We start from the raw sequence: 54,017 nt of genomic DNA, 5'->3' as shown, positions 1-54,017 counted from the left end.
AAATTTTAATAAACCATCTGATAGTTTCTATTCCCTCTCCAAGAAAATTCATTGTTTCCCATTTCATTGATCTCAAAAAACTGTGTGCCAGCGGCAGGCAGTTTATTATTCATTATAGCAAGCCGAGTAGCAAGCAGAGTAAAATAATAGAAGAGAGAGTGTCTAACTCCAGTATGGGCCATCAAAAATGACAGTCACAAGTCTTTTTGGATATTATAGTAAATTCATGCTTATGATATAAGTGCTGATTTTTGAGTTAACACTTTTAGGAGGTGGTGACTTTGATGAGTAACCCCTTCAAAGTTAGTAAAGTATATTAATACCCTTCCTGTAAACTCAAGGGAAGCGTGTGGACTTGTGGCTGTCATTTTTGATGGCCCATACTGGAGATAGACACTCTCTCTTCTATTATTTACTCTTGATTATAGCTATGCTTCTAATGTTTACATCCATGACCCACGTAACAACTATTAGAGCTAAACTATATAAGGGCATGAAATACAGCATAAAAGCTGACTCTGAATAAGGTTATTGCTAGAAATAGTGCCTGTGTACAACTACTACACGTTCACGTGATAAACAATGAATAAAATGTTCAGTTTACAGCATAATGAATAAAACCATGCAGAAGAGAATTTGCATGCAGGAAACAATGAAATTTTTGGAGTGGCCTATAGTATGTACAAGTTGAACTGGATCCTGAAAAACAGCTAACAATTAAAAGTGGATTTTTTCTCAAGAGAGTTAATATTTCAGCCAACCAGATGATTATATAGTGGTGACAGCAAAGGTGTCAACAACAGACATGTATGGTTTGGCTCCATTACCACTTCGGGAAAGGGCTGTAATGAACACTACACTTTATGGCTTCCCCATAGGAAATGTATGATGAAAATTTTGATTGGCCATAAATATTGTGTCAGACATTTGAACGAAAAGATTTTGAAATATTTTTTTCAGGTCAAGTAGTGCTGCAAATGAGCCAAATTTCAAGATCATTGTATAATTGCATCTGTGAGTTATTAAATGTTCTTGAGGATCCAGCTCAACATGTACATACTATAATCTATGGTGTAACCTCAGCAATCAGCTGAACACTCTTCCATGTGGTGACAACCTCCTCCCAACCACCACCAATGTCATCCACTGGACACTAGCTACCAGCAGTCAACCACAGCTCACCCAGCAACCTTTCCAGCTCCTACAGGCACGTCGTTTGAAACAACTAGCTTGCAAACTACGCTTCTGGATTGTTGAAGCAACACTGCAGAGCCCACACCAAACGCCAACATCGAGCTAGCTCACTGCTCAACTCACCCACTTCCGCAAACAACACAGTAGACTCATCTCAACCGAGATCTCGACGTGTCAACTCTGCTCATGTTCTGGACAGCAGCTCACTTCGACACACAGCGTATATTAACTGGCTCCGGCCAACCAGGTGCAGCTTTTCACTGCACTCCATCAATGAACCTATCAATCATCACTCCAGTCGCCTAATTGCTGCTGACTTTAATACCCACATGTGTTTCCCCAACCTGGTAAAGTCAGCACCATTCTCCATGTCACAGACCCGACTGTAACTACTCCAATCAGCAACTTCATACATCACTGGCCGCATCTCCTGTTGCTACTGCTCCTTCACACTCCTTGCGGACACGGCATGAGGGGTACTGTAGGCAGCACCAACAGAAGCCAGCAACTACCAGCCAACAGAAGTCCTCTGTTTGACAACAGAAGCCACATAGCAATTGTCACGGACTTATCACAAACTCATGCACACACGTACCTCACTTATAGCTCATTTTCATACTGTGTATTGCTTAGCAGGAGCTTATAAACGCCGAAACATGACCAGACACAGCCCAGGCAATTACTACTCTCTCTCTATATATATAAGGACATGTGGTTGCAAAGGCATTTCAGTCATAAAAGATCATACTGAGAACACATGCAGCTGATCATGAGTGTTATGCTCCTTTGCCGCTTTTCGGCGCTTATGAGCTGTGTTTAGCAATCGTTTGTGTATCAGTAAATGTCTTGTAATCTTGTACATTTTATTTTAAACAGTATGGTAAGGCCACTCCAGTTATTACTTATGTTTCTGGTCCACCGCCCGCATCTTTTATTGGAGAATGTGAAATTTCAGAAATGCATGGGTAAAATGCCCGCATCAACTTTTTTCCCAACATGCGTCAGCGTATTGAAGAAGAACTTGTACATACAGAAAACTACACCATACTACTACTTATTACCTAACTATATACTTATTACTAGCTACATACTTAACCAATGTCAAAGTCAGGAAATTTGTCCTCAGCAGTAAGTGAATACTGGCGGAGTATCATTTTTGCATTGTACCTGCACAAAGTCACAGACAGTTGCTGGAGAAGTTGGCGCCTAGCAAACTTTTGAGGTAAACCATTTCTAACAGTTGTTCTGTCAGCTATGGATCCTAAAACTGATAGGGCATATGGTGACCAAACACCAAAGGTCTCACATACAAGAGGGATAAAATGTCCTCCATTATCATTCACAATGTCCCGGAGGATCAACTTTTTGAAAAAGCTGTATGACACATTTGGCAGGCCAGGGGTGGGGGTTTGGGGGTCTGAAGAACCGTCCTCCGGTTTGGAAAAAAGGTCCACAATTTCAGAAAAAGTCCGGTCCACCATTTTAGCAAAAAGGTCCACAATTTTACAAGTCCAGTAGCAAAAGTCCATTAAATCTGCCCTCCTGCACTGCTATTTTGAGTATAGGAGGATGAGAAACTAATAATTCAGTTTAAGTGGACTTAAGATGCTCTTTGTTCTGCTCCACTGCCCCTGTTGATCATGACAGATCTAGAGCACTCAATCTTTCCCATTCTTATTCACTGTGACATTTCAATATATATTATTATATTTAGACACATTACACATGCATGCACAGACAGTATAATTTACAGTAGCAGTAGAAATATTTTCCCAGATGTCATCCACATAGCTGGTCTTGAGCTTACCTAAAAAATTGTTATTTTTGTTTACTGAAATGCCACCAAATCCAATCTTTTAGTATCTATTTTCAAAACTTTCCTGGGGGGGGGGGATGCCCACCCCCCTTTCAGTATGCTTTGCATGCTGTTGCACACCATAATGCAATCTGTACCATCCCATCTAAAAAGGTCCACTTTTCCTCTAAAAGAACCCACCCAGATAAAAGTCTGACTATGGCCCTGTTTGGCGATTATTAGAGTGGCCACTTTGATTGGACAGGTTTCACGATAGTTACTGAGGGATTATGATAGAGAATGGAAATCATGGCAGTTTAGAATGCAGATTCTGTCATCTACTACCACCTTGCTAGCTTTGTGTTCTTTAGCATGAAAGATTATTATGCTACTTTGCCAACTTCAACAGAAATGTAACAACATGCCTCTCAGCTATCTGATGCCACAAAATATTACAAGACCATTATGCCACTCACATCAGAAAATTATTAATAGGCACAGCATTTATGTGTCTTGGCTGGTATGAATAATTACAATTAAGCGATACACAGGGTGGATCCAGGGCTTGGCAAGGGAGGTGCATTATAAGATTAGATATTTGTGTCATTTAACTGCTGTACATAAAAATTCAGTCCCGAAATGTAAAAATACCACCTTTAGTTTCTGTCCCCTCACCACACTTTCTAACTGATCAAGAGTTGTAGCAGTCATGCAGTCACGCACTTAAAGAATGGTATATACAAAGGACCATGTACATTTCATTTTAAAATACTCCTAGCAGGTTAAAAGTGCCCATGGGATAATACTGCAAATGTAAGTTTTCATACTCAACAACTGTGGGGGATCCTTATAATTATATGCAATGACTGCTCTATTAGAGTATTTGGCTGACTGTTCTATGAGAGTATCTCAATCTTACATAAAGTTTTGTTCACCACTGTAGAATTGCTGGTAAACTAGGTAACTTACTTTGTTGTGCATGTACACCATTACATTCTGGTGAAAGTATCAGAATTCAGTAAAAGTTATAAACCTGGTTATAAGCAGCCAGGATATCTTTCACCAACATACACACACAAAGACAGTCCACATATTTTAGGACAGGCATATTTAATTCGCAAAATGGACCAAACCATTTAAATCACTGCATGACCTACAATAAGCATCAATATAGTGCATGCGTAGCATGTGTTTCAACTATGTATAACACAACATGTTGTAGCAAAATTAATGTATAATATATAGCAATGACAAATGCAAGTCTTAGTGGGTCCAGCCTTAGTAGTCTTAGTATCATTTAACTTTTAGACTTGAACCATCCCTGCTCAATTGCATCATTAACTGGTTTATGAGCTTTGTCATAGGCTGGTCCTAATCTCTCTTTACAGTTCTTCATCCAAACATCAACCTTAGAACCATCCTGGTAGGGTTTATAATCAGTCATCCACAATTGTGTCAGCTCACAAAATGGCTTCAGGTCAGCAACAGAAATATCATCTCCTCCAATATACTTTCCTCTACTCAAAAAGTAGCTCTCACATGTGGTAATTGCTTTTTCAAGTTTTCCTTTGCACTCTTCTGCCTTTGCAGGATCCTCTGGAAGACTAAAGACTTTTGGACGAGCAAACTGCAAAACAAAGACGATTACAGTGCTATTAGCATGCCACATACAGGGGTAAATCCAAGGCAAGAGGAGGGACACAAACCGGCTATGTTGTAGGTGGTTGGGGAGAGCAGATTCTCTTGCTAGTTTCTGTATTTTTTTAAGCAGCAAATAATCACCTCTTACGTGTCTCACTGCTGATATTTCCTTGCAGATGGTTGTGAAGTCTTAAAAGCTGTTTAAAAGTCTTAAACACCAACAATATGATAATTATTTTAGCATGCACAAAGGGTGCTGGGTGACAGTTTGACAGCTGCTTTGACTTTGGTTTCAGGTGATTCTACAAAGTATGATTTTTCATGAGTTATATACATTGATTTTGGCCTGACAAGGTTTAGTATTCCAACTAAAAGAAGTAGCTATGGCTCCTCCACAAAGAGGGGAACCAATTGTCCCATCCACTGACACACATGCACTAAAACAAATAGCCCATCAGCTAGTACATTGCATACATATATATATATATATATATACATTGCTACATTTGTGCAGGGTATAGAGCAGACTGCAAAACAAAGAAAGTAATATTCCACAAAGGGGTCTGACACTACCCAAATATTGCATGTAAGTTTCCTAATCTCACCACTTTTTTTTGCAAAGATTCCAGATTCCAGGCAAAATGATCCTGCAAGAACTTTACGCAAGATCTTGCAAGAGATTTCCTGCAAAATCCTGCAAGAGCATTCCAGGATCTTGCAAGACTCTTGCAAGAGAATCTGGTCATTTCCTGCAGGAACTTGCAGGACTCCTGCAGGATCTTGCAGGATGGTTTTTGCTGGGAAACTCTTGATTTCAGATACCTCTTTTATGGAAACAGACATTCCTACACAATGATGCCACCTATTATGGCAATTGTATGATTATTGCAAATGTGGGTTATTGAGTGTAATCCCATAAATGAAACATACCTGCAATATTCACTGTCTGGCAAGTATGCAACAGGATGTTTAAACAAATTGTAGTGAATTCATTGCAGTATGCGCAAAATCAAACTCCAAGAATCAAGATTTTTTAATATGCAATAACCGTATAATAGAAGAACCCCATGGCTCCAGCTCTGATGTTAGAGTCATTCCACTCCAGATATTCATCTATTCTGACACGATCCTCTAGTTTGCTGGGATACTAGTGGTCAGGAACTTTGTACTTTGCTGCAAGGTACCTTAGAATAGCTCTACTAGAAAAGAATTAATGGACGGTAAACAACATGTATACTGAATGGTGGCAGAGTGAAAGTTTTCGTACATTTAATAATTTTATTTGGAAAATTATTGTGGCAGGGAGTATATACACCCCACAGCTACAATTTCTTGTGAAGTTCATTCTAAAAGTTGTGGCTAACTTTCCTCCCAAAAACACACCACTTTACAGGCTGGGTCAGCGTGTCTTTGTAGCAATGTGATACGATATTGACCGAGTAGCGCAACACTTGCCAGTTGTTGAGAACAGCATGCACCTTAGAATCTTGCTATGCTAAACATTTTAGTCACTCTTTCTTTCCTACTTTATTTTGGCTGTCTAACAGTAGTATAGGGTCACAGGCAAGTGTTCAAACTACTTGACTAAGTACATGCCATGCATTTATACACAGTAAAAACAAAGTAGTGAACTCACTTTAGTAGGTAGTGACTACCCCCCGGTTGTGACTGTCACTTTTTTCATAGTGACCATCACTACCATGTAGTTACTGTCACTGTAGAAGTAGTCATCATTACTATATACAGTGGTCACTGATTATCTGAACATTCTGTTACTAAACTGTGGAAGTGACTGTTCTATTAGAGTATTCTGCCTAAAGTGTATGTTATTTTAATGCTCTGTATATATATATATATAAATGTATGGGTTTCGTTTACCCAATATCCAAACACACACCTAGGGCCCAATGAGTTTGGATAATTGAAGGACCATTGTAAAAATTGTTTTTTCTCCTTCCAAATTATTATATTTATCATGTGCGGTGAGCTATACATAGTAAAACATGCAAAGTAGTGAATTTCACTGCTACTATATACATATCACACAAACCTTATACCTTTCTGACAAATAGAACCCATTATCATCCATTGCAGGAATGGTTCTACGAGGATTCAATTTTCCAAGATCTTCGTTCTTCTTGTGAGCACCTGTGATTTTTGGTGAAATATATACAAGCCATAGTTCATATAAAATTGACCAGTTGAGTGAAAACCGCAGAACAACAAGTGAAGCATGTGGGCTTGCAAATAACATACCATGCACCTTTATTCATTGCTGTATTGATTCTGTAGTCTTAGAGTAGCAACTAAGGAACGCAATATGGCCACCGGTCTCCAAGCCACTAGTCAGCATGATGAACAACTTAGATGAGTTTAAGTAACACCTCTCTCACACAATATATTTTATTGGTACCATTATCTGTGTGATCTATACTCCCTGCAAGGTTTTACATAGATAAAAAAATCACCCATCACAACAGTCTCATGCCCAGACCCCTCCTTTCCCTTTCATATTTAGGTGCCGGAGGGAAAGGGTGGGTCTGGTGTAACTCCAATAGCCATTTCATTCTGAATCTCCAGATTCTGTGGATTGTTTGAATAGTCGCAAATAGTCTGGCATGAGACTATCACAGCAGTTGGCAGTAGTCTTATGTGGCCAGACCGTTTTCGTCCTTTTTGAGTGACGGTTGGCGAAAAAAAGGATCTGGTGTGTATAGCTGTAGCCTTTTGGCTATAGTCTGTTATCAAGTTTCGGTTAGGCAAGGTAACATCAAGGTTTTTAGCACAGAACAGAACAGGAGCCATAGTATGATTCTCACCGTAATTGTCAATTACTTCTTTTAATATTTGCGACTATCTCCAGGCTAATCAAAATATCAAAACCTGCCGGATATTAGCCAAAACCAAACGGCTGTTGGAGCCGAGGTTGGAGTTATACCAGACCCTTTTTTTCTGCAAACTATCACTCAAAAAAGGGGGAAAAGCGTTCTGGCCACGCGAGAGTATAAAGTTGACTGTCAAAGTGAATTCGAAACCGGTGGACCCGGAACGCCCCTTCAGCATAATTTGATTTGATTTATAATTTAAACTCAAAACCAGTCGGCCCCAGCCGTTCTTCCCTGGTTGAGTACACACAACAAAAAAAAACAACAATACAAACACACATACATTATGGTATATAGTACATGACACATGATACAACCACAAGAATACAACACAAAACATACAGAAAATAATTACAAAATCAATTAAGTAACCATTATTCATGTGGTGCGCGTAGACCTACGTACCTTCTGTTAAACTGATCAACACAGACTCATAAGGGATCTTGTTCGCTTCTAAAAACAAGACAACAGCCCTGCATGGTTGAGAGAGTAGGTCGTAGAAGATACGAAGCTCCGGCATTTTGACGGCTTCAACGGTCAACTCCACGCATGCGCATAAACAACGCACACTTCAACATTTCTCTTACTGTGCTACTAGCAGGGGCGGAGAAATAAAGAGGCAGGGGGGCAACCCCCCCCCCCCCCCCCCCCCCTACTTTTGCAAGTGGAAGGCCAGTGCTCCCTCACTTTTTCTAATGCCTAGTTGCCAAAGTAAAAGTAACTATTATATTCATTAGCCAACTTACTTTGCCTTTATTTACTGGGATTTGTGCTAAAGGTTATGCAAGGATGTAACACTGCTTGAATCAGTGCAGGGAGAGCACGAGATCGATATACTCTAATAGAGCAGTCACCTAACTACTCTAATAGAACATTCAGCGGAATCATTACAAGCTTACCCTGCTATATGCAATTAATTCAATATGTCTTCACTAACACTTAACTTATATCTATATGTATATAATCAATAGCATGAGTTTATCTAAAATGCTTTCATTTACTGCTGTATCTAATTGCATAGTGTCTCAATGATAGTCATTGCATAGGAGTATCCTATTCAAGTACACATGTTTCACTGAAAATGCTCTCAGATTCAATCTCAAAGCATGCATCCAAATCTCAAAATTTTCCTGTGGGGGGCATGCCCCCAGACCCCCTAGTATTGGCATGCTTTGCATGCTAGAGTGCAAAGCACACTAAAGTATACAGTTAATGATTTTAAAACACTTTGTAACTTACAGCCAACCCATGCACATGACTTGCCCCCCACTTTTGAGTACTGTTCTCCACCCCTGGCTACTAATAATAGTTATTGGCTGGAGTGTTCATAGCTTTGCTTATAATCGTTTACTGTGATCTTATGCTGTACTGTACTCTCAACATTCTGACTCGCTTGTCACTGTGACGATCGGTTTGGTTAAAAGCAATAAGCACTTAGGGAAAGTGGTATGAATTGATGGTGCATATGTTGTATGACCTTGCCACAAGTGTAGTTCCACCCCAATTACCCCTTTGTTAATTAATTAATCAGTCTACTTGTAATTTTTAGTTGTTCCCTCGTAATCTTAACTTATAGCTCTGCATGGGTACTGATAGCTTGTACACCAGCTGCTGTATCTTACACAGTAAAGTTTAGTTTTATACCAACTCAGAAGTTTGTACAAATGTTTTTCAGCAGCAAAATCACAATAACAAAATAACAGTAGCATCCAGTTGACTAAGTATAGTGTTAAGCTTAGTGTACTACCGGCTTTTTGCTAGACGAATTGGAGCAAGTGGCTGAGAAAGTGAGAAATGCAAACATAAGAATTGTGTGTGCATGCATGCGTGTGCATGTGTGTTGTTAAATTGTAACCTGGTGTTAACTGGGGAAACTTCCCAAGCCCATGCACCCAGCTGTAACATCAATGGGTACCTGGTGTTAAACGGGGAAGCAAATGCCAACTGTCCATAGTGGGGAAGGATCAGGTGGAACCTCAGGTGCCTGTTTTCCTTTTCACGAGCTAAGATGGATGTCTCCCTACAGTACTACATATATAGCAGACTGGCTGGTCAGACTGAACTACTTAATGTTACAATAGTTAGGGGCTTGAGCCAGTTGTGCTTCAAAATAGCTGATTATACTTTTGAAAAGTGCTCAAAAATTGAACCTATTATGTTAAAATGTGACTGAATTTTGGAAAATCACCTATATGGGCGCGTGTGAAATAATTAAAATTTTCATTTTTAGTGGGCTGCTAATAAGAGCAGGAAACAGTTCTAAAAATATTTCAAGAATTTTCTTGTAATTTAAGGTATTGAGAATGGCTTAACACCATCAGCAAGTAGATTTGCACTATGAAGTTTGTAATCTGATCATTAAATATTTTAGGTGTCAAATGCGCCCATATGGGTGATTTTTCAAAATTTGGTCACAAATATGCTTTTATGTTTGAGAGGTGACTGTTTTATTAGAGTATATCCTGACTGCTTAGAGTAAATGACTGCTCTATCTAGATCTTACTTCCAATGAAGTTTGCTAAGAAAAATAAAAGTACACATTTTCTTGATATGAAATAATGTGTAGTGTGTTCATGTTTTGACTTGTGTTTTGGTGTATTTTGGCACATACATTGTGCAGTTTAATTAAAATCTTGAAAATAGTCTCACTATGCTGGCTGCTGGCATATAATGCTTGATGCCTTTTCTAGCCTATTTTGATCAAAATTATGTTGACATAATTGGTGCAAGTCTAACAATGGTACAAATGTATTGGGACTTGTATGCTGTGGCTGCTACATAGCTATAAACTATTCATAATTATTAGGTAATTATGGTATGTAGATCATCATGTGTTGGGATGATGTTACAGGCTAAGCTAGGGATCCATTGTTGGTCCAATGCCCCTTTTTATCCATGTATGTCATTGTGCATGGTTGTGATTTTTGAAGCATTATTACAATCATGGTAGTTCAAACAGTCAATTATAATTAGTTCATTGATATGACATTTGCACCGAAATGAATAATTCTGACAATATAGTCTTTACATTTTATGCATGCTGTAAGCTATTTGAGCAGATAGATAGAAAATAGGAGCGGCAATCAATTGACAGTGCAATTTTTAGTCATGTACACCATGACAGTATTAACTTGAGTCAAATGGTCCATGAAGGGGCGTATTCAGGATTTTTCAAGGCGGTTTCTAGATTTCATTGATAGTGGGTTATAATGTACAGTCTGGGGGTGCAACCCCCAGCCACTGCTGACCGATTTGAGCAAATTTTAAAATATATCCCATTATGCATATGCCGGGCTGCCATGATCCAAGAACTGCATTGCTAGATTATCTCAAAGATGTTTCAGTGCATGGCAACCCTTGTTCTCCTTCATCACTTTTGAGAAATCACTGTTAGCTTCCTATTACATTGTAACTATACTGCTCTGCCCTATTTTAAATTCATTGTACATATTTGTGCTGCCAAACTAAAACAAGCTGCATTGTGTTTTTGGCTGCAAACCCACAAGTTGAAACATTTCAAACCCAGGAAACATATATATTCTAATTTCTTTTCACAGTTCTTCATGATCATCCAAATATCAACTTTACAACTATCCGGCATGGTAGAGCTTATAGTCAGTCATCAATAGCTCACATATTCATTTCAGGTTGGCAATAGAAACATTATTTCCACTGAAAACTTTCCTCCACTTAAAAGTGGCTTTCAAAGTTGGTAACAGCTTTCTCTTTCAAAGGCCTTCTGAGCTAGAAGGCCAAAGACATATCTGTGCACTACTCAGGTGCTAGGAGTCAGTGGACTCAGCACAGGCAGCAGAAGGATGTGTTATGCCTCACAAGTATAGGTATGGGCCACCTGAATGCACAAACGTAATACACCTGTGCAGGTCTCAAGTAGCTTTTAAGGAGCAACCTAAATTATGCTTGGCTAGATAATTAGACTCCACTCCTATAATGCAATCGTACCACTGTGCATGTACATTTCAGCACATTAAGGTCATCTAATCTACATCTGGAGTACATCAGCCATTCCAAAACAAACTTTTCTGTAATGTGTACTGATGTCAATCGAGCATACATTTACAGGATGTTCGAACACAAATTAGGCCATACCAATTGCAAACTAATCAGGATTGTTTACCCTCATACCAATTGCACACTAATCACTGAGGATTGTTTACCCTCTAGTAGTGACCCAGTAGGTCGAAAAGTACATAAAAATGTAAGTCATTTCAGCTGCAACTGACTGTTTTGTTAGAGTATCTCTATTAGAGTATCCAGGTACAAAAGCTAAAAGTCCTTCCGAAATAAAGTGATGGAACTCCCCTTTGCTACTGCATCTGTTACTGCTTGCACAATATTAAACAGTCTACAGCCATATTAGCACTCTTTTTAAGAGACCACATGATTTACATTTATTTATGGGTTTGCCAAAACAATGACCTGCCACATCCATGAAACATAAGATTAATTTGTCATGACCTTACTGATATTTTTGTATAGCCAGGTACAACGGTGTAAGAGTTGTTCTCAAGTATAAATCAAACTCATTACAAAGAATTAATGCAGAGAATCTTGTTATAGAAACAGCTGTCATACTTGAGTCATTCCATACACTTAATGCATTCATAACAAACATCAGTAGCCGCTATAGTGCGTTTTTCCTTGTAAAATTATGACAATCAGTAAAACCGCATACTTGTTGCAGCCGTAGTTTCTAAAGTCTGGCTTTCCACAAAAGCTGATACAATATTTTCCCATAATTTCAGATTCTCAAAAAGGGATGCAGGCGGTGGAGCAGAAACATATAAATTACCAATTAGCGAGCCAATTAGACTCAGTAATCCATCACACATTCAGTGGGTGGAAAGAGGGTAGGTGGGACTTGTGATTGTGATATGACAGAAGAAGGATGCACAGGCTGAGCTGGAGGATGTTTCCTTGACAGGATAGATAGACAACGTTTTGATCACTTGATTCACTTCCCTTGGGATTTCGTACGAAGGTAACTTCACTCTAGACAATACGCATGCGCGTTAATACTGAACAATGGACCTCTCGTGTGCTTTCATGTCTGTATTTGAGTTTCTGTTCCATCACTTGTTGGTTAGCGTGGGGGTACTTTTGGCTTTGCTTATACTCGTTTTGATAGTGGACTGTGATCTTGTGTTAGCATTTTATTGTCGATTTGGTAAGAAGCCATCAAAAGCGCTATCAGGGAAGGTGGTATGGATTACTGGCGCATCCAGTGGAATTGGCGAAGAACTGGCATATCAGTTGGCCAAGTGTGGCGCTAAACTGGTGCTCTCTGCTAGGAGGAAGGACGAATTGGAGCGAGTGGCTGAGAAATGCAAACGTAAGAAGTGAAATGTGTTGTTTCCGAGGTTGTTTCTTTGAGCAAGCTAACTGTTTAATGGGGGACCAAGGTATTAACTGGGGAAAGAAAATACCAGTGGATCTCACTTCACAGGTGAAGATCCAGTTACTTGCATGACATGTATTAATTCTGACAAGCACTGTCTGTATGCATGTAGTCTCTTGCCCAGACCGCTTTTTTTTTTTTCTATTTAATGGGTCTGTCCCCACCCAAATGCAAAAGCGGTTTGGACACAAGACTAGATTTACGAGTAAAGGCTTGACCTACCTTAATCCAAGATTTAAGATTAGATACTGGGCAGTAGGGGGTGAAAAGCCCCAAATAGTACATTCACACACGTACAATTTGCTGGAATTTACAAAGAATGGTGAAGTGACTACTTTCTAAAAGCTGTCGCAAAGTTTGGCTTGCTGACTTCGTTGATGATTTATGAGTTTTAAATTTTTCATCTTGGCCATTGACTTATATATAGTCTTTGTTTTGTGGCCTTTACTGTTGACCTGTGTTTACAGATAAGCCTACACCCCCTTGTTCTGGAGACTTTCCCCTCTGCATTATTCATAATGGTGTTGTAGTAAAATAGTGTTTGGTGTCCTAGTAGTCTAGTACCATGCAGGTGCAGTTTCCACATTTTAGGTTGTATGCTAAGTGTCTGCAATGCACACCATTAAATTGTACCAAGAATATACAGCTTGTACCATTATTCACTCTTGCCTGTGCAAAATTTGCAATTTCACGTGAAACAAACTATAGTAAAATCTTATTTTGATTGTGACATGTGCAACAAGATGTAGTTCTTTGCTTTAAAAAAGTTTCATGTGTTGCAAATTGTAGAAAGCAAAATTTGCACAGTTGCATACCATTGTGCTTGCAACTGTTGCATCGCTTGTGTCTGCTGCATATCATATCTAAGGTCTGCATGGGCAAGAGAAAACTGAAAGGAGAGCTGGACCCTTATTGGTGATCCTGCTAATAAAGTAGTAATGATTTGATACAAACAATTGATCCATAGTTTGAGTCATGTGGAGCTTTCCCATTTTGTGCTCTTAGCTTCGATTCACATTACCATATATGATAGGCGAAACTTATCTTCCCCGAGTGCTTAGTAACACACTTTTCAACAGAATGTGATATTTAAGTTCACATAATAAAAATTTTCTTGCGTCAAATCAGTGAAATCACCCTGAACATCAAAAATTTTAACTTGCAATCTAGTGAGCCTTGTTCCAGGAAGTAATCATTGGTTTGAAAAAGATTGTTGTAAAAGACTGTCCATATTTCACATGTTACAAAACAGTAGCCATACCTAGCTTGCCTGTTTTGTAATGAGTTGGTTGAGTATAAATTATGCGGAAGGACGAGATTGTATGTATCCAGTGAAGTAAATTGTATAGGAATTACAAGACGGTTCTATCTGGGTACACTGTTCACATAAGACCATATTTAAATCTTTAAACTGTGCTACCATAAGCATGGTATCTGTTACCATGTATGTATGATAAATGTGTTTATCAAATACTGTATGCCTCTTCAGAATTATCTCCAGAGGATTGCAAGGACTCTCACCTTGTGTTGCCACTTGATCTGTCACAATTCAACACTCACACACAACTGGTAGACCAGGTTGTATCCCAATATGGCAAGGTATATGCGTATCATTGCACAATCATATTTGTTATCTATCTTTATCAACAGATTGACATACTGGTGAACAATGGTGGTCGATCCCAGAGAGCTCTGGCTGTAGAGACCAGCTTAGATGTACATCAAGTCCTACTAGAGATCAATACACTGGGCACGATTTCTCTTAGTCAAGCTGTAGTGAAGCAGATGGGAGAACAGGACAATGGACTAATTGTAGTAGTCAGCAGTATTGCTGGTAAACTAGGTAATTTATTATTTGTTGTAACACTGAGAGTCTAGTAAATGATTGTGTCAAAACTATTTGAGTCTGGATAACATATTCAGTAAATGCATGAGACTGTTAGTACATCTATTTTGTTACCACCCATTGCATGTGACTCCAATATATTTCCTCTCTCAAATTTCGCTTGTACGTACCTTACAGGTGCTCCTGCTAGTGCTGGTTATTCTGCAACCAAGCATGCCCTACAGGTACAGCTGTTGATGTAGTATGTATGTATGTATGTATGTACATGTGTAATGCTAGTGTGTGTGGTTGCATGCACTTGTTTGTTTGTCCCAATAACTCTATGAGCATGTCTGAAAAACTAATAACAGTTGATGGAGTAGCTCGGAATTTTCAACTGCATCTTGGCCATGCATCACCATGTTAACAAGCGAAACCTGCCTTTGAACATTTTGTATTGAAGGAGCATTGTCAGTTATATATCCTTACTCAAGTTTCCAATGATTTGCTGGTTCAGTAGGATACATTCTTCTGTGTGCGTGCGTGCATGCGTGTGTGCAACTGTGCATGCATGACATTTGTGATTTTACTTCTATAGGGTTATTTTGGTGCATTAAGAATGGAAGTCGTTGAAAAAAATATTGACATTCAGTTGGTTTGTCCCGGTCCGGTTGTGTCCAAAATTTCTTTAAATGCATTCTCATCACAGTTGGAAAAGGTATGTAAAAAATACCCATCACTGCATGTGTGATAATGTATATTGTATACACACACAGCCTGTAGAAGCACTGGAAGAAAACCAAGCTGGTAGAATGAGTACTGAGAGGTGTGTTCATTTGATGTTGATTGGAATGGCCAACAGATTGAAGGAGTTGTGGATATCACCCCATCCTGTTCTACTGTTTACCTACATAATGCAGTACTTCCCCAACATTGCATTAATGTAAGGGCTGTTCATGTGATTGCAACATACATGTAAGCTTGGTAAGAAAGAGCAGACCAATTTGTTTTCTACGCAAGACTTTAGTAATATTATTACTTGCTGACGTTTTGAGGAATCTGAACTGCTAATCTGTGAACTCTACTAGGGATTTGGGTAGGTCAATAAGATTGCAGCAAAGTAACCACAGTATTTGTATCATGGCACTTTCAAATAGGGATGGGCGGTATAGCATTTTTGAAGAACGGTACGGTATTAGGAAAAATACCTCGGTATCACTAAATACCTTTTAAATGTGGATAAGCTATGATTCGCACTTATACCCATATTGTTTTAAAAGAAACAAATGAAACAACAATAATATTGTACCACAAAGTAAGTTTTGAAATAAAGTAAAAACCATTGTGAATACTTCTCATAGCTCTGTGTTTGTCTACAGCATAAGCATGTTTGTATGGGGCTTGACTTCATGTACATATGGTCACCACTAAACCACCAAAAATTAATTACTACATCAAATTCAGTATTCGGTATTTTTAGAAAACCACTTTGGTATCTGAAAAATACCTTGATTAACTACTAATACCTAAATACCTTCCAATCCTATTTTCTAACTCTGGCGGTAGGTCATCTGGATGTATCACGCAGTACTAGTATATTAATAATTATTAATTTAAGGGATCCAAGTAATAAAAAGTAGTGAAACAAGAGATGAATGATGGTATTACAACATAGCTTGGTGAGGAAATCCCTACATTGACATGTTATAGCAATCATTTTGTTCAATGCCAATGTGGGCACTGAGTTATGCTGTAATACATCATTCATGTCTTGTTCTACTACTTTTTATTGCTTGGATCCTTTTAAACTAATGATTGTAGTTTGTTAGGTTTTTTTATTATAGCATAGAGCACATTGACTGTTCTATTATCGTGACTCCTGTATTAAGAGTATCTCAAGTCAGTCTTTCACTACCAGGGATGTGTGTCACTATTTCATTGTGCTAGCATTATGAATACAGCTAGTCCAATAATAATGGGGTGTGTCATCATGATAGATTGGTAAGAGGTATGGTCTTGATCATAATTTATCAAACAAGACTGCGTTAATATAGGCGTGGCATTGAAGTTATCGTGAATTACCACCAGAGCATATGTGCTTCAATAAGCGTCTAAATATGCTGCTCAGGGAAGTGTTGATAGGAAAAATTAATGCCTCAATATGGTTTCATTGCATGGAGAAGGAAGAAGGACTAGCCTGATTAAAGATAAAAGGAAAGACAAGACACAGAGGGCACACACTCGTTGGAACTTCAAAAGGCACATCCCACTGGTAAGTTTGTTATTGTGGTTTAAAATGGTGGTCCAACCTTGTGACTGGTCAGGCAGGAAGATGGGCAGGCAGGTAGGCAGACGAAAATTCAAGTTTCTGTGATTTTTAAAAAAATTCTATATCCTGCCTGTAAGTGTTTTCTTACTGTACTTGGTATTAAATGGACTAAAGCTAGTATTATTCCATAAAGGTGATTTTCGTCGCATAATCATGGAGGTTTGGGATTTTCTGCCCAAAAATATCACCTAATTATCAACTTCACTTTCCAACATTGGTTAGGCATCAAACCCAATTGTGCCTCTAGAGCAACCCCAAATGCTTCTATTCAACAGATCTTTTTTTAACATCTGATATAACTGATCAATGCCTTCAGCCAAGCTTAACTTGACTATGGTTTACACTACAGGCAGGCTTGATTTCTTTCACTGTTTGATGTTACTTACTAAAGCCTGAAACATGCCTTTTTGTCTACTGTCACAGCTACAATACGTGTATCATCTTTGTCCTCCTTTGTGTCCCATTTTTCTCTCAACTATCATGTAAGTGTCAATTTGTGGATACCACTTCAATGGCTTTTGTGCTCACTATCATGATAAAGGAAATCATCTCTAACTTCTGTAGTGACTGAAGGGAAATGTCACCTTGGGAGATTTGTGATATGTCCGGTACCATTCTCTCCTTTGATGGGGTTCACCAGTCATAAAATTACAAATAGAAGGAAATCAATTAATGCATCCTTTTTAGCTATGTTCAGCCTGTTACACGGTATTATAAACAAAGAATATTATGAGGAATGCCTCTGCAATTAATCCAGTCACCATGGGAAATATGGACAATTTCTGATACAAATGTAGGGAAACCATCATGTGCTAGCTACCACAAATCAGCATTGTCAGTGGGGAGAAATGGGACACAAAGGAGGACAAAGGTAAATCCATGATATGTACTTTGTATTTACTGTGGTATGCCAAAAGGCACCTGTCAGGTTGAAAGCGATATCTAACAGTAAAAAGTCAAGCCCATAGCCTTAGCCATTGCTTGTCACGGGCAGGCAGTTATTCAGTAGAAAAGTAATTGTTAATTTAAAAAAAAAAAATTCCTTAGCAACTTATCAGAAGCATTTTTGGCAGCTAGCACATAGCAATGTTTCAGAGGAGGTTGGACATGATACAAGCACTTCTGAAATTTATTTCTGTTAATTGCATAATTCTAATGGAGTAAGTGATAGAAGAAATGTTTAGCAATATCCACACCATGTTACCTTGTGCTTCTTAAGATGAACAGCAAATTCTTATTGCAAGGCGGGTATGCGAGTTTCTAATTCTCTTTTCGATTCTCTGTAAGGCCAAACTAGCAGCATCCACTCTTCTTTTTCAATACTGATAGTTGATGTCATGCTCAACATTGTCATCATGCTCAACATTGTCAGAGGAGGTTGGACACTCACATGCACATGAGTGCATACATTTTGTATTGAAAGTTTAACCAAGCGTTCACGAAAGTTTTCACAAATACCATTCGAGAGTGCACTTCAAGTTTAGTCTATTCAGCCAGTCAACCCCATTCAACCCCACTACTCCAGGTACGTAAAATGCTCTTGAAATCTACAGGATCACGTGTGTAAGTATTCGCTGGGTGGAATCCATGTGTAATACTATAGGGATGCCCTATGTAAGTGTATTTAAACACAATGATTGTTGAAGAAAGCAATGTGCATGCTAACAAAGCCTCTAAGAGTATTGAAAAAGAAGAGCGGATGCCGCTAGTTTGGCTTTACAGAGAATCGAAAAGAGAATTAGAAACTCGCACACCCGCCTTGCAATAAGAATTTGCTGTTCATCTTAAGAAGCACAAGGTAACATGGTGTGGATATTGCTAAACATTTCTTCTATCACTTACTCCATTAGAATTATGCAATTAACAGAAATAAATTTCAGAAGTGAAATTTATCATGTCCAACCTCCTCTGAAACATTGCTATTCAGCATTAATTCTGCCTATTTAGATTATTTAAGCTCAGTTCTATTAGAGCTTTTGTTCATTTGTGCACAACGGTAAGTGGAAATAGTGCTGAACATCAAAACACCAAATCTAAAATTTCTGGAAGTCTAGGGGGTGCTACCAAGGTTAGTATAAGTGAAGATATCTAACACTAAAACTAATACTAACTAAAATGAAACTAATACTAACTAAAATTACTGAATATGGGGTACTAGAACTAGACCTAAACTAAAATGAATTTGCTGTACTAAAACAACACTACTCTGAAGACACTTTTGGGTTTGATCTACCTAACCAATACTGCCAAGGCACCATGAAGGTATTGTGACATTTGCGAGGGCTGGTTTCTGGTCAACGTTTTTTTTATGAGAAAGTGAAAATTTCCATGATCCTAATTGCAGTAATACTACCGGGTACTGTACTGTATGATGTACAAAATAGTCAACAAGGATTTTTGTGTAATAATGCAAATTTTGTTATTACATTAGGATGGGACAAGTGATCGGACCTAAGCGAGTGAAAGCATTTAAAGCTGGCAATGTTCATGTAAGTTATATAATATATTTTTGTTGTTTATAATACCATGGTGTTATACACTGTAGAGTCTTGATGCGGGATATTTGAAATGAACTGTAATTCTAAAAGTACAAGTATATGAATAAATACAAAAACTGTTTCTGTGTAACTGCAATAGTTTAGTGTGATAAAATGTACTTCTGTACGTGTCCTTTTTAATTCTAAATCTACATTAATTTTTCTATACAACTCTTGGTACTACTACTAAGGGATTGTTCACTGTGTTCAGAAGGTGTATGTTTATATTTCAGTACGTCACAGCTCAACAAGGCTGCAACAAGCATCACAGAAACATCTCTCTCCATTGCTAGTGAGAATTTGTCCCAATTTGATTTCACCACTATTTTTGATAGATTTCAGGACAATGAAGGATGCTTATTTTATACATGACATAATCATACAACTGATGTAATCTTACTTTACTACTCTAGGACATTTAAAAAATTATGCAGTCTATATAGAATCTAGTTCACTTTTTATTTTGTAAAGTAGTAATGCTGGGTATTATAACATACTAACACAGATAGATTGCTATGATGTAGTTATCCACAAAATACACTATGCATTTACAACTTCGATTTGAACAGTCCACTCTTGATACCATAGTAGACCATCTTGTGTGTTTCATCAAAGTAAGGTTGGAGTCTCTCCTTACAATCATTCATCCATGTGTCGATCCTTGATCCTGCCTCATACGCTTTGTAATCTGGCATCCAAAGTTGTGTAAACTCACACACAGCTTGCACATCTGCTATTGAGATCTCATCTCCTGCTAAATATTTGGTGTTTGCCAGAAAATGTCCTTCAATCAACTTAATACTCTTGTGGAGCTTTTTCTGTGCCTCTTCAACTTTTGACATGTCGATTTCACCTCCAGTAAACCGAGGGATCAAAAACTAAAAACAAGACACATTATAGCAACACATAATGACATGGTCAGTACTTGGTTAGCGAAGTACATTGCAGCTCCTGCTCTGGTGTTGGTATGATGCCAGTCAAGGTACTCATCTACTTTAGCACGACGTTCAGGATTGGCAGGGTACCAGTGGTCTGGCAGGTTATACTTGGACACCAAATATCTCATGATGGCGGCACTGAAATACGAATAATGTCTAAGTTCATACTCACATAATAACAAAGTCGTAAATGCTTTGTCTTTGCCAAACTACCGGTGTTTTTAAGGGTAAAAATTTCTTTCACAAATTGTTACCACCAAAATTTTCAAGGGATATATTTTCATGAAGCTCTCTTTATTTTTAAAGGGGAATTTTTTTGTGTGGATTGGTCGTGTTCACCTGTGCTATTTGTAACTTGTTAAGTAAAGATAACTAAAATTTCAGAACTGAAAGAGCTTTGATACAGGCAAGAACAAAACAGATAACAATATTTCATACATTTAGTATAGAGCATGCAAACATGTTTACAACATGAAAACATTCTTGTTCCAGAACAAAACCATTGGGAGTGACCACGTGTTCATCTTTGACAAGACTATATTACGCAGGGCTCAGGTGACAATGATAAGAATATGTTGAAACACTGAGAATATGTTGAAACACTGGCTATGTTTTGTTCAGGTCTGTATAGTGTATGATAATTATCATGATACTATTACTGCAGCAAATTTTGTAGGATAATTCAGGAGGTGTTATGTAGTCATGCACATTTGCCTTAGTGGATGTCTTGAATAGACCAAAATTTCACCTCAAACTGTGAAACACAGCTTTTTCCAGTGTTTGATTTCTTTCAAATTTATCAGCAACAAATACTTATCAATTGTGGACTTCAAATTATTTGTTTTTGACCGTTGATGTCAACCCCTTGTGCAAGGGAGTGTTACATAGGCATGTGATGTAGGCAGATCAAAGTATGAAATTTTGCTGTGACCTAGAGCCTTTGCCAGTATGTGACCTAGCTGTGACTTAATAGTCACTATCCTACTAGGACCTGCAGAGAAGGCTAGCCTACTGAAAGCCTGTGTAGCAGGGAGTCAGAAACATGTTACTGTGTATCCTAAATATTTTAAGGGTGAAAAATTTCACAGATTCTGTGGTTTTGGCGGTTACCAGCAAAAATTTTATCTTTGAAATATTTAAACCTCCATAATATAGTTGAATACATTTTGGGAGTGTTTGTAAATCTGTATTTTAGCAACATTGCTCAACCTCAAAAAATTTCCCCCTTGAAATATTTAGGCTACACGGTACTAAAACCCTGTTCAATGCAGTAAAAAAAGCCAGACTTAGCAACAAGTTTTGTGTACTATTGGATTATGAGTGTAATGACCATTAACTTGGCACAAATTTGGTGACCTTGACCTGTGACTTTGACCACAATTACAGATCTCAGCAGATCTAAACCTACAGTGAGTGCTTGTGTAGTGGACCTGAAACCTTATGCATACACCTTATGCTATTGTAGCCTTAATGTGTCTATTGTAGATGTATGCTATTGACCCTTTGATATTTTTGTAATATAATTGTATTCTGCTGAGGCAGCTGAGAGTCTTTGTAGTGAGCTGTGTATGAGTGGTTTGTTCATTGTGTTGTCTAATCCAGTCGATCCTAGCTACCGATTGCTCCCCAAGGTCGCCTACTACATTTGGCGTAGTCGGCAGGATACACCTGAAGCGATTAAACCTGGTACCGTGGTCTTGTTACGGTACCCGAACAGGTCAGATCCTGCTTTGTACTCAGTAGTTTCTCGCTTTGTTTATCCCTAGTGTGCAGTTGGCGGCGACCCCCTCAATGGATTCAGGACAGGACTCGCAGGGTGCACAATTGCAACCGGAAGCAGTGACAGTGGCCAGAACTTCTAGACCCGTTATCACACCAGACGCCTTCGATGGGGATAACGGCTGGGACGAGTGGATAGGTCACTTCAACAGTGTGTCAAGGGTGAACGAATGGAACGATCAGACCAAGTTATTATGGCTTGAAGTCCGACTTGTTGGTAAGGCCCGGAAGGCTTGGAATCGTCTCACCACCGAGGAGAAAAACAACTACAATTCAGCTGTCGTTGCCCTTCGGAGGCGCTTTGAGCCAGAGAGCAGGAGAGATCTCTATGCAGCCAAATTCCAGACCCGTGGGAGGAAATCAAACGAATCTTGGGGAGAACTAGCCGATAATTTACGGAGTTTAGCAGACAAGGCATTTCCGGATTTGGATGAGACAGCTAAGGAGAAGCTGTCAGTCGATCGTTACCTTACTTTGTTAGAGAAACCCGAAGTTTCGCTTGCAGTTCGCCAGCGTCGTCCTAGAACACTCAATGATGCAGTCAGTGCTACTCTCGAGATCGAGGCCTTCATGTCATTGGGAAACCAGACACTAAGCCGCCACTCTGCTACTCCCGGATCCACTGTTGCTAGCTTGGACAGTTCCATTAATGCTTCCTTCGCGAGTAGAGACGACAAGATGTGTGAAATGCTACAAACCCTCATGTCACTTATGGATCAGATGGAGATCACTATTGCTCGACGTTTGCCAGTGGATAACCGAAGCAGCGACGCAGTCAGCACTCCAAGACCGAGGGGGCAAGACAGAACCGACTCAACAAGGCGTGGACCAATTGTCTGCCACAAATGCGGCCAAGCTGGACATTATGCTAGGGGGTGTGCTAACCACTGATCAACAGCTGAGTCGGGAAACTAACAGCCCTCCCTGCGTCGGGTCAAGCAGATGAGGGCTTGGATAGTGTGACCCATGTGAACAATTTTATTTCTAATGATTCAATTTTATTGCGGGCAATTGATCCCGCTAATGCTTATCACGTAACTGGGATAGTAAGTAATGTGCCAGTAAGGTTTATGGTGGATACAGGGGCAGCAGTTAGTCTCATAAGGGAAGACGTGTGGACACAACTAACATCTATGGGAGACATAAAGCTGGAAACTTGGAATAAAAATTTAGTTGGAGTAGAGGGCAGCCCATTGTCAGTCCTAGGAGCAACTACACTTGATGTTACATTAGCTGGAACAATGGTAAGTGGTGATTTCCTAGTTGCGAAGGCATTGAGTGCAGAAACTATTATGGGTTTGGACTTTCTAGAAGGCCAGGGGTGTGTTATTAACACAGGCCAAGGTGTCATCCACATGAAGGGAAAAGCCATCCCACTTAGTAGGGAAACCAAAGCACATGTCAGCAATGTAAGCATTAAGGCAAGTGAGAGACTACACATACCAGCCTATAGTGGAATTGAAACATTGGCACAGATTCCCTTTGAGGGAGAAGTAGACCCAGCTGTAAACTGGATAGCTGAACCCTTGTTATCAGATGATATGCCAGCCTTAGTAGCTAACGCTATTGTTACACCTTTTAAGCAAGGGGGAATCACCACTGTACCAGTAAGATTGATCAACCCTTCTCCTCAACCAATTGTGATAAACAAGGGTATGAAACTTGCCCAGTTGGGCAGTTGTGCTGATAATTGTACTGTCAGAACTGTTGATATAGCCACTGAAGACCAGCCTCCAATTGACATACCTTTACAGAAGCAACAAGCGTTGTGGAACATGGTTGAACAGTGTGATGAAACATTGTCCGAAGAGCAGCAACTGAAACTTTACAATCTGTTATTAAGCCATGCTGATATTTTTGCCACTGGAGATGATGACCTCGGGAGGACCAATCACCTCAGTCACACTATCAGCACTGGGAGTCACATGCCCATTCGTCAACAAGCTAGAAGGATGCCACCTTACCAGAAAAGTGAGGTAAAAGAACTGCTAGAGAGCATGCTAGCCAGAGATGTTATCCAACCATCCAAAAGTCCATGGGCATCCCCAATTGTTGTGGAGAGAAAGAAAGATGGCTCTGCAAGATTCTGTGTCAACTACAGAAAACTGAACTCTATTACCCACAAGGATGCCTATCCACTACCAAGGATAGATGACACATTGGACACGCTAGCAGGATCCCAATGGTTCTCCACACTGGACTTGGTCAGTGGGTATTGGCAAGTAGAGGTAGCCGAAAGTGACCGTGCCAAGACTGCTTTCATAACTCAGGAGGGGCTATTTGAATTTAAAGTCATGCCATTCGGACTCTGCAATGCACTAGCAACATTTCAGAGACTCATGAATTTGGTGCTGGCTGGCATTCAATGGTCCGAATGTCTTGTCTACCTCGATGATATTATTGTGCTGGGCAAGACATATGAAGACCACCTCCAGAATCTTAGTACAGTGCTACACAAACTACAGTGTGCTAACCTTCGCTTGAAACTGCCAAAATGCGCCTTTTGCAGGAAGGAGGTCTTATACTTGGGACACAAAGTATCCAGGGAGGGAGTATCTACAGATCCAATGGAGGTTGAGAAGGTTGCTAATTGGCCAACACCAACTACCACACAAGAAGTGCAGCAGTTTCTGGGCCTTTCATCATATTACTGTAAATTTATCCAGAATTTTGCTTCCATTGCAAGGCCTTTGCAGCATCTGACTGAGCGTGGTAGAACTTTTGCTTGGATCACTGAACGTGCTAATTCTTTTGCAGTATTAAAGCAGCGGCTCACATCAGCACCCATCTTAGTATTTCCAGACTGTTCCAAACCCTTCATCCTGGACACAGACGCCAGCCAGGATGGTATCGGTGCTGTTTTGTCCCAAACTCACGAGGGAGCTGAGAGGGTAGTTGCCTATGCCAGCCGCTCTATGACCAAGGCTGAACGGAAGTATTGTGTCACAAGAAAAGAGCTCCTAGCTGTGGTTGTCTTCACCAAACTGTTCCGACCATACCTCTTAGGCCAATCCTTCAAGCTACGAACAGATCATGGCTCCTTAACTTGGCTCCAAAACTTCAAAGATCCCTGTGGACAGCTGGCCAGATAGTTAGAGCAGCTTCAGGAATTTGACTTTGAGATTGTACACCATAGAGGAATCAAGCACCAGAATGCAGATGCATTGTCCAGGCGGCCATGCCGACAATGCCAACGACTTGATAGTGAATGTGATGCCAGTGGTAATACTGTGGTTAATGATGTGTGTATCTCACAGGTCCCACCAGTTGAACCAGTGCCAACTAGTATGGCTACTCAAGTACAGGGCAGTGAACCAAATGAGAGCATTAGAGAAGTGCAGTTAGCAGATCCCATGATTGGACCAGTTTTGAGAACCAAGGAAGCAGGTACACCACCAACAGCAGAATTGACTACTGCAAGCAACCACCACACCCGCCAGTTAGTACAGCAGTGGGATCAACTTGTCATCAAGGATGGAATATTGTATCGGAAGTTTGAATCTAGTGATGGCACAAAGAACAATTTCCAGATGATTATCCCCACACAGCTACAAGAGAAGGTGTTAAGTGAGATACATGAGAGTAGATTGAGTGGGCACTTTGGGGAAACTAAAACACTGCAAAAGGCTAGAGAACGATTTTACTGGCCTGGAATGTCAAGGAGTGTAAGTGACTGGTGCAGAACATGCCCCAGCTGTGCAGCCCGCAAGGGAACCGGCCAAAGGAGACGTGGAGCTTTGCAAAATATGAAGACAGGATACCCCCTTGAAGTAATTGCAATGGATATAGTAGGACCATTTCCCCCTAGAAAGTCAGGTAATAAGTACATCTTGGTAGTGTCAGACTATTTTACAAGGTGGGTGGAGGCCTTTGGCATTCCCAGCCAAGATGCAGTGACAGTAGCTAATTGTATTGTGAACTCAGTGTTCTGTAGATGGGGAGTACCTAGTCAGCTTCACTCTGATATGGGAGCACAGTTTGAGTCTCTGATTATCAAGGAATTAGTAAGATCTTGTGTATAAGTAAAACACACACAACTCCCTACCATCCGCAATGTGATGGGCTAGTGGAGCGATTGAACAGGACCATCTTGGCAATGCTGGCAACAATGGTCAATGACCATGGTAATTCATGGGAAGATCATTTACCAAAGGTATACTTTGCTTATAACACAAGCACCCATACTTCTACTGGCTACACTCCATTTTATATGATGTATGGGAGAGAAGCAAAAATACCCGCAGATATTGTCTATGGCACTCCTACAGAACAACCCCAGACTCATTCCCAGTATGCAAGTAATCTACGTCATTCATTGGAGAAGGCATACTCCCAAGCAAGAAAGGAAATGAACACAGCTGCCCAAAGGCAAAAGTCCTTATATGATAAAAAGGTGCATGGAGAACCCTATAAGGTGGATGACTTAGTGTGGTTACTAAATCCTGCGGCTCCTAAAGGGAAATCCCGGAAACTGAATTGCCCTTGGGTTGGACCATTCCGGGTGGTAAAGAAATTGTCTGATATTGTCTATCGCATTCAAGACACTCGCAGTCACAGAAAACGTCAAGTGGTACATTTTGACAGACTTAAACCATGTGATCCAAACATGAGAATTGCACAAGGCAACCAGCCAACCAGGAATACATCACCTGCACCAGCTCCAGCTATTAACACAGAACCCCCAGGAACAAACCTACAGTTGTTAGATGATGATGATATGGATAGTCAACCAGCAGAAATACCCACAAATCCCACCACAGCAATGAGGGATCAGCCGAGACGCTACCCAACAAGGACATTTAGAAGGAGACCAGCTCGTTATGCTGATGGCTATGAGTGAACATGGGACATGTTCTTATGGAACCAGGAGTAATGTAGTGGACCTGAAACCTTATGCATACACCTTATGCTATTGTAGCCTTAATGTGTCTATTGTAGATGTATGCTATTGACCCTTTGATATTTTTGTAATATAATTGTATTCTGCTGAGGCAGCTGAGAGTCTTTGTAGTGAGCTGTGTATGAGTGGTTTGTTCATTGTGTTGTCTAATCCAGTCGATCCTAGCTACCGATTGCTCCCCAAGGTCGCCTACTACACTTGTGTGCCACCCCCCTTGTGCATCGGCTGTGTTATGCCTGAAAGTATACTGTAGAAACTCAGTACAAATAAAACACTTTGAAGACAAGTTTACTCAAAATGAAATTTTACTCAAAATGAAATTTACTCATTGATCAGAGCATAGATTTATAAACCCCAGGTACCTGGGGTTTATAAATCTATGATCAGAGCACATGCATGTACACGTGCAATAATACGAGCAAGTAACACGTGATACCTTTCAAAAAGTTTGAACCCATTATCATCTATCGCTGGCACGGTCTTGGCAGGGCAGACCTTCATGAACTCTTCGTTACTTCTGTTCTCAACTGCAGGACATAATGTGCAGCCATTCGTTTAGTATTATAAATCACGACCACCAGGACAACTTACGTTTCGCTATGTTAACAATAACTGGCTCATAGGGGATCTTGTTAGCGCGTAAAAGTATCATCACAGCTCGAGATGGCTGTGAAAATGCATCGAAGAAATATCTCAGTCCAGGCATCTTCCGACTTTTTCAATCGTCGCAATTTCCAGTATTTATAAATACGACACTGAGTAATTATAAATAGTTTTATTTGGGTTTTTCATTTAGACAAGGAAATAGTGGTGCTAAAGTAACTAACTTAAGTGTCATGTCAGCATTCAAACGGTAACTATAAATTCTTTTGGATTGAGCTTGTGTGGCTTGGGGAGTGGCTTCGGTTTATCTTTTTCTGAATAGCTCACCTATGTATGGTACATGCCAGGATGATGATATAGGTATTTGTAGTTGGTCAAGTACCTGTACTGTGCAATCATGAAGGTTGAACATATATCCAGAACTGTTCTTTGACTTGTCTGCTGTAATCATCCCTTTAATGCTGAAGGAGAATCCTGGATTCTGTGGTGAGATGACAACACTCAAAGGAATGTGCACGGCAAGTAAAGAGCTCAACCTTCAGTGATTTTGGTGCTTTAGTTGGATGAATAAAAGCATAGTTGAAATAAACTGGATATCTGACAGACAACAGCTCTTCTACATCTCCAACCTGTAGTATAAAAGCAAATACAGCAGTAATAGACCTATACCCGTGTTGAATGACTGTTTAATTAGAGTAGTTAGATAACAGAGTAATATTGTTCCAGTAAAGGTCTGTACACTGTATAGCAGGCCATTTCAACAATTTTGTAATATTAAAGCTAATTCACTGGAAACAGTTGCCTTATGAATCATTGGTATCTACCTGTCAATAATTTATTACCGACTATTAAACTTTTACCCTTTACAAGATTGTTCACCCAAGTAACATATTTCCACCTTGAGATTTTGTATTATCAGCAGTTATCTAAATGTATCATTGCCTGAGATTCAGATAACCAAGGCTCTACAATGGCAAAAATAGCTAGGTGAAATCTAAAGTGTGGAGCCTGAAAGCTTTAATTCTCATTCTTGTCTATCCAAGTGAAAGTGCCTGACGAACTGTTCAATCAGAACAGTAAGTAACCTTGTGAGTCTCTTCCCCATAACCACTACTATATAGTTACCTCATCAGCATCAGATGTGTCATCAAGACTTTGCTCAGACTCAAGATCTTCAACTTCCTCATCATCTTGTGTCTTAGTGAGCTTTGCTTTTTCAGGATTAACAAACTCTTCATCTTCTACTTCCACTATTTTATCATATTTCTTTCCTGTAGTTAATGTAGCGTCATCAAAACGTTGGTACACATGTACATGTGATATTGTATATCGTATACACAGCCTGTAGAAGCACTGGAAGAAAACCAGGCTGGTAGAATGAGTACTGAGAGGTGTGTTCATTTGATGCTGGTTGGAATGGCTAACAGGTTGAAGGAGTTGTGGATATCACCACATCCCGTTCTACTGTTTACTTACATAATGCAGTACTTTCCCAACATTGCATTAATGTAAGAGCTGTTCATGTAATTGCAACATACATGTAAGAAAGAGCTAGTCTCACAGGCCAGTTTGTTTTCTATGCAAGACCTAGTAACATAATTACTTGCTGTAGAAAAGGTGTTTGAGGAATCTCAACTGCTAATCTATGAACTCTACTAGGAATTTGGGTAGGTCAATAAGATTGCAGCAAAGTAACCACAGTACATGGTTATCATGGCATTTTCAAACTCTGGGGGTAGGATATATCACACAGTAAAAGTATATTAAAATTATTAGTTTTAAAATGAGTAGGGATACAAGTGATTAAAAGTAGCGAAACAAGAGATGAATGATGGTATTACTGCATAGCTCGGTGGGAAAATCTCTATGTTGGCATGTTATAACAATCATTTTGCTCAATACCACAGTAGGGATTTTGCCACCGAGCTAATCTATAATACTATTATTTCACTACTTTTTATTGCTTGGATCTCTACTTCATTTTTAATTAATAAAAGTTTTTTTTTGTTATAGCATAGAGCTATACACGTGTGACTGTTCTATTAGGGTGACTGCTGTATTAGAGTATCTTGAGTCAGCCTTTCACTACCAGGGTGTGTGTCACTATTTCATTGTGCTAGCATTATCTAGTCCAATAATAATGGGGTGTGTCATCATGACAGATTGCTAAAAGGTGTGGTCTTGATCGTTATTTATAACCAAGGTCACGTTAATATAGGCGTGGCATTGAACCTATTGTGAAGTTACTGCCAGAGTGTAAGCACTTCAATAAGCAGTTTGCAGCATCTAAATATGCTGCTCAAGGAAAGTGTTGATAGGAAAAATTAGCCTTAACATGGTCTCATTGTATGGAGAAGGAAGAAGACCACCCTGAAGATAAAAGGAAAGACAAGGCGCAGGCAGAGGGCACAGGTGGCTGTATTTGGCCTCCAGCCTTGCAACTGTGGTCAGGCTGGCAGGCAAACAGTCAGATGAAAATTTGAGTTTCAGTGACTTTAAAACTTCTATATCTGACTGCCTGTAAGTGTTTTCTTGTTTTTGATGCCGTATTTGATGTTAGATGAACTAATATTATTCCATAGAGGTGATTTTCGTCGCGTAAGATGTTTCTAGGATGATTTTTAAAGGTGGCATTTTAGGCAGCACATGTGGTTCCCTACTTAAATATTACTACGTGCTGTACTGTTTGATAATAGGAATCATGGAGGTTTGGGGTTTCCTGCCCAAAAATATCACCTAATAATCAACCTCGCTTTTCAGCTTGACAGTATTGGTTAGGCATCAAACCCAATTGTGCTTCTAGAACAACCACTAATGCTTCCACCAAGTTTCTATTTGTCTTAACAGATTTTTTTTAACAACTGACTAACTAACTGATCAATGCCTTCAGCCAAGCTTAATTTGACTATGGTTTAGACTACAGGCAGGCTTGATTTCTTCACTGTTCGATGTTGCTTACTAAAGCCTGAAACATGCCTTTTTGACTACCGTCACAGCTGCAGTACGTGTATCATCTTTGTCCTCCTTTGTGACCCGGTTTTTTTTTCTCAACTATCATGCAGGTGTCGATTTATGGATAACAACTCAATGGCTTCTGTGTTTACTATCATGATAAAAGGAATCATCTCTAACTTCTGTAGTGACTGGATTGATTGAAGAGAAATGGCCATGTCACCTTAGTTTTGTGATATGTCTGGCACCATTCTCTCCTTTGATGTGGTATGCAAGGGTTCACCAGTCATAAAATAACAAGTAAGTAGAAGGAAAAATTAGCACATCCTTTTTAGCTAAATTCAGCCTGTTACACAGCATTACAAATGAATATTATGAGGAGCACCTCTGTAATTAATCCAGTCACTGGAAAATACGGATACAAATGTAGGGAAGCCACCACGTGCTAGCTAGTTACCATTGTCAGTGGGGAGAAATGGGACACAGAGGACGAAGGTAAGTTCATGATGCATACATTGTACAGTATGTCCTGTGGTATGCCAAAAGGCACCTGTCAGGTTGAAAGCGACATCTAATGGTGAAAAAATCAAGCCCATAGCCTTAGCCATTACTGAGTTACGCTTTTCAGTAGAAAAAATAATTGTTAAATTTTTAAAAATTCCATAGCAACTTACCAGAAGCATTTTGGCAGCTTTGAAGACACTTTTGGGCTTGATCTACCTAACCAATACTGCCAAGGCACTGTGAAGGCTGGTTTCTGGTCAACATTTTTTTATGAGAAAGTGATGCAGTACTACTGTACTGTATGATGTACAAAATAGTAAACATTTTGGATTAGTGTGGACAACCAACATGCCATACCCTGTTTAGAAAACTTAGCTGTAACAACACAATTTGTTGTTGTGTTAGGATGGGACAAGTGATTGGACCTAAGCGAGTGAAGGCATTTAAAGCAGGCAATGTTCATGTAAGTTAATATGTTTGTTTTTTTTGTCATTTATAATACCATGGTGTTCTGCACTGTAGAGTCTTGATGCTGGATATTTGAAATGAACTGTAATATCACAAGTATATGAATAAATACAAAAACTGTTTCTGTGTAACTGCAATAGTTTAGTGTGATGAAATGTACTTCTTCATCCTTTTTATTCTAAATCTACTATACTACTACTAAGGGATTGTTCACAATGTTCAGAAGGTGTTTCAGTACTTGCATCATCACAGCTCAGCATGGCTGCAACAAGCCTTCATAGAAACATCTCCCTCCAGGCGTTTTGAATTGCTAGTGAGAATTTGTCCCAATTGGAGATTTCACCACTATTTTTGATGGATTTCAGGACAATGAACGATACTCATTACGCTGGATATTAAAATGTACCAACACAGATTGCTATGATATAGTTTTTCACACAATACAATTACAACTTTGATTTGAACAGTCCACTCTTGATACCAAAGTAGACCATCTTGTGTGCTTCATCAAAGTAAGGTTGGAGTCGCTCTTTACAATCATTCGTCCATGTGTCAATCCTTGATCCTGCCTCGTACACCTTGTAATCTGGCATCCAAAGTTGTGTAAACTCACACACAGCTTGTACGTCTGCTATTGAGATCTCATCTCCTGCTAAATAGTTGGTGTTTGCCAGAAAATGTCCTTCAATCAACTTAATACTCTTGTGGAGCTTTTTCCATGCCTCCTCAACTTTTGACATGTCAATTTCACCTCCAGTAAATCGAGGGATCATCTAAAAACAATGTAACACACATTACAGCAACACATAATAATATAGTCAGTACTTGATTAGCAAAGTACATTGCAGCTCCTGCTCTGGTGTTGGTATGATGCCAGTCAAGGTACTCATCTACTTTAGCACGACGTTCAGGATTGGCGGGGTACCAGTGGTCTGGCAGGTTATACTTGGATACCAAATATCTCATGATGGCTGCACTGAAATATAAAATAATGCCTATGCTCATACTCACTAAAATCAATCCAAACAATACCACAGTGGTTATTTTTCAAGGGTAAAATTTTCTTTCACAAATTGTCACCACCTAAATTTTCAAGGGGAAATATTTTCATGAATCTTTATTTCCTTTATTTTATTTTTAAAGGGGAATTTTTGGTGGATCAGTAGTGTTCACCTGAGCCCCGCCAAATGGTCATACCAAAGTGATGAACACATGTTCACCACTCCCAATGGTTTTGCTCTGGGACAAGCATGTTTTCATGTTGTAAACATATAGGTTTGCATGCTCTGTCGAGGCTATCATGAATGTGTGAGGCAAGAGTTACAAGCCAAAGAACACTAATGAAAATAAGAAAGCTGTGGTGGATTCATTATGTTATTCATTGCTTATAGTAATATCGCTGGAAGAAACAGGGTCATTAAACTCAAGGTGCTTATTGGCTTGTACCACAGAGTTAACCCAGTCCCCTTTATTCCTGCTCTTTAATTGGCTATTAATACACTCAGTGTAGCGATTTCCCCCAAGTCTTCCTTCAATTGTGCACAATTACAAAAAGTTCTATTTTCTTGCATGGGTGCCATTGATTTTTGCCTCAAAAACATGGTGTCTAGTAACTGTTAACAAACGGATAACCTCAATACTAAATGTATGGGATAATTTTAAAGCCTCGTAATTATCTCTAGCCTGTATCAAAGCTATTAGTCCCACATCCTTAGTTGCAGTGTTTTAGTTATGTAATCGGAAGTACTTTTACTTAACAAGTTACAAATAACAGTGATGAGAATATGTGACCCGCTGAGCAAAAACCGGCTGTTCTCTCAAATTCCATTTTATTGCTTCTCTGTTATCCATATAGTGACAAAGGAGTGGACAGCCAAAGTTTCAGCCTTTTACGATGAATAGTCTTGGAGTTATAGAGGTAGACAGTTGGAACAGGAATAAACTCAATTTGTACAGCAACAATATGGCAAATAAATAACAGGTGCTCATGACTGAAACAAGGTACAAGAGTGTTTGATCTCTGTGTGACTTCAATTTATCAGCAACAAATACTTTTTTTATTGTGGATTTGTTTTTGATCGTTGATATCAACCCCTTGTACAAGGGGTGTCACATAGGCATGTGCTGAAGGTAGGTAGGTACATCTACAATTACGATCAAAGTCTGAAATTTTGCTGTGTCCTGTGACCTAGAGCCTTTGCTAGTATGCCATCTAGCTGTGACTTCATTATACTATTAGTCACTATCCCACTATGGACCTGCAAACAAGACTACTAAAAGCCTGTGTAGAAGGGAGTCAGAGACATGTTAGGCCATCATTACTATATTGCTTGTTTCTGTCACCCAATGGAACAAAAACTTATGAGGGTGGGAGGTAATTATTGATTATTAATTTATTATTATTAATACTTTACAGTGATCAGCATTGAAGGTCTGACAGCAACTTGTGCTGCAGCCTTAGGATTACCTAACCTAATTTCAAGGACTTAGACTTAATGACTTATAGCTAAAAAGGTGCGAGATAAGGTGTAACAGAAAAAGGGCCAAAGCAAGAAAAAAATCCCAGGATTCGAATAGTCTCGCATGGCCAGACCACTTTTTTCCGTGTACTGGGTGGGGAAAAAGGGGTCTGGTGCAACTCCAATAGCTGTTTACTTCTGAGCCGTCCTCAGACACTGGGGATGCTAATTGAATAACATTGGCTGCAAAGGAGGCGCCGATGACGTCAGTAAGTAAACTCGAGATGGCTTTGATTTGTTTATCCTTTAAATGAAACTTAATTTGCTTTGATGTCTCTTTTATAGCGTCTTGAAAGTTCATCCTCATCGTGCAACAAGACTCACAACTGGAGCAGGAGTATATGAATATTTCATTGTTTTACTGATGTCATGGCACCCAATGTTATTCAATTAGCATCTCCAGTATCTGGGGACAGCTTAAAAGTAAACAGCTATTGGAGTTGCACCAGACTCTTTTTTCCCTACCCAATACACGGAAAAAAACAGTCTGGCCACACGAGACTAGGATTCAACTGCAGGTAACCCAAAGTCTAGTCAGGGCCACATTCAGTCTTCACTTGACTTGTTATTTCAGTCTCTGACTGCTCTATTAGAGTATCTTGATCTTGAAGGCTGCCAGGACTGTACACCCATACACCCTGTTGAACAAGAGTGGAGAGTCTTCCACCCTTCTGCTATGCTTATATGCACAGCTAGCAATGCATTTACCTTAAAGCTTGGTCACTGTGCCTCTTTCTATCATGAAATATTGCATTCATGTGATCTATAATCAAATAATTAAAATTTGGTGCGGCTATCTAAAAATTGATGTGGGTGGTGACAGGGAAATAAGGAATTAAGGCCTTACTCTAATACAGAAAAAAACCCAGACTTAGCAACAAATATTGTACTATGGGTGCAAATTTTTGTGCTTCACCTTAACATTGCACAAGTTGGTGACCTTGACCTACTTTGACCATAGTTGCAGATATCTACCTACAGTGAGTACCTGTGTGCCACCTTTTGTGCATTGGCTGTGTGCATACTGTAGAAATTCAGTATAAATAAAACACCTTGAAGACATGACTCATTTAGATCACAGCACATGCACGAGCAAGGCACAAACAGTAACACGTGATACGTACCTTTCAAAAAGTTTGAAGCCATTATCATCTATCGCTGGCACGGTCTTCGCAGGGCAGACCTTCATAAACTCTTCGTTACTTCTGTTCTCAACTGCAGGACAAAATTTTTGCAGTCATTCGTCTAGCATTACATTATAAATCACGACCATCAGGACAACTTACGCTTCGCTATGTTAACAATGACTGGCTCATAGGGGATCTTGTTAGCGCGTAACATTATCATCACAGCTCGAGATGGCTGTGAAAATGCATCAAAGAAATATTTCAGCCCAGGCATCCTCTTTTCAATCGTCACGATTTCCAGTATTTATAAATACGACACTGAGTACTTATAAATAGTTTTATTTGGGTTTTTCATTCAGACAAGGAAATAGTGGTGCTAAAGTAACTAACTTAAGTGTCATGTCAGCATTCAAACGAACTATAAATTCTTTTGGATTGAGCTTGTGTGGCTTGGGGAGTGGCTTCGGTTTATCCTTTTCTGAATAGCTCACCTATGTATGGTACATGCCAGGATGATGATATAGGTATTTATTTTGTAGTTGGTCAAGTACCTGTACTGTACAATCATGAAGGCTGAACATATATCCAGAACTGTTTTTTGACTTGTCTGTTGTAATCATCCCTTTAATGCTGAAGGAGAATCCTGGATTCTGTGGTGAGATGACAACACTCAAAGGAATGTGCACGGCTGGCAAGTAAAGAGCTCAACCTTCAGTGTTTTTGGTGCTCTAGTTGGATGAATAAAAGCATAGTTGAAATAAACTGGATATCTGACAGACAACAGCTCTTCTACATCTCCAACCTGTAGTATAAAAACAATTACAGCAGTAATAGACCTATACCCTTGTTAAAATGACTGTTTAACAGAGTAATATTGTTTCAGTAAAAGTCTGTACACTGTATAGCAGGCCATTTCAACAATTTTGTAATATTAAAGCTAAATTCACTGGAAACAGTCGCCTTGTGAATCATCCATATCTACTTGGCAATAATTTATTACCAACTATTAAACTTTTACCCTTTACAAGATTGTTCACCCAAGTAACATATTTCCACCTTGAGATTATGTATTATCAAGTTATCTAAATGTATTATTGCCTGAGATTCAGATAACCAAGGCTCTACAATGGCAAAAATAGCTAGGTGAAATCTAAAGTGTGGAGCCTGAGAGATTTAATTCTCATTCTCATCTATCCAAGTGAAAGTGCCTGACTGCATGACTGTTCAATCAGAACAGTAAGTAACCTTGTGAGTCTCTTCCCCATAACCACTACTATATAGTTACCTCATCAGCATCAGATGTGTCATCAAGACTTTGCTCAGACTCAAGATCTTCAACTTCCTCATCATCTTGTGTCTTAGTGAGCTTTGCTTTTTCAGGATTAACAAACTCTTCATCTTCTACTTCCACTATTTTATCATATTTCTTTCCTGTAGTTAATGTAGCGTCATCGAAACGTTGGTACATGTATGGTGCTTACCTCTCTTCTTTTTGTCTTTAGTATTTCCTCTCTTTTTAGCTTTCTTTCCACCCAGGTCTCTAGTTCCCTCATTAAAGGGATCATTGTCAGGATCAAACTCAAGCATATCTGTTGTGCCTCTTGAATAAGCATCCAAAGACAGAAACAGATCTTGTTTCTTTTTACGTTTATCTGCCTTCTTTGCTCGGTACTGTTTCTTTCTCTGTTTAATGGCACGCCGTCTAACTGCATAACGAATGATGGAATCCAAAGTCCAGATTATTGGCAGCAAAGGACAGTAAATAAAGAAGCACATTTCTTTGAAGATTTGCACACAGCTCATTGTTTCACTGTAGTAGAGACACACAGTTGTGTTATTGGATATTATTTGAAATACCACAAACCTAATTCTACATGAACATTCATAGCCTGCTTCCCACCATGCTTCGCTAACAGCCATTCCTTTTCTCCTCAACACTCTTACTTTACGTCTGAAGGACTTCCTTGCCACACAAGCACCTCTGCACATCCCATCACAAGCACGTGGTCTCTTAGTTGGTGCCAAGCCTAACTCTCTTTCTGTATCATCGATAAGATCTTCAGCAGCCAGTGTGGCATCAATCTAGCATGTATTGGAAAGATAAGTTTACATGCAACAGTGATATACATACATCTCCAGTCAATGCTGCTGCAGCTGTTCCTGCTTCAATAGTAGTTTTCTTGGCCTCAATCCATCCCTTCTTGCAGCAAATACATATGCACTTCAAAATTCCCAAAAAGAACTGCTTAATTTGATCCTCAAATGGAAATTTAGCCTGACCTATATATTATCACACACAATATTTCACAAACAGTCCAAATATGCAGCTACCAGACCTGTGTACAATATAAAAATCACTTTTAATATTCCAAGAGCAACAAGCACCCAGATGATTAGCAATGAGAGAGCAATTGAGCCAAACAGGCTACCAAATTTCAGCAACTCAAGATTACTGAGCCCACTAAATGGGCTTTTAAATTTACTAAACGGATCCTTCTTTTGTGTTTTGTTACGAAATGTGGTAGGAGCTTCTGGACAGTTAGTAGTGTTATGTCCACACTACAATAGTGATATGGGTTACAATTATACACTTCATACAATCTCTTACTGAACATCCACAGTAGCCGTAACAAAAACATGTGTCCAGTGTTTCAAATTCCAATGTAATATTGTCATTTAACTCAGCAAGTTCATCGTAGAGACGAACTAAATTACATACTTACAGAATATAGGGAAAACAATATTAAGATGTTACTTTCACAATGATTGACTTGTCCAATAGAATGGTAAGAGTGCACTGGAAACTGAACATTTCTAACTTCATTGGGATCAACACTGATGCTCTTAGCTGGGACCCAATCTACCCCAGCTGAACAGTGATCAACAGAAACCTGTAATTATGTAATTACCTTTATTACATTAGCATTATAATAAATCTACTTGGTAACTAGTTGAAACAGTTCCAACATTCTGTATTGCCACAGTGAGGAGGCCTTCAACTGACAACGCTTCAAATGGCTCAATGTATGTTTCCACTATGCGACCAGGAGATCTGCATTTGTGTAAAAGATAAATAGTTTAGTATTATATGATACCTTGATACAATTGTCTGTAGGTCATCAGCTTCCATTGTAATGGTAAAAATTGATCTGCGGATTCCTTCATAGATGAAGTCAAGTCTGTAGTCAATCAAGTTGTCTCTTCGGGGAAAATCCAGTACTCGTCCAATATTATGCAACATGTATAATCCTGGTTTTCCCTCCTTTCTAGCTCTCTACAAACACTCACATTAAAACCAGTTATGCACGTATGTTCAATTACTAACATTGTCTTCTGCCCATAATTGATGCGGCTGGTTTTGCAAGCACCTAAAGTATAACACTTATATAATAATTGCATAACTAAATTGTTTTTTACTTACGCTTCAAATCTATTGGTGCACAGTCCTGGTTGATTTCTAAATGCTTTGTAACTCACACCAATTGTATCACAAAATAATCCAGATAAGTCTACCCTGTGTTTATCCACTAACAACCACTCTGATCGATTCTGTTGGTAGAGCATTACAACATTAGGTGATATAGAGACTATACAGTGGATCCTTTTATAATTGTTAGAACACAATTGTGGTTGTTAGAACACAATTGTGGTTGTTAGAACACAATTGTGGTTGTTAGAACACAATTGTGGTTGTTAGAACACAATTGTGGTTGTTAGAACACAATTGTGGTTGTTAAGATAAGTTATCAAGCGTGTTTGGATATATGCTCTGTCCAACTACTCTAATAGAATATATACACTACACTTTTGTACCAACAACAAAATATTCTAATTAAACATTCTGTAGTTCAGACAACCAAGGGATTCATTGTACTTAGCTCACATACTCTAGCAATTGAAGGGAGATGGGTTATGTCACTGATATTTACAAATGGGTCTAAATCTGGAGTAATCAGCATCTTGTATGATAAGCCCAGTGCTCTCTGGTTCCCCTGCAGATCACCGATATACTCTGCTTTCAGCTGCATGTAAACACATGATAATAATAGTAGTTACTAAGCATATGTGTACAGTGGAACCTCTCTATAACAGACTCCCAAAAGTTTAGGCCTATATTTACTGTATCATAGGTTTGTCTCTTTCAGAGGAAGAACTGTATGGAACCAGAACTGTTTGGACCAAAAAATCTAAAATGTTTGTCCTAAGTTTTTAAAATCTATTGTGTCCTTAATTTAGGGAGTTTGGTTCCACTGTATTAACTAAATAACTAACACGATAATCATTGGATATCACTTTTCTCCTGTTAGGTCCAATATGGAAAGTTGACAGAGTTGACCAAACTTCAGACCCATTGCTTCTATCAAATTCTTTTTGTTTAACGGTGATAGTTATATTAAACAATAATTGTGGTGGATACAATTCAAACACCTTGACACTGTAAAACAGTAATAAAATTTAGGCAGCTTTAAGTTTCATTTGGTACTTGAAAGGATCAAATCGAAGACAGTGAGCAACCTCATTTTTTGGACAACGGTTCTGTTTTGGACCAGCCCCTCTCCAGTAATTTCTGTCCTTATTTTCACACGGGCAACAGCGACCTTGACTATCAAATATTTTCCTTCTCTCAAGTTTTGCTAATCCACATTCAAGCTCCCGTTCCTTTGCAAACCAATCATCTCTGCACCAATGTCCTTTCCTTTTAATAACTACTTCATATGGTCTGTAAGATGCTACCTAAATGTACACAAAAATACTTCACTTATAGCAACAGCCAGCCCTCTCTGATCCTAAGACTTACCCCAACTTGTAACAACCTGTAGTTAATTATTACTGGAGACTTTTCTATAAAAATTCGAATTGGATTTCTCATCCTTTGGCTTCTATCTGCTCCAGTTTCTGTAGTTCTGGACACATTGGCTTCAATGTATTGTGCTTTACTCTGGAACAATGAGACAATAAAATATAACTAGACTTAGATAGTTGCGCAGAGCTCACCTCTTCTGCATGGACAGTCATAGCTACGACTAGTTTCTTAGTGCAAGTGTTTCCTTCGAAGTTTCTTAACTCGTCGTCTCCGCGAATACACTCGTTAATGAGACTTGTAGCAATTATGTCGCCAGTGGCTCTCCGCCATGAGTGCAGAAGAACTAGAAGCAGTACCATTCTACTAATTAGCGATATATTGTGCTCCATTTTATGGCACTACAGTAGCAAACCTAGCCGTCGCGAAGTGGTGCTAGCTGTAAGCATTCTGATTGGCTAAAATGTCTGTAAACTATCTCTAATTTAAGCGCATGATAACTAGATGGACAGTGATTATGCTTTAGCCGTCGTTTTACAGGAACAATTTAACGAAGAAGATAAGCGAACAGTAGACATAGATCAAGGCCCGTCTACTCATCCAGATGTAAGTATTGTAGATAACTACTGGGAACTGGCCGACCCTAACCCTAATATTCATGAACTGTTTCTTCAATTCGATGCTACTTACTTTAAGAACGCATTAAATAACGCTGGAGTGGAGGTGAGATGGAGCCCCAGAATGACTTTGTAAGTTAATAACAATGTGAGAAGTTTTTGTTGATAATTAATTTTAGATGCGCAGGAATTTGTTCTTACGAAGGAAGGGGCGGCTTATGCTCAGTACGGCTCAGTAGGCCACTACTGAAGTACAGGCCAAGAAGAGACCTAGTTCAAACATTACTGGTTAGCAGATCTATTTAAATTTCGTAATTATTTAGTGATTTTTCACAGCACGAAATGATACATGCTTACCTATTCGTGGCTGAACGAAATACAGTGAGTAAAAGTAGATTATTTTGAGTGTAGCATACTTTCATAGTACAGGACCATGATGCACATGGCCCACAATTTTTATACCACATGGATCGTATTAATAAACTGAGTGGAGCCAAAATTACTGTGAGAAAGAAATGGGATTTTTCATGGCTTGTTATTCAATCTACTCTATCATAGGTATATCACAGCTTTCATGATGAGGTGAAGGAGCACAGGCAACACTGGTGGAAATGTGATGGCCCCTGTCAACACAGACCACCTTTCTATGGACTGGTAAAACGTGCCATGAATAGGCCACCTTCCAGTAAGGACCACTGGTGGAGCAAACACCAAGAGGAATGTGGTGGGACGTACATAAAGATAAAAGAACCAGAAGGTTATCAGAAGAAAGGTAAAGGAGGCAAAGAGAAAAAAACAGACACCGAAGCAGGAAAAAGTGGCAATATCAAGGAACTATTGGAGAAAAGCAGTAGTTCATCCTCAAGCCAATTGCCAACAAAGACTACCTCTCAATCACCAACAAAGACTTCTTCTCAATCAGTGACAGAGGTTAGGACAGACTTCAGCAGTAAGGGGCATGTTCTCGGAGGTAAAGGAAACGATGTGAGTGAAATATTTTCAAGGCCATCTGAAGCAGTGGCTTATGCAGCTCAAAAACGACACTCCCAAATGAATGAATCTCCACCCAGCAAGAAAATGAAGGGACCTATGAAGGACCAAGACAAAAACAACAAAACAAAACATGATAGTCGTGACACTTCATCTTTGAACCATAACAGTATAATCTTGAGTAAAACTGAAGGTAAAGAAGTTACCCAAAGAATTAATATACCTAGTGTCATGTTAAATGATGTCCAACACAGCAGTCATACAACACCAGGGCAGGATGTACAACTGGTAGATTTGACAGACAGCAAAGAAACTACACAAGCAAATAAGACAAGTAGCATCTCACTACATGACGATGCTCCACATGGTAGCTCTTCACAAGAACAAGATGATGAGTTGATAGATCTGACAGTTAGCAAGTCATCATGCCCTATTTGCGGATTTTCTGGCCTTCGTGAGGAGCTTCTCCCGGTACACGTTGAGCTGTGTTTAAATGAATTGAACAGCTAATACACATCCTTTTGTAAAATTCAAATCTTTTGTAATGCGACACTAAAAATTATAAAACACTGTCTGTACACATTATAAATATATATACTTTAAATTTCTAATATGCTACGTAATCCATTTGCCTTGTTTAAGTGAAAGTTCCATAAATTTAGGTATAGTCTCAATCAGATAATCCCTACACAACAACCAACATACAACCCGTACCTTTGAGGATGTGTGGTCTACCTTAGTTTCTCAACCATCATGATTGTATTCCATCGAGGACTGTATGGGTAAGAATCAATGACTGATTGACAAGGTTGGCCATTCAATCGGTGGTATATTGACCGTAGCTTTATGACCGGCTGTTTTTGGGGAAAAGAATCGGATAGTTCCACTACATTGCAATACGTATGTAACAAATATACAATTATACATATACTCACAAATCACGATGAGTGAAAATCTTTTGTAATCAAAGAGAAAGTTGATGTGCATGTAGCTCTCAATGTCGTACTCCAACACTGCCCTGAAAGGGAAAAAAAATATGAGCTCGACTAATAAAAAGGTGATAATTTTAACCTGCCAAAGTAGCTAAGCATTGCAGCGATGTACTCCTGTCTCTTTGTGTAGTTCTTCTCCATATTAGAAACCTGTAAATACAGCATGATGTTAATATAATGTAGTGTTGTGCTGCATATGAATTACACACACTACACTAAGCTGCCTTAACAGTCAGTAGCAGTTAACATGTGATCTCACCCCAAAGGTTTGTTTACATGTTAGCTATCCCATTTTTCCCAAACACGCCCAATACTAAATCTATGGGATAAGAGCCTCATCATCTGATTAAACATTTCATCATGTGATTTAAAAATGTAGTCTTAATTTTAAGACTTCACATTTCAGGCAGGAAGCCTTTAGGGCTCAAGTGAACACATTGCCTGGTTTTCACAAATACTAAGAAAGCGTAAATTTTTCTTCAGTTGTTTGCGGGCTTAGGCAGACCAAATATCACACTCAGACAACACATACCATTTCTTCTAAGTGTTTGCCCACTCCTGGAACATAGTCCATTAGACATGACCCACACTCAGTTCCCCAAGGAGGAATCTTTGGTTGTGTTAATATTCTGAAATAACAAAACAAATACATGTAACAAACATGTACGTCGAGTAACAAACTTTTCTGCTGCAGGTGACATGGCCAACGTTGGAATAACCCTGCTTCCGTCGGGTGGGAAGAAACTTACTACTAATGCTACTGAAGCATTACCAGGATTGTCCTAATTTGTCATAAAGAACATTGTACAAACAAGAAATGGTCATCAAGAAAACTTACCTTAGTTATGTATGCAGGGAGTTTGGTGAAATTGATATTTAGTGGAATTAAAAATATTGTCTTTTCATCAGCAAAATTCTGCAAGAAAACAAAGTCAAGGAGATACAAGGGTATACACCTCACGTTACTCCAAACATCTACTTCAGTATAAGACGTATTCTCGATCAACGAGTTTAGCTCAAACTGTAACCTCTGATTGGAGGAGACAAGAACTTGCTGATGGTCCCTGTACAACTTCAGTATTTCTTCAATCAATCTTGATAAGGAGCTTTCATCATTAATATCCCATTCGTGGAATGCCTGTATGTATAGAGAAACACTGAACTGTGTAAACACAATATAAGATTACCAACCCGTATTGTTTCAATTTGTGGAGAAAACAATTGCTTGTTGGAGCCGAGTATGACATCAGGAGGTTGAACAGCATCTCGATAGTCAAACAACACTTCACCTGTGGGACACAGCATGTCTTTATTATTCAACTATCTTTATCCAAGCTAGAAAATATACAGGTGCAACTATTCAACAGACATCAGACTGAACACTACAACTTCTAATAGAGTTTGGATTAAATTTGAAGACAAAATGTGAGTGGTTTCCAAGACAATCCCATATTAGCCCTATAGTGACCACAACATGCAACACAGGAATTTTAGTTGTACAGTGTTTATAAGATTGAAAGTTACAGTTCTTAAAGGTCACCTCATTTCCATGTTAAACAAGTCCCATATTTTATGACCTTACTAATAAGGCCACCTCATTAGTGACCATATTTTTTTGGGCCCCATACAGCCTATTATTTATGATGTACCACTGCGTTTCTCATAAATCGTTCACAATGCACAATCATCTGTAATTTGAAATATTTTACAGATTGTACAGAGACCATAATAGTAGACACTTACATTCCAGTGTTACAGTACAATATGGTACAGTGATGGTGAATCTGTCACAGTTGGATTGGTGGTCAGAACTTGGAGCACTGCAGAGTGTGAAAAACAAAATGCTATAATCACTACAGAAATCCTATCAAATATCGATTGGCATGGTGGGAGCTTCTAAATTAGTTGTCGAGTGTTTTCCCATGTGCCAGACTCCAACCATTTACTTGAGATAACGAAAACGACGAAAGTTTGGTGTGACCAAAATTTGGTCAATAAAAAGGAGATTCACCAAACTTTATTCACCAGGCCAGTTAGCTATATCGTTCAAATATTGGCCGTGTAGTAACTTTTGTCCACTGCTTTATGTGTTAATTCACCAAATATAAGTCACACCAAACTTTTGTAATTTATGGTATTTAGTGTATGTAAGTTTGAGTCATGGTGGGTCCCAAAAATATGAACCCTTGACTCCTAATTTACTTTCAGTATTTCAACATTAAACGAGTATAAAATTCACATGCCTTCATTGAGATCGATTGTACAAGCTTGTTGTTCGACCCATTGGAAAAATCTTGATATGCGTATATGTAATCTAAAGTCCTGTTACAATATCTAATATGGGCAAGGATAGATGGCACTGTTGAGTTCATGCTAAGCTTCATCATTCCGGTTGTTATGATTGATATACTAATGGTGAGCATTAGACATGCTAAGTTACTCCAGCACAGGAGAAAGTGTCACAGTAAATTTTCATATTCCTGTTAACATAGTAATAGTAGCATGGCTTAACAATCATTGACATGTTACAGTCCCACCCCCTTGTATTGATAGACAAATTGACAATATTTCTTTGATCATGTGTTTACAGATGGAGAGTTCAAATACACTTTCTTGGATATTCACTAATGCACGATGTTGTATTCTTCTTCTTTTGCTCACAGGGCTCAACTGAGAATCAGTATTTGGTTACTGAGTGGACCCCCCGTTTAAAAATTACAATTACGATGGAATAGATGATATCCACAGGCTATAACCCTGCTAATTCCACCACTCTTTGAAAAAGTATTTCAAGCTTATAACTAAGTAGCTTATTATAGTGTGCATATCTGACAAAAGGATAACAGCTCAGTTGTTAACTTTAAACGACAACACTTTCTCGTACCTGCTACGAAGATTCTTTATGTTCACAAGACCTCCATGCAACAGCAAGTTCTCGTTGGCAAGACAATGCTTAACCAAAGGCCATAGCTGAGGATGAAGACGATTTTCAACGCTTTCGTTTGACTCCATATAAAGTCCACCACTATTGTATACCAATATTTTAGTGCAGCTACCAAGAGATGATTTTGCAACAGTTAAGAGTATCGCTAACACGAGTTTTGTCCAGAAATAGCGCGTGTATATGTCGTAGAAGATGCTACTCCAGTAACACGCTCGCTACTGGTATCATCTCCAAGATAAAAGTATGGGTTCCTTTCATACAGATAAAATAATGTATTGTGGTTTTTGATTTTGCAGGCTACAGGGCCGATCACTGTTGAGGAGTACATGAGAGTGGTGTTGACTCATCCCAATGTGGTATGAAAAATGTGCTGCTCAGTCATTTGATCAAGATGCTTTGGAATTATTGTACTAAGCCATGTTCTTGCATTATTCTTTTGGCTATCCGCTCTTGCGTGTACATGTGCCATGCTGTTAACAGTAGCTGATTCACTTACTATATGGCTATTGGCTATCACATACAGACTTCTATATAAAAGGAACTTTTATATATGTTATTATATCATTGCACAATTCTTGCATACTTGCAGTGTATGCTTATCTGGCAGACAACATTAAACATTGATAAGCTCTTACAAGACTAAGGCTATTGTTACAGTATATAGGAATGTCAGGGTTTGTGATATCACCATTGATTTTCTTATCCAGATTACTTTACTTTTATTATTGTTAGGGATATTACATGCAGCGTGATGTGTTTGGGAAGAAGGGAGATTTCATTACATCACCAGAAGTTAGCCAAGTATTTGGTGAAGTAAGAGTTGTGTATGTGTGTAAATACATGTGTTATGAAACAACAATTTGGTAGTGATTTAATCTTTACCCTCCAAAGTTGCAACAGATATTGTTGTGTATACTGAGCACTGATACTAGTCTCTGCTCTTATTTTTTGTATGTGTGGTAATGTATAATGGAAGATCAGTTGTATTTTATTTTAGTTTTTTTTCCAAAGTTTATGTACTTTGGAAAAGTAGATGTCTGTTGTATATTTTTTTATTGACTTTCTTTGTTTTCTTTTGTTTTGTTGTTACAAGAATGTAAATGTTTGAATAATCTCCTGCTATATGATACATGTTTACTGTGTTAGTAAAATAGCAGCTTGTCATGTATCATTTACAAGTACACAAAGGAGGTTGGATGCACTCTAAGCGCTACCTCAATATATTACTCTTAATTGCATTGTTTTATTTGGTAATTCACGTGACCCTCAATAGTTGCAATGCAAAACTGAAAAATGACAGAGTTTGCTGGGGTTCATTAGATATTCAGAATGTGGTTCACATAAGCTTCAAGGCAATGTACTTTGTTTTGATGATCGGCTGCATTACACTGAGATTGGCATATTACCCTCCTCAATAAGACAATTTTTGCATAATTTGTTTTAGTGGCGCTTAAAGCGTGTCCAACCTCCTCTGCAAGTACACATGATATCTAATCATGGATCATTACACATACATATGGCCGCATTGGGAACCTTACAGCAGTTATCCAAATTTGTTACTGAACAATAATTACTGTATTAGAATAGTCAAGTGTAACGGGTCTGCCTATTAAAGTTACGGCGGAACTTATCTAATCCTCTAAAACGCCAGTCACCCAACTTTCCTGCAGCCAAAATAGTTCAGGTGGATTATGTATACAGCTCCACAAACAAACATTATCTGGCTGGGGTTTAAATAACTGAAGATCACGACATCCCTGGCATGGATATGTATATAGCCTACTAAGACGTTGCTGTGATCAACTAGTTATGCGACACTGAACTGTGTGTAGTGATTCCTCTTTGTTAAAGAGGTTATCTTAACTATATTCAAGTACCAATCAAAATATTCAGAATTTCAATTTTTTCTACAGGGGCATGACACTATTATGTGACCCAGTCTGGGTCTTATTGCCTATTTAAAAGTATTGAGAAATGCCGGTTTTAAGTATTTAGTGTGTTGTAACTCGGCAATGGTTGAAGCTAATTGTACCAAATTTTCACATGATTTACACGAATTCCTTACCTTCCAGAGCATCCACTGTGCAAGCAGCCAACAACTAAGTTTTCAGCCATTTTAGATAGTTTTTCAACCGAAGTTGACTGTATCAGGAAAGCTTCAAAAGGGGAGGGAGACAGGGGCCCGGAAGGAGGGCAAGAAGCTGTTTTTAAAAATTGAAAAGGAAAGCGTAGGGCAAGTTATGGGACATTCAGGTATCAAAACTGGCTTAAATGAAAGGAAATTCACAGCACTTGTCTTTATTCAATACCATGGAGCTGTACAGCCACATATAGCCATCTCCAGGCTGACCAGAGTTCCATTAAGGCCCCACACCGCACATACAGATCACCACTGGGCTTGGGAAAAGCAACCAACAAAAGCAGACCACTCAAGTCTAGTTGATTTTGATTGTGAAATTAGATATGTAGTTTTGTTTTCTTTGTGATAAATGGAATCTGCTGACATGGATGATAAGACCGGTTTTTCCAGATTCAGTCACATAATGGAGTTGACAATTCTTAAGTAGGTACTTACTTTTTTGTGTTCTTTGTAGTTAATTGGTGTGTGGGTGGTAGCAGAATGGATCATGGCAGGCAAGCCCAAATCATGGCAGCTTGTGGAGTTGGGTCCTGGAAGAGGTACCCTCCTGGCTGATATGCTCAGGGTAAAACATAAATCATCTGTAAACACATTTTACTATATAAGTGTGTGTATTTGTGTGCATGTGTTTGTGTGCATGTGTTTGTGTGCATGTGTTTGTGCTTGCTTGACCACATCCTCTGGACAGCGTTGTCTCAGTATAGCAGGCTTCAAGGTTGATTTCAAGCCCATAATAATTATGCCGATTTTTTGATTTGATTAACTGAAACTCTGATCACCTGAATGCTAGAAGTGACTGTTCTATTAGAGTAGTTTGCTTACAGATTTGATGTATATTCTATTAGAGTGATTGAACACGTTCTGCTTCAGTATGGGCCTTAATCATCTGAGCAGGTTCACATATCTGAACACCTTTGTGATTGTACTGATGTTCAGATGGTCTCACTATACTGTTTGTTGTTTTTTTTTTCAAATTTGGCCAATTGATAGCAAGTGTCATATTCGAAAGTTAGCAGAAAGCAAAAGTTCTACCAACTTTGCATCATCGCTAGCACAACACATTCATATCATGATCCCTTGTTATGAAGTTTACAATACTGAAGCCGAGAGTGATGGTGCTACTATATTTGTCTATTTGTCTATTCTGTTAGGTATTTGAGATGTTGAAAGTACCAGTTGATGGTTTGTCAGTTCATCTGGTTGAGTTGAGTCCTGCACTGTGTGGCATTCAGGAGGAGACACTTACTGGTACCACCCATGTAGCTCAGCCTTCCCTTGACCTACCACCAGATCATGAAGGATCTTATAGGAGTTGTAAGCTGCCATCTGGAGCCAGCGTGTCATGGTATAGGGAACTGAATGAAGTACCTACAGGTATACAAATAAGATCTGTGTGTTGTGTGTGCATGCGCACGCACGCGTGTGTGGTATTGGGTGACTTTTTATAGTGATCTGATTAAAGCATTTATCATTGTATTGTTCTTTGTATAGGTTTATCTTATTATATTGCACATGAATTTTTTGATGCATTGCCGGTGCACCAGTTTCAGGTAAATCAAAGTTTGAAGTGTAATTTGAGTATTGGTCAATATTAAATACAGTGGAGTCTGACTAAGCCAGCCATCTTAAGTTAGCCTCAATAGACAGATGTTTTACTGTACAATTTGGAATGGCTTGTTAGGGGGAGAGGGAGCGTTTCTATACAAGTGGTCACCAATACAGGTTTCATTGTATGTTTATTTGCATAGACTTTTTAGTATGAATATTTCTGTTTCTTTTATAAACAGAGGTCGGGAGATGAGTGGAGAGAAAAACTAGTTGGGATTGACCAGAAGTAGGTGTGATTGGTTAGCTTGTGACTGTGACATCTGTGGTGCCTGTAGTGAAGCTCTCACATTTACACTAGCTCCAGGACCCACCCCAGCTACTGTTGCCTACCATGAGGTACCAGTAGTACACTGTTAGAATGTGTACTAATTCTTAATGTTAATTTTATCATTATTTGGTTTGTATGAACATTAGTTGTAAAATATACTTTGGAGGCTCTCCTAATACATTCCAAAACATAATATGGTAGTGTGCTGAAGTTCAGTGATTTCTAGGTGGAATATTCAGAGAACCATGTGACATTTATATAGAATTGTATTCATTATTGTTACCAACTTTAGTGCTATGAAATGTATTGTATTTTACTTGCACTTTGTATGTACTGCATAAATATATGGACTAAAATGTCCCAAACTCTACCTGTCAAGTTTTTATAGTTTACTGAGCTATTTTTTGTGGCCACTGTAGTATTTATACTGTATATGGTGGAACCAGCCTCTTATTATTGAAGCCATCTCTTGAAACTCCCACACAGAAAAATAATGTATCCACTGTCCTGTTTATTAAGGACAAGAACTTTAGGCTTATAAAGCTGACCAGCTTAGACACATTCCACTATATTCTGATGGTATTTTTTCCATAGATATTAGATATAAGCTCTTCTAATGAAGTGGAAATAAGCCCTAACAGTTTGGTGATGATGGGAGACATTGCTACTAGAGTTCAGGATAATGAAGGTGCAGCCCTACTGGTGGATTATGGTAGTGAAGGTAGCCATAAACACACCTTCAGGGTATGAAGTAACTTGTACTCATGCAAAGTGATGATGTGCATTATGTAGGCATTTAGATCTCATCAAGCTTGTGACCCACTTGTGGATCCTGGATCATGTGATCTTACAGCTGATGTGGATTTTGCTGCATTAAAAGATGTTGCCATTACTAATGGTACGTTCTAGCAGTTTAAATTTGATGACATCATTGCCAAGTGGAAAATGCATGAATTACTGTTTGTTACTATGAAACCTCCCATTGAGCTCTCAGTTAAACTCTGGATTAAACTCTTCCTCATCAAACTGTGAGGGCACATCACCCTAGTCCAGACAGAACATCTATCAGCAGTAAAACATATAGCCTTGTGGACACATAGTAGTAGTGTAATATGTCCCAGCCAATATTTGAAATGACCTGGACAATCTGGACCATACGTGCAGTACAGTTTCAGTGCTGCTATGCACAGAGCGCATCATTATTTCCACTTATTACATAAGGTCGATTTATTTATTTATTTCTTAGAGGGCAGTAGTTGGTTACCAGTTGATAGGGAATCTCTGTAGTTATCTCAAAGGGGTATTAAAGTGAGTGTGGCTCCACAGGCAAATACAGCAATCAATGATTCCCAAATTTCCCATAAGTGGGCATGACCCCTCCAGACTAGTCGCCTACAACTCTAACACAATAAGTGGGTGTGATGTCATGCAGACAGTAACACACAATCTCAATAAGTGGGTGTGGCTCCACATCCCTACAGACAACAAATCCAGATCAATCCCACATACAGTGGAACCTTTCTTAAACTACCCAAATTGAGGACACAATAGAAAAAACCTCCATAATAAGGACAACAATTTTAGTCCCAACAGATCTGGTTAATACATTTTTTACCTTTGAAAGAGGAAAACCTCTATATTACAGCAAAAATTGGCCAAAAATTCTGGGTCCCAAAATGTCCGTAATAGAGAGGTTCCACTGTATTCAATAAAGCCACTTTAATCCGGCAAACTGTGACCTAAATAATCCCGATGACTTGACCCACATACTTTATTATTTCATGACATTCTGTTAGACTATACTCACTTGTATGTATAAGTTTTTTTACATGGTGTAATATGCCTTCACAGGGGTAGCAGTCCATGGGCCTATCACACAAAATGCTTTCCTACACAAAATGGGAATCAGGGAGAGAATTGAGGTGAGTTTTTTTTTAAGTCTGTAATACATAAGTTACCAGTCACTTCATATAGTCACTGCAGAAGTCAGCCACAAATAGTCAATGTGAACGTCTGCTCAGTGATTATGAAATGTTGACTAACCCCAAACAGATGGGCGAGAGATTTAAGTTTATGGCAGTCACTAAAAATCACAGACATTCTCCCACACCATTTTAATATGTACTAAATTTCTCTGAAATGTGTTAGCTCACAAAGAATTAATAGTTGAAGTTGGATGTTTTCACAGAACATTGTATACAACAGATTTTGTCATATTCTGAATAAATGTCACAACAAATGAAGCAGTGCTGTGCATTAATAGGGTGCAAATACAGAGCAAGGGATAGTGTAGAGTAAATAGCTGACAATCTGGTCGTTTCAAAGTTTCAGCGTTTAGTTGGTTGGCCATTTATTTAAGCATGCAGAAGGATTTACCAGCTAACAACTTGTACAATACCTGTACGATAGTACTGTATTATCGTACTGTATACTAGGGATCATGAAGGTTTGGGTTTTTCTGGCCAAAAATACCACCCTAAAACCAGCCTCACAATACCTTCATGGCGACTTGGCAGTATTGGTTAGGTATAACCAAGCCCAAAATTCTTCTGACTGATTGACTTACTGCTTAACTGTTGCCTTTGGCCAAGTGTAACTCGATAACGGCTAAGGCTACAGGCTCGGTTTTTTCACTGTTTGACATTACTTCAGCCCAACTGGTGCCTTTTGGCATACCGCAGTGTATATGCTTCGTGGAATTACCTGTGTTCTCCTTTGTGTCCCATTTATCTTTGCTGACAGCGCAAGGTGTCGATTCATGGTAGCACCACATGATGGCAATTGTCCGAAATTTCCATTGTTGCAGAAGTCCTTCTTGTAATGTTTCTTCATTTGTAACACTGCATAATGAGCTAAACATAGTTGAAAACTAAGCACAATGCCCACTTCCCTGTTTCAGTAATTGATGTTTGGGGCACGCGTTCAGGCAAAACCAATAAGCCTGGCACCATACTTTCTATTCTAATATGGTATGCATGGGTTCACCAGTCATAATAATGTTACTTACAGAAAACAAGTATAAGGAAAAATTAAGAATTTAAGGGATCATAGAAATAAAAAGTAGGGAGGTTGCCTACACCTGAAGATATACTAGTGGACATAAAATCCCTAATTCAGTCATGGGTATAGAAATTTATTGTCCACTAGTATATGTTTGGGTGTAGGCAACCTCCCTTGTTTCACTACTTTTTATTTCTATGATCAACTTAAAATTCTTAATTTTTTGTGGAATAAAATCCAAGCTGTGAAAAAAGGGTGCAGCCTTCAAAAATCTAGGTGAAACAAGTTGGATTTAACTCCTTTTTGTATAGCTATAGCTTCAAATGCTTTATTCCAAGTTTTGTTAGCTTTCTAACTCAGCTATCATACAGATCTGAACTTTGGTGGTTGAGGAACTAATTCCACTGATCTATCAATCCATGATAGAAAAGAAATTAAAAACTTGGTTATTGGCTTTAAATTACAATCTCCTATGATAGTTGAGGACAAACAGACATTTCTTTTAATGCATTCACATTACAGATGTTTAGTTGTATAGTTTAAAAATTTTTTTTGGAGTCACATGTGGTTTTGAGCCACTATAATTACTAGTATCTGTAAGTCATGTTCACATGAACATAATATGGAACATGATTAATAATGATAATCACTTACAAACGGTAAAGAAAATAGGCGTTTTGTGCACTGTATAGTGGCCCAATAAACCACACATGACTCCAGACATATACTACCAAAACTATACAACTGAACATCTGTAATGTGAATGCATTAAAATAAGTGTCTGTTGACTCTGTTTGTTCTCAACTATGATAGGAGATCATCATATTTAAACTGTACATTTGACAATGAAACTGAAAACACCATGGCATTGAATGTGAAAGGTTGGTGATGGTGAACCAGCTGTTACATTAATACTCTCAGGTGTGCAATCACTGCAGTAGAAGCACAAGCGGCAGGTATTGCAACAGAAGTTATGGTTAGGGAGATAAGAAAAGTGGTAACTGATTGATACAATTAACACAATGTACAAGGAAAGGAAATGACCGAACTATATATAGTCCAGTCAACAAGACCAACAGGTTCTTAACTGAAGAAGAGAATGTTTGTACTTTCAAATTTATATGCATAAACTTCCCATGGGGCAAGTGAACTTTTACAAGTATAGCTATAGTCCGGCAGACAGCAGGGTGAAGTTTGCAAAATGGTCTATAGTTGCAGTTTTGGATTGTCCTGTACACCTAA

At 38.8% G+C, this 54,017-nt stretch overlaps 9 protein-coding genes across 11 annotated transcripts; 3 read left to right on the top strand and 6 right to left on the bottom strand.

The window, feature by feature from the left end:
• Positions 1–4,286: 4,286 nt before the first annotated feature.
• Positions 4,287–8,035, bottom strand: LOC136236757 (uncharacterized). Its single transcript, XM_066026999.1, has 3 exons — positions 7,921–8,035; positions 6,681–6,778; positions 4,287–4,616 (listed from the first exon to the last, which is right to left on the bottom strand). Exons 1-3 carry the CDS (start codon positions 8,033–8,035, stop codon positions 4,287–4,289), a joined length of 543 nt encoding a protein of 180 aa, XP_065883071.1.
• A 4,487-nt stretch (positions 8,036–12,522) lies between these two features.
• LOC136236373 (dehydrogenase/reductase SDR family member 7-like) lies at positions 12,523–19,796 on the top strand. The gene is made up of 8 exons (XM_066026514.1): positions 12,523–12,868; positions 14,424–14,533; positions 14,585–14,777; positions 14,958–15,004; positions 15,358–15,477; positions 15,536–15,702; positions 19,520–19,577; positions 19,634–19,796. The coding sequence occupies exons 1-8, from the start codon at positions 12,562–12,564 to the stop codon at positions 19,658–19,660; spliced, it is 1,029 nt and encodes a 342-aa protein (XP_065882586.1). The 5' UTR covers positions 12,523–12,561; the 3' UTR covers positions 19,661–19,796.
• Positions 19,797–19,934: 138 nt separating this feature from the next.
• On the bottom strand, positions 19,935–27,990 carry LOC136269082 (uncharacterized). Its single transcript, XM_066064543.1, has 4 exons — positions 27,834–27,990; positions 27,679–27,769; positions 20,551–20,701; positions 19,935–20,503 (listed from the first exon to the last, which is right to left on the bottom strand). Exons 1-4 carry the CDS (start codon positions 27,946–27,948, stop codon positions 20,174–20,176), a joined length of 687 nt encoding a protein of 228 aa, XP_065920615.1. The 5' UTR covers positions 27,949–27,990; the 3' UTR covers positions 19,935–20,173.
• A 15-nt stretch (positions 27,991–28,005) lies between these two features.
• LOC136236756 (uncharacterized) lies at positions 28,006–29,246 on the bottom strand. Its single transcript, XM_066026998.1, has 4 exons — positions 28,971–29,246; positions 28,382–28,474; positions 28,228–28,326; positions 28,006–28,172 (listed from the first exon to the last, which is right to left on the bottom strand). The coding sequence occupies exons 1-4, from the start codon at positions 29,244–29,246 to the stop codon at positions 28,089–28,091; spliced, it is 552 nt and encodes a 183-aa protein (XP_065883070.1). The 3' UTR covers positions 28,006–28,088.
• A 2,882-nt stretch (positions 29,247–32,128) lies between these two features.
• LOC136268043 (uncharacterized) lies at positions 32,129–35,780 on the bottom strand. The gene is made up of 4 exons (XM_066063278.1): positions 35,575–35,780; positions 35,413–35,503; positions 32,595–32,745; positions 32,129–32,542 (listed from the first exon to the last, which is right to left on the bottom strand). The coding sequence occupies exons 1-4, from the start codon at positions 35,687–35,689 to the stop codon at positions 32,216–32,218; spliced, it is 684 nt and encodes a 227-aa protein (XP_065919350.1). The 5' UTR covers positions 35,690–35,780; the 3' UTR covers positions 32,129–32,215.
• LOC136268039 (hapless 2-like) lies at positions 35,747–42,188 on the bottom strand. The gene is made up of 19 exons (XM_066063271.1): positions 40,411–42,188; positions 40,214–40,354; positions 39,899–40,149; positions 39,688–39,850; positions 39,303–39,437; positions 38,837–38,964; positions 38,741–38,783; positions 38,511–38,689; positions 38,356–38,467; positions 38,171–38,306; positions 38,024–38,121; positions 37,752–37,974; positions 37,547–37,695; positions 37,280–37,497; positions 36,897–37,225; positions 36,701–36,846; positions 36,125–36,217; positions 35,967–36,065; positions 35,747–35,906 (listed from the first exon to the last, which is right to left on the bottom strand). The coding sequence occupies exons 1-19, from the start codon at positions 40,606–40,608 to the stop codon at positions 35,754–35,756; spliced, it is 2,994 nt and encodes a 997-aa protein (XP_065919343.1). The 5' UTR covers positions 40,609–42,188; the 3' UTR covers positions 35,747–35,753.
• On the top strand, positions 40,673–42,457 carry LOC136268040 (DNA-dependent metalloprotease dvc-1-like). Its single transcript, XM_066063272.1, has 5 exons — positions 40,673–40,965; positions 41,013–41,121; positions 41,170–41,214; positions 41,263–41,337; positions 41,392–42,457. Exons 1-5 carry the CDS (start codon positions 40,721–40,723, stop codon positions 42,331–42,333), a joined length of 1,416 nt encoding a protein of 471 aa, XP_065919344.1. The 5' UTR covers positions 40,673–40,720; the 3' UTR covers positions 42,334–42,457.
• LOC136268042 (BRISC and BRCA1-A complex member 2-like) lies at positions 42,322–45,999 on the bottom strand. 2 transcript variants are annotated; one of them, XR_010706852.1, is made up of 11 exons: positions 45,700–45,999; positions 44,559–44,635; positions 44,007–44,104; positions 43,777–43,953; positions 43,654–43,731; positions 43,497–43,597; positions 43,348–43,444; positions 42,895–42,965; positions 42,759–42,841; positions 42,559–42,677; positions 42,322–42,508 (listed from the first exon to the last, which is right to left on the bottom strand). XR_010706852.1 is itself a non-coding variant. In XM_066063277.1 (11 exons), the coding sequence occupies exons 1-11, from the start codon at positions 45,825–45,827 to the stop codon at positions 42,439–42,441; spliced, it is 1,131 nt and encodes a 376-aa protein (XP_065919349.1). In that variant the 5' UTR covers positions 45,828–45,991; the 3' UTR covers positions 42,322–42,438. The 2 variants fall into 2 exon arrangements, 1 of the variants encoding a protein (XP_065919349.1); XM_066063277.1 differs by having other exon boundaries at positions 42,559–42,709; positions 45,700–45,991.
• On the top strand, positions 45,827–52,018 carry LOC136268041 (protein arginine methyltransferase NDUFAF7, mitochondrial-like). 2 transcript variants are annotated; one of them, XM_066063275.1, is made up of 12 exons: positions 45,827–46,000; positions 46,056–46,115; positions 46,492–46,572; positions 48,354–48,464; positions 49,051–49,273; positions 49,391–49,449; positions 49,687–49,733; positions 49,783–49,843; positions 50,370–50,519; positions 50,568–50,673; positions 51,627–51,697; positions 51,750–52,018. In XM_066063275.1, the coding sequence occupies exons 1-12, from the start codon at positions 45,878–45,880 to the stop codon at positions 51,891–51,893; spliced, it is 1,236 nt and encodes a 411-aa protein (XP_065919347.1). In that variant the 5' UTR covers positions 45,827–45,877; the 3' UTR covers positions 51,894–52,018. The 2 variants fall into 2 exon arrangements, with proteins under 2 accessions (XP_065919347.1, XP_065919348.1); XM_066063276.1 differs by lacking the exon at positions 45,827–46,000 and adding an exon at positions 46,349–46,433 and having other exon boundaries at positions 46,081–46,115.
• The last annotated feature ends 1,999 nt before the right edge of the window (positions 52,019–54,017 follow it).

Source organism: Dysidea avara, chromosome 10 (assembly GCF_963678975.1).
Source record: "Dysidea avara chromosome 10, odDysAvar1.4, whole genome shotgun sequence".
NCBI lineage: Eukaryota > Metazoa > Porifera > Demospongiae > Dictyoceratida > Dysideidae > Dysidea > Dysidea avara.
The sequence above is the reverse complement of the archived record's forward strand: the minus strand, read 5'-3'. Positions and strand labels throughout refer to the sequence as shown.

What these genes read in the sequence shown, in the direction of transcription:
- LOC136268042 (XM_066063277.1), bottom strand. Translation starts at nt 45,827, where the DNA reads ATGGAGTCAAACGAAAGCGTTGAAAATCGTCTTCATCCTCAGCTATGG. An exon ending in AAGTAGATGTTTGGAGTAAC is followed by an intron (nt 43,732 to 43,776) that starts GTGAGGTGTATA and finishes GTTTTCTTGCAG; the next exon opens with AATTTTGCTGATGAAAAGAC. An exon ending in TCCCTGCATACATAACTAAG is followed by an intron (nt 43,598 to 43,653) that starts GTAAGTTTTCTT and finishes ATGACAAATTAG; the next exon opens with GACAATCCTGGTAATGCTTC.
- LOC136268040 (XM_066063272.1), top strand. Translation starts at nt 40,721, where the DNA reads ATGGACAGTGATTATGCTTTAGCCGTCGTTTTACAGGAACAATTTAAC. An exon ending in TGGAGCCCCAGAATGACTTT is followed by an intron (nt 40,966 to 41,012) that starts GTAAGTTAATAA and finishes AATTAATTTTAG; the next exon opens with ATGCGCAGGAATTTGTTCTT. An exon ending in TGAGTGGAGCCAAAATTACT is followed by an intron (nt 41,338 to 41,391) that starts GTGAGAAAGAAA and finishes ACTCTATCATAG; the next exon opens with GTATATCACAGCTTTCATGA.
- LOC136268043 (XM_066063278.1), bottom strand. Translation starts at nt 35,689, where the DNA reads ATGCCTGGGCTGAAATATTTCTTTGATGCATTTTCACAGCCATCTCGA. An exon ending in CATTGTTAACATAGCGAAGC is followed by an intron (nt 35,504 to 35,574) that starts GTAAGTTGTCCT and finishes TTTGTCCTGCAG; the next exon opens with TTGAGAACAGAAGTAACGAA. An exon ending in GGCTTCAAACTTTTTGAAAG is followed by an intron (nt 32,746 to 35,412) that starts GTACGTATCACG and finishes TTTATATTTCAG; the next exon opens with TGCAGCCATCATGAGATATT.
- LOC136268039 (XM_066063271.1), bottom strand. Translation starts at nt 40,608, where the DNA reads ATGGAGCACAATATATCGCTAATTAGTAGAATGGTACTGCTTCTAGTT. An exon ending in ACGGCTACTGTGGATGTTCA is followed by an intron (nt 37,975 to 38,023) that starts GTAAGAGATTGT and finishes TCACTATTGTAG; the next exon opens with TGTGGACATAACACTACTAA. An exon ending in ACACATCTGATGCTGATGAG is followed by an intron (nt 36,218 to 36,700) that starts GTAACTATATAG and finishes TTTATACTACAG; the next exon opens with GTTGGAGATGTAGAAGAGCT.
- LOC136236757 (XM_066026999.1), bottom strand. Translation starts at nt 8,035, where the DNA reads ATGCCGGAGCTTCGTATCTTCTACGACCTACTCTCTCAACCATGCAGG. An exon ending in GTTGATCAGTTTAACAGAAG is followed by an intron (nt 6,779 to 7,920) that starts GTACGTAGGTCT and finishes CAAAAATCACAG; the next exon opens with GTGCTCACAAGAAGAACGAA. An exon ending in ATTTGTCAGAAAGGTATAAG is followed by an intron (nt 4,617 to 6,680) that starts GTTTGTGTGATA and finishes TTTGTTTTGCAG; the next exon opens with TTTGCTCGTCCAAAAGTCTT.
- LOC136236756 (XM_066026998.1), bottom strand. Translation starts at nt 29,246, where the DNA reads ATGAACACACCTCTCAGTACTCATTCTACCAGCCTGGTTTTCTTCCAG. An exon ending in ACACATCTGATGCTGATGAG is followed by an intron (nt 28,475 to 28,970) that starts GTAACTATATAG and finishes TTTATACTACAG; the next exon opens with GTTGGAGATGTAGAAGAGCT. An exon ending in AAGCACCAAAATCACTGAAG is followed by an intron (nt 28,327 to 28,381) that starts GTTGAGCTCTTT and finishes ATCTCACCACAG; the next exon opens with AATCCAGGATTCTCCTTCAG.
- LOC136269082 (XM_066064543.1), bottom strand. Translation starts at nt 27,948, where the DNA reads ATGCCTGGACTGAGATATTTCTTCGATGCATTTTCACAGCCATCTCGA. An exon ending in TATTGTTAACATAGCGAAAC is followed by an intron (nt 27,770 to 27,833) that starts GTAAGTTGTCCT and finishes TATGTCCTGCAG; the next exon opens with TTGAGAACAGAAGTAACGAA. An exon ending in CAATGTACTTCGCTAACCAA is followed by an intron (nt 20,504 to 20,550) that starts GTACTGACCATG and finishes TCTTGTTTTTAG; the next exon opens with TTTTTGATCCCTCGGTTTAC.
- LOC136268041 (XM_066063275.1), top strand. Translation starts at nt 45,878, where the DNA reads ATGATTTTGCAACAGTTAAGAGTATCGCTAACACGAGTTTTGTCCAGA. An exon ending in TGCCGGTGCACCAGTTTCAG is followed by an intron (nt 49,450 to 49,686) that starts GTAAATCAAAGT and finishes TTTTATAAACAG; the next exon opens with AGGTCGGGAGATGAGTGGAG. An exon ending in GAATCAGGGAGAGAATTGAG is followed by an intron (nt 51,698 to 51,749) that starts GTGAGTTTTTTT and finishes CACTTCATATAG; the next exon opens with TCACTGCAGAAGTCAGCCAC.
- LOC136236373 (XM_066026514.1), top strand. Translation starts at nt 12,562, where the DNA reads ATGGACCTCTCGTGTGCTTTCATGTCTGTATTTGAGTTTCTGTTCCAT. An exon ending in TTGTATCCCAATATGGCAAG is followed by an intron (nt 14,534 to 14,584) that starts GTATATGCGTAT and finishes CTTTATCAACAG; the next exon opens with ATTGACATACTGGTGAACAA. An exon ending in CAGTATTGCTGGTAAACTAG is followed by an intron (nt 14,778 to 14,957) that starts GTAATTTATTAT and finishes CGTACCTTACAG; the next exon opens with GTGCTCCTGCTAGTGCTGGT.